The 71,901-nt window shown below is 41.2% G+C and overlaps 3 protein-coding genes across 5 annotated transcripts; all 3 read right to left on the bottom strand.

Annotated features, from left to right (window-relative positions):
- Positions 1 to 26,879: 26,879 nt before the first annotated feature.
- smek1 (SMEK homolog 1, suppressor of mek1 (Dictyostelium)) lies at positions 26,880 to 40,272 on the bottom strand. Of its 2 annotated transcripts, none has more exons than XM_020641497.3 (15): positions 39,207 to 40,272; positions 38,475 to 38,530; positions 38,288 to 38,386; positions 37,533 to 38,150; positions 36,561 to 36,638; positions 36,351 to 36,467; positions 33,302 to 33,418; positions 33,071 to 33,202; positions 32,566 to 32,668; positions 31,843 to 32,001; positions 31,518 to 31,687; positions 30,782 to 30,921; positions 30,050 to 30,240; positions 28,334 to 28,545; positions 26,880 to 28,059 (listed from the first exon to the last, which is right to left on the bottom strand). In XM_020641497.3, the coding sequence occupies exons 1-15, from the start codon at positions 39,346 to 39,348 to the stop codon at positions 27,934 to 27,936; spliced, it is 2,460 nt and encodes an 819-aa protein (XP_020497153.2). In that variant the 5' UTR covers positions 39,349 to 40,272; the 3' UTR covers positions 26,880 to 27,933. The 2 variants fall into 2 exon arrangements, with proteins under 2 accessions (XP_020497153.2, XP_020497152.2); XM_020641496.3 differs by having other exon boundaries at positions 30,782 to 30,924.
- A 221-nt stretch (positions 40,273 to 40,493) lies between these two features.
- erh (ERH mRNA splicing and mitosis factor) lies at positions 40,494 to 43,442 on the bottom strand. The gene is made up of 4 exons (XM_020641522.3): positions 43,285 to 43,442; positions 42,804 to 42,891; positions 41,350 to 41,470; positions 40,494 to 41,259 (listed from the first exon to the last, which is right to left on the bottom strand). The coding sequence occupies exons 1-4, from the start codon at positions 43,285 to 43,287 to the stop codon at positions 41,157 to 41,159; spliced, it is 315 nt and encodes a 104-aa protein (XP_020497178.1). The 5' UTR covers positions 43,288 to 43,442; the 3' UTR covers positions 40,494 to 41,156.
- Positions 43,443 to 43,752: 310 nt separating this feature from the next.
- On the bottom strand, positions 43,753 to 49,170 carry paplnb (papilin b, proteoglycan-like sulfated glycoprotein). Of its 2 annotated transcripts, none has more exons than XM_065963444.1 (13): positions 49,032 to 49,170; positions 48,777 to 48,848; positions 48,295 to 48,404; positions 47,930 to 47,990; positions 47,717 to 47,819; positions 47,419 to 47,549; positions 46,904 to 47,221; positions 46,349 to 46,525; positions 46,110 to 46,260; positions 45,944 to 46,024; positions 45,411 to 45,567; positions 45,235 to 45,313; positions 43,753 to 44,424 (listed from the first exon to the last, which is right to left on the bottom strand). In XM_065963444.1, exons 2-13 carry the CDS (start codon positions 48,831 to 48,833, stop codon positions 44,143 to 44,145), a joined length of 1,707 nt encoding a protein of 568 aa, XP_065819516.1. In that variant the 5' UTR covers positions 48,834 to 48,848; positions 49,032 to 49,170; the 3' UTR covers positions 43,753 to 44,142. The 2 variants fall into 2 exon arrangements, with proteins under 2 accessions (XP_065819516.1, XP_020497195.2); XM_020641539.3 differs by having other exon boundaries at positions 43,753 to 44,427; positions 49,032 to 49,168.
- Positions 49,171 to 71,901: the final 22,731 nt, after the last annotated feature.

The raw sequence follows: 71,901 nt of genomic DNA on the forward strand, positions 1-71,901 counted from the left end.
TTCAGTTTCACTTCTTAGAAGCCATAACTTAGTCCATCAGTTGAAACGGTCAGGTAATTGGTGACCAGCTGCAAATCCAGGAACAAAAAACAGCAACTCAATAAGGGAAGTTTCTTTAGTCCACAAATGGAAGTTTCTTATCAGATAAATGTTTTTATAACTTTAAGACCAGTTGAAGGAACTCGTCTAATTTTTTTTGCTGCACTGGAAGACACGGGCCTGATTGTTGTCCCTGGGATACAGATTAGAGGAACATTTTTCACTCCTACTTCAGAGTAGTCGTTTTGAGTGGAATAATGTACAGCATGATAGACAGCCATTTTTAACCTATTAGTCAGCTTTTAATAGTAGTCTTCAAAAATGGACCTAAACAAATGCAAATGGACAGACAGTCCAGTTATTACCACAAAACCTAAGACAGAAAGCAAACAAAATGTTTCTATGGACTACTGCTGCTCCTGGGGGGTCTAATGATGATATGACAGCAGTGGTGTAGTGCAGGGTATACCCACTTCTAAATCTCCTCTGATTCACACTATTGATTGATTGACAATATTCAGTATGATGCTGCAATTCTTAGGATGGTGAAGGGATGACCCTCCCTACTCTGTTTCTAATTGGCTAGTACACACTAACTTAATATGCAAGAGGAGTCTTATGTCACTGTTGGTAACAGAGGTCGTTTATCCTCCGCTGGACGGGACACTTCTTCAGGCGCCACTACACCACTGTATGACAGTACAACATGTTCTTGGTTTCCTCTCCTCACATCAGAAGTCCTTTAAAAAAAAATGACATTCAAACATCCTAGCGATTTGTGTAGCACCATTCCAATTCAGAGCACTGCTGGTGTGTGCTGAAAGTTGAGCCTAACATGCATATCAGCGAGTACCATGCCAAGAACACCAGCTTACGGCTGACTGTAAAATGATTAGATGCACACAACTTAAGTCATCACCTGTGAGCACATATCTCCCATGCTCATAGGTAGGAGACAGTACCTCTGTGTGTGCTAGCGGGGCAGCTGTGGCTCAGTGGTAGAGTTGGTAGTCCCCGGCATGTGAATGGAATAGTAGTGATGGGCAGCCTCTTTCATCAGTGTGTGTGAATGGGTGAATGTGACATGTTTTGTAAAACGCCCTTTGAGTACTCAGAAGCCTAGAGATACACTGCCTAAATCCGTTTACCATTTAGTACAGGATGGAGAGGCAGATTGAGCATGCCTCTGATTTTACTTGTGTTTATTGATATCTTCTTCATGTCTTCATCATTTTCTATCCCTTTATTTTCCCCATTAAAAAAAAAACTAACCAGACTTCTCCACTCAGATCAGGTGACCAGGTCTCAGCATCTGCCCTGTTGGCACAAACCCTGTCTGTAGCAGCCAGCAAAGGCTCAACAGCACGCTGATACCCAAAGAACTTCTTTCATCTAAACCTGCTTCATTCAGCCAGCGGCTCCACTCTTTGGCCTGCACTTTTCTCTAAGCTCTCTTGACTCTGTGTGTGTGTGTGTGTGTGTGTGTGTGTGTGTCTTGTTTAAATATTTTCTACAAATGTGTTTTCCCCCATAGGGTGGTCCCTAGTCAAGACATACACCTGTTGTTAGCACTAAAGGACCACAGACACCCTGTCTGGGTCAAACAAGATGGGTTCAGAGAGAACAGCTGTAATCATGACCCAAACCAGCCTTTATAGCAGGATAGGAATAAGGATAAATGTAAAGATGCATCCGAAACTGCACATGGATCAGCATTCTGACAAAAAGCCATTATCTTTATTTGTCTGTCTGTCCTTAAGCTGGTATCTAAAAAACCGAGGAAACACTTTCATGACACAGGCCTTCTGCTAAAGAGGGCTTTTTCAAACGATTACAATTTGATGGAGCTCCAGATGTGGGATTACTGCCAATGCAGAAGTTAAGATGTTTAGCCATTACTGCAAGAAAGCAAAATAAATAAAAAGACTTAAATCCCCCCCACCCCCCCCCCCCTCCCCCAAAAAAAACTGAATTCTACATCCAAAAGAATGCTTGCAACCAATTCAGTTAAAGGAGTGATTTTTGAACACCATTCAAGCGCTTCACTGATTTATTTAAAACAAGTCAAAGCAAAGAGAGTGGAAGGATAAAAGACAAAACAAACGAGTTGTGTTATTACAATAGAGTAGTTCTTTGTTTGTCTGAGCCATCAGGTGAACCCAAGCGGGTCAAGATTTGCATCAATCAATAATAATCAGGATAAAAAATGACTCATTTCCATTATGCAGCTTAGTGGTGCTCAAGGACACATCCATTTTTTTAAGGTCAGGGGACTCAAGTTAAGATAGAGTTGACCCATGGGTGTGCCCCCACCCCACCATGCACCTAACAGCTGCTTCTATTCACACAGCTCCTCCCTGGTTTTGGAGTCACAAAAATCGCCATTTAAAACAAAGCCCCAGCGCACATTAAACACTCAACATGACACAAACAAAGACTAACCTCGGGAGCCGGATAACTAAATATCCAACCACCCAGAGACGTCCACCAAGGGGTCAGCAAGGCCAAGCCCGACACTGGCTCTATGTCTGGGGACATTTATGACGTCTGGGTCCCTGAGTAGGGGTGGTTGCCATGACTTACAGCACTAATCTGAGGGGTTATTCAACCCCTTGGAGCTTACAACCGTACTGGCTTTGATGCCGTATATTGTTATGGCATCTGACCGCATTCCATGGCCTGCAGACGTGATTGGATTGTGTTATTCGCTGCACATCTGTGTGTTTGCCAGGCAGGATTAATGGCTTGTTGACTGCAGTTTAGTCTGGGCGTTTTCTATTTTCAACCACCGTGGATTTTACATGATAAGAATCTCTGTCAATCAGACTGTCTGTAATCTATATTCTGTTAAATTTCATCCAGTCTTCTGTGCACATTCTATTCTCTTACTCTTGTGAAATCAAATACTACACAGGGCAGTTAGGAGTTAGGGGGGAAAAAAACCACACCATCACTATTTTTGGGCTGACAAACTGGAAGTGTGAGAGAACTTGTCTATGCTGTCACAGGTGACAAGGTGCTTTCATCACATGTTCAATGTCAACCCCTACGTGTAATGCCTCAGCTGTTGTGACAATGCAGGGTGTTTTCCAACAGCGTTCCCCCCCCCCTCGACTTCACTGCTGTGCTGTAGGGCTCTCCCCCTGGCAGCACAGAAACATGGGAACTCATTTCCATATTGCTCCCTGAGGATTTGTAATTAAATTTCATAATTACTTTTGGGATTTCGAAGCTGCCGCTTCAGCCAAAACAATAGGAAAGTAGGCTAGTGAGTGTATGTGTTTCAGGTTAGTGTGGGCGCAAGTGACTGATGGGATGTTTAAATGCCACTGAGTGAAACATTCTTTACAACACCTTTTTTTTCTTCCGCCAATCGTTTTTATCTTTCATCTTTTTCTGCCCACCTTCCCCGTTTTTCTTCTCCCCGGCCCACAAAGTCATTGACCTTGGGGAGTTCCCCTACTTTACCATATCCCTGGTGTTTCATTGCTTCCCATTGTGCGTACACTCTGCAGGTCAAGGGTCACGCCGGTAGGTCACGGCGCAGTGAAAGTGTCCAGACAGCTCAATTTAACGCTTTTTTTATTGGGGATCCTTGAGTCTTAACAGGGCTAACGTCTGAAAATGATACGTATCATTTTGGGATCAAATGGTTTTTATTGCCATTACAGCTCAGGGAAATTGCTGAGCACTTCCAGGACATAAACTTGATATATGGACATGGGAACTTAATGAGAGTTTAACTGCAGCAAGTTAAAACTCTAACAAAGAAGTGGAGGTGAATAAAATACCAGTGTCATCATTACTTTTAATGAAAGTAGTTCAACAGGGCACTTTAAAACTCAAAATGCCAGTGGGTGTGCTGTACAGTAACCCGCAGCTAAAACTCTGAGTCTGAGCACAGCTTGGATTTAAAACATGATGGTGATGAACAGGCAAATGTGCTCAGCATGACACTCTCTGGGACATAAATATTTCTATTACTAACCAGCCTGAATCCCTTGCTGATGTGCAGCTGGCGGCGCAGAGGTGCCAGTGAGAGGAAGGGGAAGCGCTGGCACAGTTGGGGCTCAACTAGATTTCCCTGTGTTGAAGTATAGAGCAACAGGGAAGTGATATAATCCTCCTCTGGACATCAGCCAACGTCTTCTATCCTGTGAACAATACCCTCCAAAACCTTTCCACAACATGCAGCATGCACGTGCATATTGTGTGTGTCTTCCTCTTGTGTCGGCCTTTGTGACAAGCGAAAAAAGGATCACAGAGTTATATAAGAAAGATGAGGTATCATTCAGGGGATGGTGCACGGCAATGATGAAGGGGGGGGGTTCACCCAAAAGGGATTGGGCTGCATTCCAGCACTTTTCCCTCCTACTTTTCTCTCTCTTCCCAAGTCGCCCCCCTCGCAACATACACAGACAAAAAAACTCCCCCGGGCCAGCACGCGACAGGTGCTGACAAGAGCCCCTCTCCTTCCTCCACACACATCCACTTATGCCCCCTTAATGCCAATTACAACACACACTGCCACCCTTCTACCTCAGCCTGGATCAGTCTTTGGCTCTTTTTCTTAAAAAAAAAAAAAAAAAAAAAAAAAAAAGGCCAGCTGTTGTCTGACTGATAGATTTATGTGCCTTGCATTACAGATTTACTTTGCCTTACTTATACAAGCAATCAATCAATCCACGCTCATTATCGTCTCCTCCTTTATTCCCTGAGTCTTTCCATTTTACCTTTCTATTGTTTTTTCTCACCACATATATCTTTATATCGGCCTCTAGTCTGGATTTTTTTTCTCTTTCTTTGTCTCTTTTCCCCGCTGTCCCTTTCCTTTTTTTCTTAAGTCTATTTCACAAATCCCTCAAGGTTCTAGAGCATCCTATTGTGTCTCCCTCCATCCTTTCCACTTCATCATTCTATACATTACTTCCTCCTCCTCCTCCTCCTCATCTCTGCATTAAACTTTCCCTCCCTCCTTTTTGTTTCAATTTTCCGCAGTCTCTCTCCCTCCCCTCCCATCTTCCTTCTCTCCTCTCTTTCTCTCATCTCTCCTTCCTCTGTGTCTATTGGTGTTAGCCGGAGCCAGACTGTTGTATGGAGCGCGAGAGAGCATTGCAGACTTCAGGCGGTTGGTGTTCCTGCCAGCCGTTACACACACACACACACACACACACACACACACACACACACACACACACACACACACACAGAGAGAGGAGTCAACGAGGACAATGTGTCTGGGCTGAGGAGAATAACAAACTGCATGGCTGCGCTGCCACCCTGAGGCGACAGGGGGTATAGCTCCAGTGGGGGGGTCACTGAGGGGAGACAGAGAGGATGATGAAATACTGGCAGCTTTTCAGTAACGACTGAACCAAGCTGGCGCTGGGTGGGCGGGGCTGAGCGGCTGTGAGCTCATTGCTGCCGCTAGTAGCTCACGGTCACAACAGCTATTATGCAAGAGAAAGATGGGACGGGAGGGAGAGAGAGGAGGAGAGGAGAGCGATGAGAACAACAGGAGGTTCAGTGAGGATAGTGCACTCGGTGAGATGATGTACAGAATGTCATCAGCGCCGGCGCCTTGAATCCCTTCAACACGTATACGCAGACTTGGTTTTTTTTTATAGCTCCTTTGTCTGCTGTGACTCCTTTCTTTAGACGGCATTCCAGCGAAGACTACTGAGCGTTCCCTTTCCGCGCTGAACACTAATCATCACAAAGACTGATGGTGATGTCCTGAGGCACAGCAAGGATTTAAAGCAGATAAATGGCTTTAATTCATCTTGTTGAATATAGCCTGAAGATATGTTAATCGATGAAATGTGATGAAAACATCCCCCGCTCAATGGATATGCAAATAGTCAACTGTAAGGCAAATCCAGTCAAATTGGTGTTTGTTGGGAGACAGAACATAGCATGCAAAGGCACTCTTAGGATAACACACAAGGTGACCCAGACAGGGAAGCTCACATTATTTAAAGGCTGCGCTGAAGTGGCAAGATCAACACAATTCATTGTCGCAGCTTCCCACTTAATATCCATTTTTTTAAGGAGTGATGGAGACGACGGGAGTGACAGTCAAGGGCGAGCCAACACTGTTGGGGTGTGTTACACAACCCCAATGAAGACACTGATGGAATCTGAACGTTGCTGCTGTGGAGTTGACAAGGGGGCGATGGCGCTTCGCTCCCACTCCGCTGTGACATTTTCGTTTCTTCTCAGACACGTAGATGAACATTCACGCTTCCTGCCCTAAGTCATCAATGTTATTCAAAATTCAAGAAGACATTCAAGCATGTTTTAAACTGTATAATGGGAATTAAAAGCAGTGGTTCCATAAGGTGATTGCAACTTACAATTCTGAATATCATTAATAGTAATTCTGACCGCCCTGACCTGGAGATCATTCACTGCTGTCTTGTTTTTCTTTCTTTGTGTTCTTCATTTCTATCCCGATCCACTTTGCTTTAACTTCCCCCCCTCCTCTGCACACAGCTGCTCTGATACCACACTGAGTGTTGAGGTGACCTTCAGGATACAGTAAGCAGCACACATGCATCTTTTTATTTCTATGTCCCTTTCTTGCTATTGGTATAGTAAGAAATTAGATCTTTACATAAAGCCATACTTTTCTAACACCAAACACAAATGTTACTCCTATTTTGGATCATCTTATACTCTTGGTTTGACCGATGAAAATGTTGCCTATTTCAGCTTTCGTCACCTCGAACCAAGTGTCAAGTCGGTTTTGTATTTGTTTGTGTCAGCACCCTCCCAGAGCCTTGTCGGTCCGATCTCCACACAGCCCATCAGGAGCATGGGAAAATCAGTGATGAATATGAACCTCAAAGCACCATCAATTAGAAGACAATCAAGGGCTGAGAGGACAAAAGAGTGGAGACAAAAAAAAGAGAAACATTTTTCTTTTCACGGTCATCTAAGAAGACGGTTTAGATGTGTAAAGTTTCGTGGAATTGAGGCTGACAGGCTTCTCCGTGCCCAGTGGGGTACTTATAATTTGTTGGGGGAGTAAGGGAGGGAAGGAGTTGGAGAACAATGGCATTGTCCGGGTTGTACTACAAGCCTGGGCTGCAGCCGCCGCCTCAAGATTGTTAGTAGTAATTTGCTTTATGTTGAGTGGAAGCAGGATCAGGGTTGAAGTGAGGCGTGTGTTAATTCCTCTGCAGGGATCACATGCCCTTATCAGTCTACAATCACAACTCCATCAGCGGGGGTTACGTAACCCTTGGTACATTGTCACGGTGGCCACCCAGGGCTGGTGTGCACCTCTGCCAAGTTTGTGAGATTAAGAGCAACTGTCTTCAAATACCGTAATCTGCCTGTTGCGGCATTCAGTTGCGGCTTGGTTGGTACACATGATCAATATGTTTTGCACGAGCAGATGGGATCACGCTACTTCTTGGCAAATTCTCCAGCCATGCTCAAATTACGTATTTGTCTTTACTGCAGTAGCTGCGACTGCAAAGATCGATTAGAACTGGTTGTGATCAATATCAGACAAACAATTGTGTCGGCGTGGCGGGGGCAAAGCAGAACCTTAATCCAACATTCAGTTAGAAGAGAGCTCACACGGAATACTAAATTAATTCAAAGATGGGATCAATAATTGACAGTTTGTCCACATGTGTCCAGTTAAATGACATCCTCCAGCCTTATTCAGCACGACAGCAGCAATGACAGCGGCAAGAGATGGAGAAAAGCAAGCAAAATAACAATTAGACGCAGCTAATGCAAAAGGACAGTAGCTTTGTACTAGTCATTGTGAGATCCACTATGTGATAGCTTGCCTCAAGCCTCTGTGCCCTTGGTCGGCTGTAATTTGCTGTTGTCACATTTGGTTTATATCAAGATGGTTGTACAGTCCACATCATACGAAAAGACTTCTTGAGTTCCCGAATGCTTTCCCGTGGCTCCTGGTCAGAGGCCCCAGCAGAGGAGCTCAATGGCTGAGGCAACCTTGGGTGACAGCTCTTCATTCGGGGAGGGCAGCATGGCGGGGTCCTGGAGTCTCCGAGAGTTCTCAAGGCAGGGTCCTGTGTACAGACAGCTGTGAGGGGGCCTGAGGAGAAGAGGTGAAGGGCCAGTCGAGAGGAAGCGCATTTTTCGTTGAAGGGTGTATTGTCACCACCCATCATCTCTCATTGCCCCGTTGAGAGTTGAGGGGCTCGACGCACATTTTTCTTTTCAATTGCTTTCCTCCCGTCTCCTATATCACAGGAGAACTTCGCAGATACATGAGAATCTGTAGTGTGCTGACCCGAACGCACCATAAGCGCATGGCCACTCACACACACACACACAGCAGCCACACAAATGCTCTCATCAACGGCGTCTGTTAGCTTCAAATTTGTGGAATGAGGGCCTCCCAGGATTTTCTTCCATCTCTGACCACTTTCCACTCATTGATATTGCAGGCGAGACACATTAAGACGCAGAGGTCCACCCTCCAGTATCCCCTCCGCTTTGATCTTCCATTTTCTCCTTTGCGGCGATTGATATTTACATTACATTATCAGGGATGACACACGAAGAGGGACCATATGTGCATAGACACCCAGCCCATCACAGAGTGGTACTGACACTTCCCAGAGGGGTGCTAGCGGTGGAAGACATCCTGCACATTAGACCACAGGGTCATCATTATTAGTGCACTATATGGGGAAGAGCAGGCTCCATATCACTCAGGTTGCTGCCTTGAGAGACAGGAAGAGGTGAAAAGTGTGTGTGGCATGGCATAGAGGGATTATGAGACCAAGGTTGTGGTGTGTGCGCGTGTGTGCGTGTGTGTGTGTGTGTGTGTGTGTGTGTGTGTGCGTGTGTGTGTGTGTGTGTGTGTGTGAATTGTGGTGGGGGGTGGAAAAAGGGGGAGAAATTATGGAGGAATAGCATGAGTCTAACAGTCAAGCAACAAAAACAAAACAGACAAAGGCAAAAAAAAAAAGGGAAACAAAGAAAGGTAGGTTGTAAGACAAAGACATAAAGAGAGTGGGGGGTGAGACCAACAGAGAGACAAAGAGAGATGATCCACTACCTATGCAGACTACAGCAAGAAAATCTGTCTGGCCTCCCCTCCCCAAGCAGAGCGTGGCTATTACAGTAATGAACACGACTGCCAGAGTGACGTCATGTATCTATAGCATTACTGCATGCACTGATATATAGGACAAAGAGGTTGAGGGACAAAGGCAAGGGGAGAAAGACATGAGGGGGAAACGTACAGAATAGGACGCTAAAGGGGGGGGGGGGGGGGGTTTGGAGGGTAAGAGGAAGAACACTACATTTTAATAAAGAAGAAACAGAAAACCTATGAGACAAAGAAAACAGCAATGAGAAATTAATTTGCTGAAGCCCCTCCTTCTTTTGACTGGCCTGGCTTTGTTACATCTGCAGGTGGAAAAATCAGCTTGAAAACATATTAGATAACAGCATCCCCGCCCCCCCACCCTCCGCCTCCCCTCTCCCCTTCTTCCCTATCAAACACCCACATTCAATACCCGCCTACAGCCCAGTTAACAAAAACAATACAACACTTATTGCACACATATGCATGTTGGTGGCTCCTACAGCCGACATGATTTGGATAATGAACGCAGTGACAAAAGGGGGGCCGCCAATTATCTGGTTCTTTAATCCTAATTGGCTGGAGATCACTATCCCGCTCTAATCTGATGCACAATGCTTCCAAACCGGAGCACACGGCGAGAATGAACGTCTTGTACTTGTGGAGCATTGCCGCTGAAATTATCTGACAATCAAGCTTATCCTGTATTCACATATAGAAAGTAATTGAGGCACTCTTGTGCAGATTCCCACAGTTCCATGCATTGACAACTGGGAGCTGGCCCGTACAAGCAGTCCTCATTTATTGGCCACTGTGCAATGCTGAGCAGCTGGTGGTTAAGTGCCTTGTTCAAGGGCACCTTGATGGCACACTGCAAAAAAAAAGTCTCCCTTTTAAAGCAAGTCAAATATTGAGCAATGTAAAAGAAAATGCACTACAAAAAAACAGATACAGTGAAACAAGCTCAATTAAGAAAGTTGAGTTTGACAATTATTTCTATCTTGTATAAGTAAAAGTACGATTGAATAGATTGAATTACCCTAAATGAGACACTTGAGTGCCTCTTGAATTGTTCCTTTTTGGAGTTCATGTGAAATCTCAGAGCACCATAATAGGATGCCTACTGTAGAATTACGGCAATCATTTTTACTCTTCTTTTTAGATTTGCAGACAAACTCTACATAGATGTCTCCACCTTTAAGAGTTATGATCAATGCCTTCATTGGCATGAAACACAAGATACTTGGCTGAAGTACATCACTGGTGTTTCCAGAGCACAAAGACAGAGAGGCTCTTTATTTTAGGCGGGCATGACAGGGGGTGACCTGAGGAGCTATGAAACATGTGGCCTCTTGAGCGCGACCACCCCAAAGACAGCCTGCTGCCGGGCTGACACTGCGAGAGCTGCACAGGAATTTACCGTGACAGCGGAAACAGCCTCTCCTCAGGTGGACGTTCATAAAGATAGAGCAAGGGCGCGCACACATACACACACATGGCCAGACCTTGGCAGTGAACCCTGCCAAAGTTCACCTCCCTGTTACCTTGGCGGTAGGATTCTAGGAAAATGTAAGCCTTTCCTCACCTTTTGATCCTCAAAATGTTCACAGACTTCCCCGTACAAGGCAGCCCTGTCAACAAAGTGTCAGATTAACACTCCTATTATCATATTCCTCAAAGTGCTAACATGTACACTACTGATTAAATCTCAAGTCTGCCTTTCTACAACTTTCAGTGTCTCAACAAAGCATTTTTAGTTGAGCTGAATGTTTATGTATGACTGGGACTCGTTGGTTCCGAGAAGCCTTGTTTCCCGGGGGCATAATTAGAGGGGGAACAACACTTCCTGTTACAAGTGGTAAAAATAGTGGTACTGGGGCCTTGGTATGGACCCAGACAGGGATATTTACATCATGGTACTGCTGCTTTGTTGAGTCCAAAACAGTCACATGGCAAAAACTTAGTCAAGGGAGCCCTTATAACATCCAGTGGCTGTTTAACCAAAGATTGGGGTAGAAGTCAGGGCAGGCCTGTGCTTGAATAGCAGAGTTCCTTCAACGAGCGTCCAACCAAAGCCAACCTGGTCGCGCATTCTAGCCAACTTGATCTACTGTACCTAAGGGCAGAGCCGTTCCTTGGTTCTGATCCAGATCAATCAGAGAGGTATGCCTGTGAAGAAAGCCTGATCTCTAGTGACCTGGCAGCCCAGGATGAAACAACATGCATCCTGGCTTCACTTCCAGGTATTTCCGGAGTGCACCTTGGGCCTATTTTACAGTCAATCCACATATCGGCTTTCAAACTTAAGTAAGTGAATTTGTGTGCAGAAGCACACATTTATGTTTTGGTGCATGCACAAGCCGATGTATGTACAAGCCGCACAAATGCACGTGTGTCACTAACATGTGTTTTTGATGAGTCAATATAGATCTGCATTTCAAATAAAGATAATGGGAAGCAGAGTTGTATGAAAAGGAGAGGGGAAGAGGGGGTGGAGTATGGTATCTATAGGTTGGGAGGGGGAAATTCCTGAGGCCTGATGTCGGAGGTAAATTAAAAATATCCCCGGCTGCTTGGAGGGGGTCCAGGGCGGCTGACACACACTGCTCAGTCGGGGAGCTCGCTGCTGATCCAGTAAGCGCTCACTCACGGCCAATTATGCTTCCTGTGATGTGTGCTCAACCCCCCTACACGCCCCCACCTCCATGCCTTTACCCCTCTAGCAACAACAGCCAGAGAGAGAAGGCTGTCAAAGAGCTGGGATCAAACCTCCAATCAAACGCTGGCTGTCACACACTCAGGTGATGATTAATGGCTTATATTCTCTGACCCAGAGAAGAAAGGAGAACAGTCAGCTACAGATGGGAGTTTTCAACTCATTACAAAGCACAGTAACATGTGTGGAGAAGAGTAGGCATCCCCCATGTGTTCGTGCAGACCAACGACTGGCACTGTAAGGCAATTACGTTGTTAAGAGAGGAAAGCTTCACTCTTTTAAAAAAAAAAAAAAAAGCAGTTGTTGAGGTTTTCTTCACTTCTTGGAAAATTTAAAAAAAAAAATGATGTACATGGGCTTTGCTTTTCACCTGTGTCTAACCCTCTTGTACTAAAGACCAGAGGTTCGCCTTCCCTTTTCACACACACTCACAGTTAAGGTCTTGCCACTGGAGTCCAACCGTGTTCTGCGGTAGAAACCAAACACTGGCCTGTTTTGACTGGATGTGATCCTTGTTTCCGGGCGGAACGCTGCCAGAGGCGGATTGATGGCTCTTACCCAGAGGAGGACATTTACAGGAAAATTCTCCTGGCTGGAATTCTCCTTCTTATATTGGACCCGAAACACAGGGTCACAGTCATAGCTGCGCCAGGGCAAAGTGTTCCCCAAGTGATAATGAAAGCAATGCTGCTGTACACACACGCACACATTTTTACTTCAGTACTTCTGGGTTTATCATCAAACCAATACAATCTTTAGGCCCTAGCCCCCAACTTTATGTCTGAACCTTACACTCAAACAAGCCTGGCATCAAACTTTATCTTAAAGGTAAATTCTGCAATTGGTTTGAAAGCCTGAGAGGTCACAATACATGAGTCAACAATCCAAAAGTCTATCCATCCATGCAGTCTTTACCATTTTACGTGTAGGTACACACAAGTGACCACAAGTTTCTTTGAAAACTGGATGTGCTCATTGCAGAGAACAAACTGTTGGCATGAACAACTCTGGTAAGTATGGTATTTCAAATTGATTCAACAAAGTGTTTACAACAAGTTTCATCAATAATTCATCTTTGCTGGTTTTTGAAATGAGCCAGTCCTGGGCTGCTGAAAACTTCAGAACATTCATCATGTTATTACAGAAATTAAGCCCAATACTTCAACAGCAAACAAAGACATAATTATTTACCCTAAAGGGATAATTAAAAATGGATAAATCCATATACTTTTCAACAAACATCTCAGTCTTATGGTCTTAAAACTAAATCTAAAAATGCACTTAAGACAGACTGAAGTACACAAAACACACACAGTCCCATGCTAAATGTATACATGTGAGAGTTTGGTAGTTTCCTCTTGTGTTTTAAAAGTTAGGATGTTTTGTATCTTAGTACGACTGAAGTGATACTAAAGAGTACCTCAAACATGTGTACCCTATACTTAGATGTTTTGACCTGGAGAGGGAACCTAAAGAGAAAACACATTTCCCCTTTATTTGAATGATAACTAAAAAAATCGAATCCAAACTTACATTACACCGTTTGACAATCCTTCAGGTTACATATGTTTCATCCCACATGTACGCTCACAAACATGCATTGACCATAACACAATGACTTACAGTATGTTTCTCAGTGAAATTCTTGTGCAGCAGATAGCATGTACTCAGACAGACACGTACCTCACACACACACACACACACAAACACACACACACTTTCAAAAAAGGCTCCTCTGCCACATTCTTCCTCAGCGATGGGGAGACAGACCAGTTGCTTCCGCAGCGGATCGATGAAGCGAAAGACGAACGCTAAGAATAAATCTAGCAGCGGGGGAAAAGATGGAGGAGATGGGGAAAGACAAGACGCTGAGAGGAGGAACAGAGGAGGTGGTGCAGTATGCAGAGAGGAGAAAATATCAACTTTAGACTGATTATGAATACAGGCACAGAGTTACTACAAAATGTCTCTAGATCTGACACATCAGGGACCTTATACTTTGTTGTATTGTGTGTGTTCTACTTGTGAGAGTGTTGTGTTGACCCTGGAAGTCTTAGTGTTTTTGAGGAGTAGGGCATTTACATTTATCTAAATACTTAAGTACTCGCTAATTATATATTGTTTTATTATAGCCTATTCAAAAAAAGTCAGACCCAGACCCCCCTGTGGTTCCTTAAGTTTTCTGCAGTGTGTGGCTCATCAGTACTGTATGTCTATAGGACAGGGGTCTTCAAATCCCAGTTTTGAATGAAATGACAAGTGATGGTAACGTGTGCTAACAGGGTTAGTAAATGATGTGAAGTGAGAGATGGAACTAGTGTTTTTATGATATGCAAGTTATATTGCATTGTACTTCGTCTTTTGTTTTGTATTGGTAATGTGCTCTTCCCTATTAGCGTAATGTGTCCCTAGAGAGTTACCGTAGCTGCTGTACAGCAGTTGTTGTTGCTGTAATTATTGGCTCATGTTGGCTCACGTGCATTTTGAATAAAGCTGAAGCCATGGCTTTAGAAGTTTCACATCTGTGTATCATTCATCATTCTCTTACAAAGTATATTGAGTTAGGCAAACCCAGGAACCTCGGTTACACATGTAATGCTAACTAAGCTGAACTATTGTAGCCTATAACAACGTGTGTGTGTACGAGTGTGAGAGCACTGAAACGTTACTGGAATAATAACAATGTCAACAACGACCCGTCCCTACAGAGGACAAGCTCTGCACATCACAGACAGCGAAGGGAAGAAGAAGAATAGGGCGAGATAGAAAGAGAGAACAGGAAGGGAGGAAGAGACAGAGACAGGGAGTGGTGACAGTGATAGAGAGCGAGCAGACTCCTGGGACAGCAGTAGAGGCGAGTCCATCGATCCAGGGCAGTGAGCTGGATCACATTTCACCTCCTCAGCACTAACGCCGGCGCTTCGCCATGGAACTGAGCCCTATATCCCGTCTGGACAGGGTCACCTCCACTCTATATGTGTCTGTGTGAGACAGAGACAGGTCTGAAACTAAGAAGTGTGACATTTATTCTTGTAGTTCTTGAAATTGTGAAAAATTGAGTAGAAATAACCGTATTCCCTTCACTTGTTCATAAATTGTTTCTATTTCTTGAATGGTTTTGACAGAAATAATTAAAAAAAGAGCACAGAAATAATGAAAATGGTACATTTTCGCGCCCCCTTTGGACAAAAGTGATACATCATATCTCTCCGGTCAATAGTGCCAGTGTGATCAATCAAACAGGTCACTGACAGCAAATCTCTGCGGTAGAAAATGTAAGAAATAATGTTTTTGGCAGCAGTCTGACAATCACCCACCTGGAAAAAAAAATGGTTTTGTTTGCTTTTGCTGGTCATGGAGGCATCAGTATTTATCATAATCTGTGAAATGATCAACTTAAAACTCCTCACAGCGGCTTTAAGTGGTCATAACATAGCTATTTTACAATGAAGGGTACCCCCCACAAAGAAACATCGCAAGAGCTGTTTTATTCATGCACTGCTGTAGAAACACATGGCACTCAAACTCTGTCCAATTTGGATCGACCCCAAAGTCACATGCCATCCTCATCAGGAGGAACTGATAGCCTGAATGAACCGCATCCATCCGTGTGTGCTGGACCGACTTGAGGACTGGGCTCAGCTCTCAAACCATCCACTGTCATCCGAGATGTCCGAGCCATACGACAGATGACTGAGCATGTGGCATCTTGCTGACCCCCTGACCCGGAAACCTTTCCCCTATCTGCCCCTGCTGTGGCTAACGGACGGCCCAGAACATGGGTGACCACTGGCCACTGGGGCTCCTTTGTGCAAGTGGTCAATCAGATCAGAAAAGGTCACAGAGGGGGCAGATCAGACACAGGCGAACTTTGACCTTCTGCTGCAGGCCGTTGATCGTGGTATTCGGGTAGAGTGTGTAGGGGCAATGACTGAAAGTCATAGACAGACGACAAATTAGATTGATAAAGCAGTCAGTAAGGAGAGGTATGTTTGAAAACAGAACACACAGATATGGTAAAGACTGCTATCTCTCAAACAGATCACGTTCACTGAACCAGTGTGAGGTAACAATGGAGCATCTATGGGCCAGCTATAAGGATACCTATAAGATTGCCCAGATACCTTTTTTAAGAGGCGTTTAATGAATGACTCACATTAACGTTCCATATCTATGTAATATTCAGAAAAATATGTGATTTAACAGCAATTATATCAGTACTTTTAATGCACCTAGGTTAGCCTGTAGATAGAGGCCGACTTTCAGCCTGTTGGGCTTTGATTGGTGACCGGCCAGTCCTCTCAAATATATCAGATTCTGAACCAATCTCAGATTAACACACCCAAACCGCACATTTCCTCCCATGCCCACAATCACGGCAGCAACACACACAGAAACAGATGCAAATATGCATCCACATACTGGAGTATAATGAAAGACTGTTTCCATGGCATTTTCTCCTCTTTACGGAAAAGTACCTCTACTAGTTTTTGTTTGCATCTGCGCTGTCCATATGTGAGCTTCCCCTGTCTCTTTCTCTTTATGTTCAATTCGGTTTTTCAGGTGGAGTAGCAGATAGAACTCCCATGATTCCCCGCCAGCCTCAACGTCATCTTTTATTATTGCGTTGATTGAGAGCCCCCTGGCGGGCAGAATTTAGACACTGTGCCTTTAAAATAAATGTCCAGTCTTATAGCTCATGGTCTCATTGGCTAATGAAGATCATACATCAGTACTAAATTGCATGGCGAATTAGAAAGTCCTTGTTAAGTCCAAACTGAATTACAAATTGTTGTACCTTAAAAGAAAGATATTAAACTATAAAAGAAACGTTTAATACAGGCCATCCCACTGACTGTCGTTTGTCTTGTTAAATGATTCAGTGAAGTCAAGATTCAGTAACATTTAAGCCCCAGTTTGGTTCTGTAACTCCCAGGTTTTCCTTCCATGCTAGATGTAGGATTATTCATCTAGCTCCTGTTTGTTTATTTGGGCTCTTTGCCATTTCAAACTGAACTGCAAGTGTCCAATGTTTTCAGCATGCTGTTAAGAGTCAGCTTTTTGCTTCTCAGTGTGATCTACTTCAAACTATTACATTTCTGAATTCCCTAAGCCTAACTCAAGACTTTTAGAAGTAGAAGAATTGTTTTGATATTCTTTCACATTGTAAAATGTTTGGAAGCTATCAGGGACAATTGGTGGAGATGATGAATTATAATGCATGACTATGACATACTGAAGTTCCTAATGATATCAATTTATTATCAAACAGGACCCGGACATGGACAAGAAGGATACAAATAGATGGATTAACCATTTAAAAAATAAGTAGTTCATGGTCTATGAATTTCACAAAAGATCAGGTACACATTGGACCATGGTAAAATGTTTTAAAACCAACATTACTGCTGCAGTTGGCTAGAAGAAGTATTGACTCTTTTCTACCTTTGAGGCTTTTTAAGAAGAAACTGAAATCAGCTTCAAGGGAGGTTCACACTTTACTGATTGAATGAAAAGTTAAACTAACTGTACTGCAACAAGAAAGGACTGACAAAAAGGGAAAGCCTCTTTTTTGCTTCAAAAAAGTTAAAGGCAAAGTCTTTTTTTTTTTAAAAGCCAATTATTGAGATTAGCTCCACACAAGAGATTGTAAGAAAGTTATTGTAAAATTCTCTTAGCAGATTAAAGAAAATCTTACATTCCCCTGGCCGTGCTGTTCATATCTCTCCAGAAAAAGCCTGATGGCTGACTAAAGACCTTTTTCTGGACCAGGTCCAAAACCTTTTCAGCACCAGTTGGGTTTATACCCCACCTGACAAACATGACCACCCAGCAGGCCAGTGACATTTACAGTGAGCCGTTTCAGCCCATTAGCCTGAATCAGATCCTCACGCTGCGGCACCTCGTGAGCGACATGACCAGCGGGTCCTGGATTTAACTGAACCCAAACACCACCAACCATCAGCACCTCCTCTGCGTCTGTTGGAACAATAAAAGCTTGGTACTGTAATAGGAAAAGGAAACACGGTTCCCCATGGATTCTTTGCTGCTACCATTCCTCATAAATTCACACTAAGAATCGAGGCTGATGAAATGATGCAGCGTGTCTAACGGCTCACATCCTCTCAATGAAAGCGTGTTTGTGTGTGTGTGAGAGTCTGTGTGTGTGTGTGTGTGTGTGTGCGTGCGTGCGTGCCTGAAGGAAGAGACAAATTAAGAGTTTGACCCAAACACAATATTTTAGGTCAAGATTCATTGATGATTTAAATTATGTGTGAATAGACAAATGATCGTTGAAAAACTTCAAAAGCAGATCATAACAAAAATACAAAACCGCACAAATTTACTGCGTCTCGGGCAGAACCGTAGACAGTTTCGGAGGAGTTAACTTCCTACACTCCCCGAGCCTGAACTCCTGAACTTTACCGATCCAAGGTCAGTGCAAAATACCACAAAGGAGCCGTCACACGGAATCCCTAAAGCTCAAAGTCCTCTTGTCCCAGGCCGGCCTCAGAGACCTCGGGGGACACATCCACAACATGGCAAAACAAACATCTCCCTGGTCTCAGGTCAGAAATTAAACACAAGGGGAAAGGAGGGCTTGCAGTTTGATTTCAGCCTGTGGCGTGCGCTTTTTTCATTTTTTCTTTTTTCAGTGGAAGTTTATTTTAGTTCATAGCTATACAACTCACATGCAATCATAACATCCCTGTACATAACTGCACATGCACACTCTCAAACATAAACACACACATTAGTGATTGACAAGGCAGTTCCTCTGACCCTCATTGACTAACGTGTTCAACAATCTTTCAAATGATGCTTATATGTACTTAGTTTCCATTCAGAGGCAGACAAAAGCCCTTTCTCTGGGCTGATCCCCTCACAGTAAGTCTACTATGATTTAAAGAAAATGTCTTTGCTCACTTTTAATGCCAATAAAAGTCAACTCTTTCTCTCTCTCTCTCTCTATGACCATCTGGCTGGTCAAATAGATCATAGCCTCAAAGGTCAAGGCAGTGACGGTCCATCTTGACCCTGTCAATATCACTGCTGCACTTATCTGTAATGGAAGACACTTTGTGAGGCTGATAATCAGCTGGGAAAGGGGGGGCGGGGGGTCGTGGACTGGGTGTGTGTACATGTTTGTCCTGCTGGAGGAGCTGCGGCTGTGTTATAATGTGCGATATGTGAGGATTGCAGCTCGCAACTGTGCCCTTGAAATATTCAGTGGTCACGGGTGCTGCTGCCAACCGTGCACTGGCGCGAGGGTTTGAACGAGGGCCTCGGTAAGTGTGTCGCTAGCCTCTGGGAACTATTGCATCCCAAAGTCCTTGACACACTGACGGGAGTTAACAAAAATGTATGCAGGAGTAGCGGAGCCTATAAAAAGCCTTGTTGGATTGAGAGCGGGGCAGTCCTCCCTGTAGCTCCCTGTGATAGCTGGAGCCAGATAATAATGAAACGCTGTTGTCAGACAGGAGACAGGGGGAAAGAATCGGGCAGCCTGTGGAAAAGCAAGCTAATAATAGCAGCTGAAACTGTGTTATTCCCACCTCTGGCTGAGGAACCATCATCACACTTGTGCACACAAAAGCTTGGACACAGACACACACACACACACACACACACTGGCTTGGCATGTAGCTTGAACAGTAACCTGATCGAGCCACCGCAGAAACCAAAAGCAATCAGGAATCAAAGCAAATCCAGCATGTGTACAGTATGTGGATGAGCGTGCATGTGCTGCACAAATGTAAGCGCTTGCAGACTTGTGAGTGTGTACAGTATGTGTGTGTATATGTGTGTGTGTGTGTGTGTGTGTACAAAGAGTAGGGTGAGCAAGCCAAAGTTAAATGGAAGCAGAGTTCGGTGGAAACCACTTTTCCCTCCATAAAAAGTGAGGAGCGCGTGCCTCTGATGTGCCCTTACCAGAGAGGAAAGGGAGGAAAGAGGGTCTTTCATTCAGCATAAGGAGATCTGTCTCTTCTCCTTTAGCCCCTCATTCCACCACCGCCTCTCCCCCCCCTCCGCCCACCTCCTTCGTCTTTGCTCCTGGAGAGCATCTGAAGCCCATTCTCTCCTTCTCCTCCCCTCTGCATCAGCCGCAAATATATCGCAACTCTCGGTTGGGCGAAAGGCATTTTGCCCTTAATTGCACCCAGCCGTTAGAAAGACAAAAGAGGTGAGTAGATTGGGAAAGGAGAGGAGGGAAGAGTGAGGAGAGGAGAGGAGAGGAGAGGAGAGGAGAGAGGGGGAAGATGAGTCAAAGGAGGGAAGAAAGAGAAAATGAAAGATGTGTTTGTTCAGTACCACAGGCTGACACGTCTCTCTTATCTCTTGCCCAGCCAAACCATATGCCCTGAGGCCACAAGAGGGGAGGGAGGGGAGAAAGATGAGGTGTAAGAGCGTGGGGGGGGGGGGGCGGAGGGGGGAGGAAAAGGTCGATTAAAATGTGACTGAAGAAGTTAATAAAAGAGGCACATGCCATACGTACGGTAGGCAAAAGCTATCTGAGGTCAGCCAGACATGGAGACAAAATAACAATAAAAGAAAAGGGCGGTCACTGACTTGAAACAAGAAGGGGAGCTTCTGCCTGTCGCCTGTTGACCACACACGCCGCCTGGCACAGTGCAGACGCCAACGCCACACGACACAGAGCCGCCGTCAAAAGCCTCAGACACTCCAGCAGCAGGATCCATCATGCACGGCTGTAAGAAAGAAGAAGAAGAAGAAGAAAGGGAAAATTAAACTGATTTGATTACACACAAGCGTTCAAAAAAACCCAAAAAAAAACACAAATCGTGGAAGTCAAACGCCCTTTTGACTGCTACTGTATTTGGAAAAAGTCGTGTTTGGGTAGTTTTGTGTTACCAGAAAGCCTGCCAAGACATTTACATACAGCTAGAGGTTGGATTTGTGAGTTGAAAGTACACAGTAGTGTTCTGACTGTGTGACCGGGGCATTGTGTGTATGTTCGTGTGTGTGTGTGTCTGAGACTGATCCCACATGTTCAACTCCCGCTGAACCATTCGTCCGATTCCCCTGTTTATTGACTGGAAACTGATACCTTTAAGGGTTTCATTCATGCTATATTACGTGAGGCAAATTCAATAGCCCAGGCATCATGTTCTTTTTCAGTCTTTTACGTCGTTGCCCTGGGTGGTTTTTAAATGTTGGAAGTCTGTCTCTCTCTCCTTTTTTTTTTTTTTTTTTTCCTTCACAGACGCTCCTTCTGTTTTCCCAGCGCTCTGCTGCACAGAATCATTTCTCAATAACACCTCAAGCTCGGGCCGATATACTCGCCCAGAGGGGCTCCTGAAGTTGGTTTTATTTTATTCAGTGTGAGTTTAACACGCTTTTAATAGGCCCAGAAATTGAAACGGACGGGGGGATTTTTGTCAATATGCGAGTGCACATTACAGGGGATCCATTAAATGTGAGCTCCTAGAAAGTGCGCTGCTTCTAGGAATAGACCCAAGCATGTGTTTGTGTGTTTATGTGTGTGTGTGTGTTTTTTAGTCAGCGAGTGAGCAGCTATCTGCAGCTCATGGTGCGGATTTACGGCATGCCTCCAAAGTATACTTTCGACCCATCTCACGCATACTCACACACACAGTCCTGGATGTGGAAGGTGCACTCTTTATCACTGTGACATTTTCATTTAACACGCAGCCCAAGAGCTCTTATATTCACATCCATGTTTCCTGTGCCCCTGCTGAGGCACAATACAAACCACTTAACATTTAGCAATGGCAGATCAGTCACAAATACCCCAGCTTCCCAACGCTTCCATGGGAAAGCTCGTTACTTAGACAGACAAGAGTTATGAAGGGACTGCGGCCTGAAACCAGGACACAAAGGAAGCATGGACTTACTGCTGGTTTATGGTGCACGTTTAGGAACAGTTAAGTCTGCTCTGAACTTCAGTGTTGAGCTTCAGTGAACGCTTGTTATGAGTCGAGCCAATATGTGCAGAGTTGGTCCTCAACATGGGGGAGGGAGGAGGTAGCAGGGTCAATCTAAGGGCTCACTAGATGATTAAAGGGATAATAAAGAATCAGACTCATTTATAGTACATACAATTACACTTTTTGTTTCTGGCTTCTGTCTTATTTACTAAAATAGCAGATACTAAGGCTTGACTAGGCCGCTATACATCAATTAGGTACAGTCATTCTTCTTAATTTGAAACAAGCTTCAGCAGGAAATGTTTACATTTGAAGGACTTGTACAAAATACATTTTTGGCATTTCATGAACAAACTTTACAAAGTTGGCAGATACATTTTCTCCTGGCAAAAAGTTTGGAATTGCTGCATGTTGCTTTGCAGAAAGGATGCAGTGAAAGGAAAGTAGGCCTACTTATATCCCAGTTAATATTTTAAAAAAGGTTGTTTTTTTTTCATTTGGCAGGCAAGCTTACTATATTCCCTTGGGAAAAAAAACAAGAATAGAGCCTACTTGTTGCAGTTGGTTCCACCTCTCTGGAGACTTTTATATTTATTTTATGGAGGACTGTGAATCACGGGCATCTAGTTTAAAGGGATATTTCATTTAACTGACTGTATTTAATCAAATATGAAGCTACAAGTAGATAAGCCAACCCTGCTGTAACTTCATGTATCAGTCAGACAGCAGGTCAGTCACCCACCTAAAAAAAAAAAAAAAAAGGGGGGAGCTCATGAGAAGTAGGATGGAGTCATGTTCTTCACTGTATCTCACCTCCGCCTTAATGTAAACCACATGTGACGGATGATGACTTTTCTCCTCTCTTTCATTTGCTACCGACGGATGCTGCTTCTGCTGCTGACCCGGGGCGTCATGTCGGTCAGGGGTCCCTGTCGGCCTGCCGCCGGCTCCCCACCTCAGGGACGGCCTGCTTTTTTTTTTTTTTACACGGTGATTAATCACTCAGAGCGGCGGACGTGCTGTGCTGAACACGGTCATTCACCTCCATTAAAAGCCGGGGAGTCTCGGACGGACACAGAGAGTACTTTGTGTCCGGGAAACACGGCTCATTGTCCGCCATGACGCCCGGCTCTGCGGGGAGACATGAGGGGTGGACTTACTGCCCGATGTTTAGACAACCTCGGCTAGGTTTCTGAGAACCGCATGTGTGCCTCATTTCCTAGTTCATATCCTGGTTTGGTTAACAGGTTTACATTGGATTAATATACTAGTTCACTGTTTTGTCATGCCATATCTACTTTGATCCATTAAAGTCACTTCCCAGAAAGTATGTAGGCTAGTAAGACTTGGAGGGCCTTTAACTCGCGTCATTTATATACTCGCTATCGCCCCCTATCGGCTTCCTCGTAAATACAAATCCACTCTTGCTAAAATGAGTGCAATAATTATTTTAAACAAAGATACGTGAAGTGGTGATATCTATAGTCAAAAATCCCAAACAAATTATAAACTTAACACAAACTCATAATAAAGCCACTGAGGCACCTAGAGGGCGAATCTTACGCAGGATATATTGATAAGCCCATTGTCCAGGTGATGATTGAAGGTTTTAGGGTGGTTTATTTTATCCAGAGACATCAAGCAGGCAACAAACAACAAAAAAACGCTGCTGTCTGCTGGTTAAAAAAAAAAAAAAACATTAACCCATTAGGTGCCTACCTGAGTCTCACCTGGCTACCTGGCTATATAGACACACCCATGTACAGACTCCACCCTTAGGCCCCAAGTAGCAAAATAAACGAATGGAAATAACTCATATGAATGTAAACAATAATAATCAAAATACCCCGAACATAATCTAATATTCAAATGTATCCCCAAAATATCCCAAAAAATAAGAATATAGACTTTCACTTAATTTAGGAACAGTGAATAGCTGTAATAATACGCATGAAGACACAACTAACTTACAGTTTACTGCATTAAAGGCTCTGAAATTTAGAGGCCTGGTTCATTTTGATGCAACAAAAAGTAGGTCTTAAATGAAATAGCTAGAAATAATGTACTTTAATTTATCATAGATTTAGTCATAAACAAATTTAAAATGTGCAGAACATTATGTGCTTAGTTCCATTTCAATACAATAGCAGAACTAGGAGTAATGTAAAATGTCACTATTGATGATTTATTAAAGATGATGAAAACTGAAAACATGCAGCGTACTATATTAGATGTGAAAGTTAAACAGGAATGAATCTCTGCTATTTTCTCAGTGACATCTCAGTAGTCATGTGAAGTATCACTGTTGATCACATCAATGTTTCATTCGCAAATTTATCTTTGAACCACAATCATACAAAAACATGCTTGATCTTAGCTGATGTTTCTTCACTTTGGTTAGACGTGTTTTATTCAATCAGCAAAAGTAGCTCTAATGTTTGGCTGTCATTCAAATCTGCAATCTTGGTCAACAGAGTGGTTGCATTTATCTGAATTGGCGAAAGCCTCGTTTGGAAAACCATCTTTCCCTGATGAAGAAAAAGGGTTGAATAATGAAGGATTGTATCTGTTATGTCAAGCTATGTCACATGCTGTTTACTGTATAGACTTTTCTTTACTTTTCCTTTAACCATCAGACAAGCTCTTGTTCAAATGAACACAAGCTAAAAGTGTATACTTACATGATGCAGAGCAGGGAGTGGGATTGTTTGGGTGAAAAGAAACTGTACCCTAAAACTGTAAATCTTTTTTTGGGATACAATCAAGTGTTATTGAATCATTGATTTTGGAACTAAATGTAGCCTTCTATTTCTTATGTCCCCCTAAAAGACTCATTCTTAAATAAAATGTAAACAAGTGACTTCTGCCTTAAGCCACTGGTTGTAAACAGAAGACTATGAAACATCTGGAGATCTGACTCAGAGTTGGACAATCCCTATTATCACCTGAAATTAAAAAAAAAGTCATAATGCTTGTCCCATTAAAATATGTTTACAATGTTGGCCAAACAGTACAATATAAAAGACAGGTCATTATCAGTTCCTATACTTTAAGAGAGGATCTTCTGATGTGATCAATCCAGTGAAAGGTGATAACTGGCAGCCTGGATACCAAGGAAGAGGAGCCAATCAAGAGAGCTGTCAAAGAGGCTTTTCATTGGCCCGGCAGGAAGCTGGACAGCAGTGTCTCCGACGAGGACACTACAGTCTGGCAGACACACAGGCGGGCAGAGCCGGGTGAGCGCCTTGGCACTGGAAGTGCAGCCAACATTCTGGTGGAGCGGTGGCTGGCACCGGGAGCAGGCTGGGCCTCTCCAGTGGCAAAGAGGGAGATCACACACTCACACTCTGCCACACTCCTGCTGAGGAGCAAACGGAGGCTGGCAGGGAGGAGCGCTCCTTAAAAGCTGCCGTTGTCTTGAAGATGGCTTTCATGTCAATGAGAGCTATAATAGGCGTTGTGTGACGGCTCTCGCTGCACGCTGAGCACCGAGTGATCCTGTTTTGTCAGGTTTTAATTAATAAGCAATGTTTGACGGCCACAATGCACTTGAAAGGACTAAACAGTGACTCCTTGGTGGCCTTAATGCTGTTTGTTTTGGAGTCAGGCTCAAACTCCCACTGGGGTAACAACATACACTGGGAGGTGCTGACAGTTTAACTAAACTCTTTTCACTCATTGTGAAAAAAACAACAACAAAGAAATAACACCTGAACGTCCTGATGAGAGATACAGATAGAAGTTTTGATGCTAAAATATCAAAGCCACCCATTTTATGACTGAATCACAGTGATGATACGCAACATAATGATGGTCAGTTAAATATGTGGTTGAAATGAAGCATACATGTATGTTGAAGCAAAAAAATTAATCAGCAGATTTATTCATCTCTCATTCTCAACATAATCTTGCTTTTTTTTCCCCCCAGGTTTTAAAGTATGTCAACTTCATTCATTCTTTTGTTGGAATCAAAATTGTGGAATTCTTTAAATAATGAAGAGCTGTGTTCAGATATTTCACAAGAAAATATATAAGGAGAGAATTATTAGACTGTATGAAATTGGCAGTGTGTTTTGTGTGTTTTCCGCCTTATTTAAGAGGAAGTGAAGTCAAAGATTCTAAATTATTCAGATTTTTTTTATATTGCTGTGGTTTTAGTTGCCAAGTCATTGTATTTGGACAGACCATCTAGATATTTCTTGTTTTCCTTTTGCGTAAGGGGCAGGCAAAATAAGGTTTATTCTTTTCCCTGCTCCTTTCCGAACATGGACTGGGTTAAAATAGTGAAAAATGTCATTCACAGAAAACGTTGTGTTTTGACATGAGCAGAACAAATACAAATGGAATTAAATACAACTTTAAAGGTGTTTTAGTTATGGTTAAATGAAAAAGTGATCATGAGTGTAAAATGAAGCTGCTTTTTTTTTTGAGTGCGAGTCTGCCCACTGATCAAAAACTCCCCCTTTGTATTTGCGTGAGCAGCACTGAAAGTATTCACCAGCTGTAACCGAAGCATCTAAATCATCAACGGGGCAAATACTCACAGGGTAAAGAATGACAACATTATTATATACCGTACACAGTAAGTATTTCACAGTACAGATGACATGACCCACTGAGTCATGCACTGCATCTTTTTTAAACAAAGGGTGCCACCTGGTGGATGATAAAGGCATCAGCTGCTGACTTCCACCACTTAATTTAAGGAAACATGTTTTTTTCACTTTTTCAATATAGTTGCATTTCTTTGATTCTTGGTCAAACTTGTTGGTAGCAGTGAAATAAACACTTGTTCATGTTAGTCCAAGCACAAACTAATTCACCATTTACTTTGGATTGGTCTACCCGGTTTTGCAAAATTAATTTGTTTGAGGGATTTGCTGGTATTTAAAAAGAAATATAAATCAAAATAAATGTCTCGGTTTAAGAGTTTAGCTTTACAGCTTCACAGGAATACTCGAGGAGTAAAGGCGCCCGATGAGAGATGGCTGAGTCACGTTTAATCCAGCTGCTCTGTCTTTGTTTGAAATATAGAAGGACATTCTTGTTGTAAAAAACAAAACCCAGACAGATAAATAACAGCATGATGCAGCAAAGACACACTTATTATGAAAAAGGGTAGTAGGACATCTTACAGCAAAGATCATTTTAATGGTCCCAAATATTCTGAACAACTAAGTGTACACTCATGTAAAAGGAAAAAAATGAGAAGATATGACAAAATTCATCACATCTAGAATTCCACTCAATCTTTAATCAAGACGGGATTACAAATTCTCCAAAAAATCTGCAGTTTCAAAGGGCAAAGGGTAAAACTAGCTCACCTACTGAGGTCGTTAAAAACCTGTTCAAGTGTGACTGAAAACGTCCTGAACATTTAAAGGCAGGTCTCTTTTGTTGTCATTTACAAAAAACAGGAGAAAGATTGAGAGACAAATAGAGAACAAAAAGAAAGTAATGAAGAAACTGCTGGCTTTTTTTTTTCTCTTCAGAGAAAGAACCTCCGCTGAGGAAACGACGACACTGATGACATCATCAAACGACAACAAGGACAGCTCTTTGCCACATGCTGCCTCCCGTCTGGTCCTATATACTAAATAAAAAAAATCGAGGGACGAAAAACAATCGACAAAGAGAGGGAGGAAGAGCAGAGGAGTAAAGAAGGAGAAAGAAACAAGGAGGAAGGTGAACTCCGAGGAGGGGGTGCGAGTGGTGGTTCTGGGTCTGAATTGGCCGACCCGCTTGGGCCGCTGTGATGTCCTTCCCTGAGTGGGGGGCAAGGGGCAATGGGTTATGGTCCGAGCCCGCAAGCTCTCTTGGAATTCAGTCTGCGTTGTGTTTATGTTTGTGGTGTTTTTCTCCAGTTGCTAAGTTACCATCCTGTCTCATACTGAGTCTGCTGACGATGTTTCAAGTGTGATCTTTTCTCCCCCGACTTTCACACGTCCTGTGTCGCCCTTCAGACGATTTGTCGTTCCTGGTTTCCTGATTGGCACTTGTATAAAGTGGGCTAGTCCGAGGAGGCTTCGTATCCGTTCAGTCTGCTCCTCTTTTGGCCACCAGCTGAGGATGAGCGGTGGCTTTCATTCATTCATTCAATTTGTTTACAAGTTTGATCATTCCTGTGCTGAGTCTATGAGCTGAAACTGTCTGAACAAAGCACAAGCTGAGACAGTGAAGCTTCTTTAGGAGCTCAGTTTGGACTTCTTGGAAGGTGGCAGAGGGTCCTCTTTAGTCTCTCCATCCTCGTCATCTTCGTCCTCCTCGTCATCATCATCATCGGGGTAGTCCACAAGTCCCACTAAACCTCCCTGAAAAAGACAAGAGACCCCACATCAAAAATCTTGTCCTCATGAGCAAATTCATTTGGATGGGATTAGACTACAAACTTGTCATACTCAGAGGTCGCTTGTTACAAACTTAAGACGTTTATACAACTTTTTGCCTTTAGAGAAAGTATCATGTTACTTCTAGGATATAGGTCAATGTTTTTATTAACACACTAGAACGCAGAGAGGACAGAACTCACATGAAACACCTTTAGTTTAAGACCAACACTTTGGACATTAACATGCTGACAGGTACCTTTGTGGTTACAGTTGCAGTGGAGGGGGAGCTCCTCGCCCCTGAGCCTGGAGAACCTGGTGATCCTGGCGAACCTGGGTTCAATGAGGCAGACGACGGGGGGCTGGACAGGCTGGTTTTAGTGGAGCCGGAGAAGGCGAGCTTGAAGCTGGGGTTCTGTCTGCCTGATAAGCTCGACTTCCCGAGTACCTCTTTGTCGTCCGGGTCTTTCACTGGGGGAAGAGAGAGAGGTGGTCAAAATTTAAAGCCCCTTTTTTTAAAATCTAAATCTAAATGCAACCACAGCATTCTTTTACAAGAAACATTTCAACCTTATCAACTCATCCAATGAAAGTATTTCTTGAAAGTACCCTGCTCTACAAACAAATCTTTTGAGCAGTTGTTTGTGGAACATGGCATACAGTAAGATAAACTGTGCCTTACTGTAATCATTGTAAACATTGTTACTGAGACACTCAGTAAGGGCTGCAAGTAAAAAATAATTTTGAATAATCTGCCCACTACTTTTATGTTGAATTAATTAATTCTCTATTAATTGGGAAGTAAATGAAACAACAAACTAATCTGGAATACTTTTCTTGCACATCAAGGGTAAGGAAACGCTTCCACACCAGAGCCATCACTAAACTGAACCTGACAGGAACACTGCCTCCAACACAAGCCCCCTCAGCTTCAGCACAACACAGCACAACAGGACAAACAAGCAGGGTTAAGATATGAAATGTAAAATATACTTTAGCGGTAATAATAACGTTACATGTGCAATGCTACTCCTGGTGAAATAAAGCCCCATGTTCAATATTGTTATGACGCAATAACATGTCATGTGCTTGAATAATCACGATGCAAAGACATTTCATGTGCAATCGTATTCTTTTAAAGGTGCAATATCCAAAGTTCCTCCAACACTGAAGACTGTGCTCAATGCACTCGCTTTTTGTTTTAAGTGATGCACAGCAAATGTCATTGTGCATTGACAATGAAGGCATTCTATTCTATGAATATAAAAGTTGGACATTTTATTTTGTCTTATTGTTAAGGCGACTCATTGAAGCTTATGTACAGCCATGTGAAATCGAGCCAATGCATACGACATCAGGTTCTTGAACGAGATGCTATAAAAACACAGACGAATACTTTTTAAGTGCCTGTTTCTTTCAGGATAACAAGAGGTAGCTCTACTGCTCAGAAACATGCTGACCTAATGTTATTGACGCGTTTTGTGATGGCAAAAAAAAAAAAAAGGAAATTTGCCTGACTTAAGATCACACTTTAGGGCTGTTAGATAAAGCTAAGAGGATGTCAAAGCAGTCTGACACCAATCCTGTACATTATGATCTCATTGTTTTTTGGCCTATGAAATTTCCCAAATTGGGTTTTATAGACGCTTTTGCTTTAATCACTTCCTGTCTACCTTTGGCAAATAAAACAGAAAACAAGTCTTTTTACATCAGTTTCCTTAATCTAAGGCTTTGACTCTACACTGGTATTTCTCACTGATATGATCAATATAAATGAGAAGTCAGTGATTTGTTAATCCTATTATAAATTATCAATCCAACATACCAGAAACATGATTCTAAATCCTCAATCACAAAAGCCCTTAACCTCCAGTACAATCAAATACATCCTGTCCTTCAATATCATCCTCTCACATCGCTGTTTTATTTCAATGTTCTCTACTAAGTGGGGAAAGCACTGCGTTTCCATACATACATTTCTTTCTTTCCATGAACTTGCTTATAGGTTCCATGAGGTCTTCCTCTGTTTTCATCTTGTCAGAAGGTGGAACCACTGCTTCACCGTCCTCCATGTCATCCTCATCTGTGTTGAACCACATCTCCTCCTCGTCCTCCAGTGTCCGTGCATCACGACGGAAGCGGTGATTCCTCAGAATGGAGCGCATGCTGGGAGGAGATAATGCGCCACTTTTAGTGATCCAAAAACAGAATACATATATTGCTGTGTACAACTTATTCAATTTGTCAACCAGCTTCACCCCCAGGCAGTTTGCACTTTATGTGCAAATTCAGACTGACACAATCTGCTACACAATATATAATGAAAACAGTGTGATCTCAGTTGATGTGAAACAGAAGCACAACAACATTTGTATAAAAAGGTGCTATATGAAGAAAATAAACTACTAAAGTACACATGAACAAATCATGAGGAAAGCAGAAAATAAAAAGAACACAATCCAAGATGCCAAGTTAATTTGTCAACCCCACATAAATGTGTTTTAGACTCTAGACTCATACTGAACAAGACACGATATCTGGATAACTTCAACCGCTTACTGATGCAAGTTCTACAACTGGGTGGATGCTATATTGACTTTTTTTTCCATTACTTTAAGAAAAACATGCCAACAAGGATTGTGTAGCTGAAGAAGTCCTCACTGGCAGCTTTAGAGTTGCAGTAGTAGTGCAGTATTGGTTTTCTTACCTATCCAGTTTGGGGTTGTCTTGCCTCTCTCGCTGTTGCTCATACCGCAGCTTGAGGCCCTTGAATGTTTGGACGTAGTCCACATCCTCCAGGGCCTTCCAGTAATTCTCTACTATATGAGCTGTGAGAGACTTCACATCCTCCTGGGAGCAATGGGAGGGGGAGAGAGAGGAGGGTAGAGCCCCAGTAAGGAGGAAAATGATGGGAAAGTATGAAAAAGAAGTGTAGTGTGCAGTTAAGAGTTTGGAAAAGAGGCAGAGAAGGAATAAAGTGTGGAGGAAAGGAGAGCAAAGGAGAAAAAGAGAGGGAAAACGAACCAAAACAGTTAGAATGAATCCGAAGAGCCTTTCATGTACTAAAGGTTTAAACATTTGGTATTTTATTCTACAATCTAAGGGTACTGGAATGACTGGCTAGATGGTAATCAATTTGTCTAATTAACTTGCTCAAAAAGTAGAAAAACAACATTCAACATCTCAGCTTGACAAACAAGTACTCTTTCAACTGAGCTGAACAGTTAATCAATGCATGTACTGCATTAAGCCATGCATCTTATACAACAGAAAGACAGAAGTGGTTTTAAAAGGTTCTATATTGTACAGGTTTGACAAGCTGCTCCACTCTGGGGAGACAAACAACAAATCAAGAAAGAAAATGAAACAGAGCGATATCTTAACGATTTATCTCTCTAATTCCTAACCAACGGAGGGGAAAGGCAAAATGAAGCAACACTCACCACACGGACATACTCAAACATCTCAATGATGGCTGAATTCATGAGATTGTAGCGTGAGCCGTTATTGAGGAAGGCCTTGATTACAGGCTCAAAGAGGAAATTTCTCATGATGTAACGATTGTAGAACTCATCCTTCAGACCAATGATCCTCCGCATGAAGCGCAGGGCACCTGAGGACAGACGGATGACGAACAAATCAAAACTACTGAAGTATATCCAAATAATCTTTAAAGAAAGGCTCAAAGGTCCAATACTTTGGATAAACTAGAAGGATTAAATCCCAATTACAGGGATTAAAGAATCGTGTTGTGGTTGTATGACTCACATAGTGCCAGGAAGGCGTGCTGAGAGGCCGTGAGCACCAGTACCCTCCTGAGGATGTCCTTGTTGATGATGTAGTTCTTGATGTGATAGGTGTGATGCTCAACACAGAATGTCAGCAGCTCCAAAATCAAGGCCAGCAACTGGGATGTTTGAAAATCATCTAACAGAAGACAGAAAAAAAGACTTGCTTTAGCACCTTTCACCTATTCTCAAGTTAAATCTAGCATAAAGAGGGTCTGAGATTGAAGGAGAAGCAATCTGATCTGTTGACTTGCAGAGGTGGTTAGAGACACATCAGAAAGCATATCTTTTGTAGCTGCATATGGAAAAGGATATTAAAAAGAGACAGCCCTAATATTTTAAGGATCCCAGGTAGGTGATGTAGGCAGCAAAAAAAATAAAGAAAAAGCAGAAACTGTTCAGCTGGACACAAGTTTGAACAGCAAAATGTCTCAGATTTCCAACTGGGTAAATGGTGATAAGGTTTTTTTTATTCACTCAACTCGCAGGTATTCAATAAGAGATTAGATGAACTTTATTGTTCCAGTTGGAAATTTCACAGTGCTCTGACCCAGTAACAAATATCAAAGATCATTAATCAGTCAAATACTTCAGGTAAATTATCATCAATTCCATACATAAATTACTAAAACCATAAATATGTAATAATTAAGAACAGTGATGGACAACTGCAGGCACAGCTACACATCTACACACACAATACCTTTGCTGGGCTTCTCCTCCGTGGTGTTGGCCAGCAGAGGAGCAGACAGGACGTGCATACAGTGCTTGTAGAAAAAGCTCAGGAACTCTGTCTTTTCTGTTTTCTAGGAAGGAAAAAATGAACAAAAAATTACAATATAAGTTTCATGAATTTGACTTTCCTGAACCTCACACTACAAAACCATAATGGGAGGTGAAGACACTTGTTAAACTGATGAAGCAGGAAAATCCAGCTTTTATTTCTTTTTCTGATTTGACTTGCATCTGAACTCTATTGTGTCAGCCACTGGCATATTTCGATCACATTTTCTCGCAAATTTGCACTTGTATGACAATTCATAACATCCCTTTTCTACTATCCTACAAATGCTGCCAAATGCTACAGAACAGTTAGATCAGTATCAAAGCGCTTTTGAAAAGGCTGGTTCTGACTAACAAGTACTCAGGTGTAGTGTACGGTCGTTCCTGTATAATCTGAGGTTTTATAGAGCAACTCACAAACATACATTTGCAGTAGCCAGCATGTTCTCAGGGTCCACCAGAGTCCGTAGCAGACCCATCAGCTGCACCGCTCCACCTAGCTCTGGGTCTGTATCACAGATCATGTGTTCTATGATCAGGTTGATCAGGAGGATGTCCTGAAAGGCCAACAAATAGTCATTAACAATAGAACACATGTTAATATAATATATGAAAATACTTCTGACATATTTGGCTTATTATGTTTATTTACTTACATCATCATTCTGCTGAGACTCTTGCATGACAAACTCTCGTACCATGGAGGGGTTGTACTCCACCAGATAAGAGAAAATATCTGTGGCTGCCCCACGCACCTGAACGTCATCCATTCCCTGTTTCATAAAAAGAAAAATATTTTTGTCAGTGGACCGTGAATTTACCTTTAGGGATCAAGAAAGTGTAATCCTTATTAAAAAAAGGACCAGAACAGTTCTACAGATATAAATGTATATATTTGTTTTACTCTAGTGTTTTTGTGTGTGTGTAAAAATACAAGGGAGGATGTCAATATTACTTTGCAAATGGATAGTAAAACCGTAACGCATACATTTTACACACAACATGAACAAATACCTAATGACTCAAAAAGAAGAGTGAATTGTGCTGTTGGGGTTGTTAAGAGGCATAGAGGCTGGTAAGATGCAGGAAACTCGCTATTTTCTTTGAATGAAATGTATTGTTCTGTTTTGTCTGTCCTCTTGTATCAGATCAGTTTGTCTGCAGTCACTGGTGTGCAGGTAAAAGCAAAGTAACCACTCAACAAACACAGGACACTAGTGTTCAAATAAAAACTGTTTACAGTGGTGTTATGTTTAGAGAAAGATGATAATGATTCCAGCTGGGGCAAACCTACAGTGCTTAGATGTTAAAGTATATTGTTGTATCAACAATCTTTTTATTTTTAACCTGATTGCGACACAAGGTGCACACAGGGCACTTAAGTTTGATTTCTGTTAATCAGTGATCAGCTCGTCTCACCAATAAGAAAAACTAATCCTCTAAAGAGAAGTGGCTTAAGAAGAGCCCCACATTCTGGATGAGTTCCACACAAACACAAAGCCAGGACGAACACTGCAGTCAACCTATTCTAATTTTGTGTGAGTGTTGGGGTTGTTAACATGATCAAAATCAGTATTACTTTTACACCTAACAGTCAGCAACTGTTAAAAAATGTGGCATCGCAACCTCTCAATACAGATCTAAAAATCACAGCGTGTTGATAAGCCCAATTAAAAACTAACTCTACATATATAGTACAACCAAGTAAGATGTGATGGGTCTGCTAAAACCAGAAGATTCTCCTTGCAGCTGTGACACATCCAAAGCAAGCCAAAAGACAATTTACAAATGTTAGTTTTGTTGAATTAAGATTTAATTTGCCTTTTCAAGAAAAAAAAAAACACCTGCAATTTGTGCACTGGATTGTGGGAATCACGCACAAAATATTAAATTCACTAAATTGCAGTGGCACTCACTATGCGGGAGAATTCCATATAAATTCACAATGATATTAACAATGCCCCGAAATGTCACACAGCCAACGTTTGCACTGTTGAGTACAGAGTACACTGTTGAGTACACCTGTAATCCAACTCTCTCTCTCTCTCTTTCACTCTCTCCCTCAAAACACACATAAATACAAATGTGCATTTTGCCAAATGTGAAGGAAACTCACTGATAATGCAGTGTTTCTCACACACATAGTGCTGAACATTTCACACTTGCAGAAAACTCCTGAAAAACTCTGATATTTGCTGGAGGGGCTGTATGTGTGAATGCAAACAGATTTTTTCGCTTCGAGTTCACCCGGAGCTTCTCCTGCCAGACTTCCTAGTATTTAGAGCTGATGTGAGAATGCATGCCTCAAGCAATCTTATCCTTTACATGCAAAACTGGTGTTTTTTAACTGCAAGTTTATAAAGTTTAGTTTATTGTTTAGTCTTTCAGGGACCATGTACAAAATATACATTCATCTCAATTAATGAGAAGAGATGCATTGCACAGGAAACAATACAAAACACACAATAGGAAAAACATCCTTCTGTCTTTTAAATATCAACTACATCACTCACTCTGAATCTTTACGGTGGGAAATCATTATTTAACACACTTCTGGTCTGCGTGTCGTAAAATCCTTTGTCTAGCAGTGATCCAGTGGCAGTCATTACAACAATTACCTTTAAATCCGGAATAAAAGTTGCACCGTTATAAAACGCACCCTGTTTGTGAAGGTCTCAGTTTAGCTGTCTTCCTGCATGATGATTTCTATTGTGTTCAGCCAAGTCTACAACGTGCAGTTTCTGTACAGCTGTGTCACTCTTTTAGTTCAGTCTGTTTTCACTTTGTGTGAGTTTGCACGCCGACTAGCTAGTTGAGCTCTCAGCCTGCAGTGAAAGTTGTGAAGCACAGACCCCTAGCTTGCAAGCTTTCTGCCAGACTCCGCTGGCCACTCTTAAGGACTCTTTCAATCAAAAGAGCACTTGACAATGTTTATTTATTGAACAATATACCACCGTTTTCTGTAAATGCATGATTATGACCTTGTGAGGAAGAAGAGATGTGAAAAAAGTTGCACAGCCAGACTGGTCTGTGTTGCTGTCTTTCCCAGCACAGAGTGCAATCAGCTTTCAATACACAATAATTGGGGATGTATTTTTATTTGCGCCAGGTGGCTGCTGCACCCACGGTCATGACTGCGTGTGTCAGCTGGTATATTGGTCGCCTGGGGTATAAGAAGCAGCTCAATTCTAAGATGTAAAAAATTGCATTAAACGTGTGTCTTATAGACACCAGATTTTACGGTAATATAAAAGGACAAAAACAACCTATATTTTCTTCTGATGGCCTTTTTGGTCACATAGAGTAATCAGAATTAATTTCAGTCCAGCTCATAAACACATAAAATTTCTTAACAGTAAGTTTAAAGATCAGTAAATATATCCCGCTGGGAGGTGCGTGTGTGACCAACTAACTCTGGGAGTTTTCAGGGGCAGTCTTTCTGAGATATCTAGACATTTTCCGGAGTGCATATTAGAAACTGGATTATGTCATGTCTTTAAGTTAGCTAGCAAGCTTTTATCCTGCCGATTTCAACATTGGATTACTATTTTTAACTAAGGGGATTTGCAATCAAGCTTGGATTCACTTCGAGTGGAGGAGGAGGCAGCAGCTGTAGGTGATGGGGTTGTTTCAACCCACAAAATCCTGAGCAAAATCCCCCAATTGCCATTCCTTCATGCTTATTGCTTGGATTAATCCACTCACCAGTATGACCTCTAGTGCCGGTAGAATGCCCATGTTCGACAACGTCTTGAAGAAGGCGTCTCTGTTTTGAGGTTGTAACGTTTGGGAGAATGCACAGAATTCTTTTAGGAAGTTCACCTGCAAGAAAAAAGAACCACACTCTCAGAAATGATACAAGGAGAAAATGAATCAATGAATCGATTAAAGATCTAGGCTGAAAGTCTGGCATACCAGTTCGTGTCTTTTATCGTCGTCTGTGGCCTCATCTGTGAGCTGTGCAAAGAGGTCTGTCAGGAACTTCTCATCATCCTGACATCACAAGGGAAGTGCAAAATATGAGTGAATGAGTTTCACATAAAAGGGTTAACAGATCAGGATACAGAAACAAGAAACCTTTACCTGTACACTTAACCTGGGGTAAGATACAAAAAGTAAACTAAGATACAAATAACTACCAATCCAAAAAGTGACTGATTTAGTTTCAGTTCAAAACCATTGATACATAATACATGTTTTGTTCAGTCCTTTAAATGTATTGCAGTTAATTTGAAAGAAATCTGTCTAAGTCATAAAACTCACAAAATGTGGGTGATTATTCTGACTGGTTATGCACTGTTCACATACTCTTTAAATCGACAAACCAGTACTATTTAGTAAATTTGCCATCTGATAAAGCAGATGATGGTTTCACTGATCAAAACATTTGCTCTCTTTACTTCAACTTCAAAAGACAGCCGCGTGGGAAATAAGGAGGACAAGTCTCATATCAGGGTTGGACTTCAGAATTTCACATGGCACAGTTATCCATAGAGTCAACAGCGTCCTAGTTTCAGTTTATCTCTAGCCCAGCGTAACTGATTTACACAACACTTCTCTATCTCTATGGAGACAGCCATACATAAACACTGCTGAGTTGACACAATACAAAAACACAAAGATCACACTAGCAGACAAACTCAGACTGGGAAGAGCACAATCAGCCAAAACTGAAACCTTTGTACACTCCTACAATTACTGTAATTTCAAGTGATTACTGCTTTGACACTATTTTAGGATTACTCACATCTGTTTTTATTTTGAAAATGTTCTTGGTATCAGCCTAAAATCCTTTTTTTTTTTTTTTGCTTGAGCAAAAAGCCTAATTTTAAAGAGAAATGTGGTGTAAAAATAGTGCAAAAACAAACAACCTTTGTTTTGTCTCACCTGTAGCATGCCCACAATCTCCACCTTGTTAAAGAAGATGAAGGAGTGCAGGGTGGACAGCATGTTTTCCTCAAAAACTGAGGGCGTGGGCAGCACCATATCCTGAATGTACTGCACACGATACGTCTGGTGTATTTTTTGACGCAGTTCAGGATCAGAGATGGGGATCACCTCTTTGAAGCGGGCGGTCTTAGTTAGAAACTCCCGGTGCCGCCTTGGCTGTGGGAGTGCTGGGTCAAACTCCAGACAACCAATGACGTCCATAATGCACTCTTCAGAGAACATAACCTCAAAGAGTGCCGTGCGATTGAGCAGGAAGATGCCTTTAATTATTTCGTACAGGTGGTGCAGTCCCTCACTGTTCTCCAAATCCTCACACACATGAAACAGTTCCAGGAGCTTGCGAATGTAGCCCTCATTCTCCACGGCAAGAGCCAGCTTCTCGCGCCGCAGTGGTGATGGGAGTGATGAGGCCACCAGTTCAGCCAGATCGTCCAAGCGGTTCAGTTCACATGGCGGTAATTCCAGACCAGGGGATGACATGTCCTCAAAGCGCTCATCCTCAGACTCATCGACCACATCCTGGGTGATATCCACTGACGGGTCCTTACCCTGCACCTTACATTCAGACACACATACAGTATAATGTGAATACTTAAATAAGCTATCACAAGTAACACCCAAACAACAGTGTAAAACGCATACACAGATGGAGCAGACAAACACACACCCACACAAAGATATGTGCAGTTTACCTGGCATATTTTCTCCCAGATTTCATCACAGCCAGCCTTCTCCTGGAAGCTGAGTGCCAGGTCATAATTCTCCGCCTCGGACCACACTATCAATGTATCCTGTATAAAAGAAAAACAAAGCCAATTTAATCATCACACAGAAAAAGTAAAAACGTAACAAGTGCACTGCGAAATGATATAAACTGACCTGTTGTTTCTGGTAGGCTGTGGTTGGATTGATTTTGGACTCCAGCAGTAGGGAACCTGTAATTAATAAAAAACAAGAGTGGCTCATTAAGTTTTGAAAACTGACTTTCAACAGGAGGATAGGTTAGGCCAGGGGTCTCCAACAGGTAACTCGGGAGCTACAGGGGTAGCTCGTGGGCAGGTCTCCAGTAGCTCACCTGTAGGTTGACTGACTATGTTAAAAATAAAAAATAAATCTGACAACAGTAAACACACCTCTTCCCACTATTCATGTATTTGGCCCATAAAAAACAAGTGTAAAGTGGTCATGTTTTCTTGGACATTGATGTGAATTTTCAGCAACATAGCTTACTATGTGGCACAAAAAGAAGTGTAAAATATTCACATTTTGTTTTTCTTGGACCTTGATGTGAATTTAAGATTATTGACAAGCATTGGCTTAGTAGCTTAATCCAGCTGATGTGTGTGTGTGTGTGTGTGTGTGTATGTGTGTGTGTGTGTGTGTGCTGTGTAAAATAAATGCAAGTAGCTCTTGGCCACTTTCATTTTTTTTTCTCCAAAGTAGCTCTCAGATGAAGAAAAGGTTGGAGACCCCTGGGTTAGACTATTCTCCACACACATGTAACATGCCTGGTCCCAATGCTTGTCTTGAGCAGCTAATACAATGATCATCATAACAACACCCCCCCCCACCCCCCCAAAAAGAAAAGTTACCATCCCATCGTCTACTCACCATCACTCTCTGCTCGCACCAGGAGGGACGTGCCTTTCAAACGCTCCACGTAGCCCGAGGAGACGTGTCCGGTCCCACGGTCGTCCCACTGTCTGTCCTCATTGAGGGTATAGACTTTGACTCGTCGGCGAGTGTCCGTCATCCTGGCAGGTAGTTCCCCCACCACCACCACCCCACCTCCTGACAGTGTGCTGGGTGACGCCGACACTTAAATCCACTTTTTGTTGTATGTGTGTACACCTGTTCACTTTACTACAATGAAGTAACTAGAAGCAGGAGGTCAAACAGGGTTGGCGGCACACCTGGACTATAACCCAGAAAGTACGATACCTGTTAAATGTGACCCGAATGCCTCAAAACTTAGTCCGGGCAGTGTGACACAACAAACCCTGGGTAGCAAAAGCCTTATTTAAAAGCAAACTACTGGTTGTTTATCCACTAATCAAATGGGAGACCGACATTGCAAAGTCCCAACACAATGTTCAAAAGACGTGTATTCGTAGCAAACCTTAGCAAAGATGCGTCCTGTGGGTTCACAGCAACACTCTGCTTCTCCAGTACAGTGTGTACGCTTGTGCTAGCAAAAAAAAAAAAAAAAAAAAACCCGAGTTCACTAACTAGCTGCTACGCTAACTGCCTACGCTCCACATTCTCAATTTTAAATAACCTCTCAAAGCGAACCGAGCCGATCTGTACAGCGGTGACATAGTTTAATATTTGCGGGAACGCACACGCCCGTGTTTACTCTCGAACCGATTCGTCTAATTGTGTCTGTATAATACGCCAGCTAGCCAGCTAGCTAGCGTTAGCTGCTATTTCTTCCCCCAAGTGTTCCGCCATGTTCTGGCTCGGGGCCGCGGAGAGACCTCTCTCTCCTCACTGGTATTCGTGCATCTCTTTAAAAAAATAATATATGCAAAGCAACAAACTGTACTCGGATAATTTCTTTAAAGGTAACGCTTTACATTATACTGTTATTCGCCATTCATTCCCGACGTCTCTGCTCAGATAATTGCTAACTCCCCCCCCTCCGTGAGTATTCAGCCATCTTGGGTCCCTTCTGAGTCAGGACGGGGTTTCCAGCACAGCAACAACAGGGCAGCGCGCCACATTTAAAGAGACAGTAACCCGTTTTCTAATACGCAAAAGCAGAAGGGAGTCCCAATCATTTGAGAAGCAAATCCCGATAAAACAGTAGTTTCTCTCGGTTGAAAGAAAATGTTACCCTCTTTTTTTTTTCTTTTTTTTTTTTAAACAAATGGTTATGAAAGTAAAAGTGGAGACCAATCAGAAAGCAATAGTTTATTTTGCTTTAGACAAAGAAAACTGTAACTGAAGATACTGGTTGAAATCAGATGCAATGCATAATTTAAAGTTTACCACCACAACAACAAAACAAAAAAAACCTCATTATGGTAGGCTTTAGTAACAATGTTTAATAACACTTCAAATATTGGAAATAGTGTTCTGGGTTCAGTGACATGAATGGGTGGGTATGTCAGGCTGCAGCATTATCTCTTTTTAAAAATAAATCTGCATTCGCATTCCACAGCATGTACAAATTCAACTTCCACGAAAAGCTTTATCAAAACAAAGAAAGTCACATAGAAAAAAAAAACAAATCCCAGAATTGAAAAAATTGTAAAAACAAAAACTGTTTAGTTCCTGGTGAGCTTTTCTCGAAGCAGTGATCCCTCTCAATCAATAAGTTAGTCCTTGTTGCCATTATCCTTATTCTAAACCGATTGTAACACATTTTTCTATATAAAAAGGCAGAAACTTCTGATGTTAACCCAATTTTCAACCCCTTCCACTTCCAGAGTACAATATATCGTGAACCCTTTCCTTGTCAAACTGACATGTCCTTTTACACAGATCTTCAAGATGCTGTGGAAATGTTATGCACCTTGAATTCCTTCCAAGTGTGTGGCAAGACAACTCCTGACGCCTTTACTTTGACGCCTGCTGAGCCTGACGCCGCAGCAGGACATATATCTTCTCCTTGATCCAGTCTTTGTTGTATGGTTGGTATGTTTGTGTGTCAGTTCTGTAGCTGTAGGGGGGGGGGGGAGAGATAATTATATTATGTAATATTTGTTTTAAATTAAATTCCACATGCATTTACAAGGGATATTTTACTTACACAAGACAGCTTAGATCTGCCAAGTCATCGATAAAGTCAAACAACTGACTAATGTCATAAGTGATGGAGGGACTGTTTGGATTCATCCTCTTAAGATGCTCTTCATACATTTTGCAAACGCCTGAAAGAGAGATGACAAAATGTTAAATAAAAGCAAAACCAGTTCCAAAACTGTGCATCTGAAATTAAGTACTAAAACTGTTAAATATCATTTTTCGATAATCAACTTGTTGTTTTAAGACCTAAGGGTATAGAGGATAAAATCATAGTTTTTTTGTTGTTACAGTGGATGACTGATGTGGTCCCTTACTCCTGTTTTTTGTGCATGAGGTGTCTCCTAACATGTAGCTAGACATTATACTTAACTTTCAAGAACAAAGAAAGAACAATTTAATCATTACATATTTATGTTAGTATGTAATACACAGAAAGAGAAGAGAGAACTTTATTCAAAATGACAGTGCCAGAAGCTCCATAACTACAGGACAAAAATAGGAGAAACACCAAAGAGCATCAGCAATAACAGTATGGCATGGCAGTTGCAGAGCTGCCCCAGGTGGGTGGGCACAGGTGATACTGTGTGTGCTGTCACAAAGACGCTTTAAGCTTACTATGGGGATCATGCTACATGTAAGCTTGCTGCTTGGCATTGTGGTGTTGTGCTTTGTTTTTGTTTAACATGAACTCCTACTCCTCCTCCTCCTCCTCCTCCACCTTCTGGACTGTATTTGTCTCTTTTTCTCATGTCTGTGCTTTCTTTTGGGTTTGTCTTATATTTCTTTTTTGCTGTTGCCATTTTGGCCAGGCCTTACTCGAAAAAGAGGTCATTTGATCTCAAGCAATTCTGCCGGGTAAAATAAAATATTAAATAAATTAAAAAATTGTGAGTAACAATTGCATGCCAAATTGATGCTAAATGAAGAAGTAACTCTGTACTGTGGGCTGCTATGGATGTACGGTGTAAAAGCTGTACAGTCTGTAGGCTGCACTGGTGTACGGTAAGTATTGGGGAAAAATGTCTCTGAATTGCAGCCAAAATGTTTATTGTTGTGATTTGGAAAAGATGAAGTTGTCACAATGATTACTGAATGTTGGTTTAGTCTGCATTGTGGATTTTAAAGGCTGTGTGTGTGTGTGTGTGTGTGTGTGTGTTTGTGAACAGATTTGCCATTAAATAGAGTGATTTAATGAATTATAGACTAAGTTGTTTACTGAGAAATGTATCTTGGTCGTGTGTTGCGAGGTTGAGTGCATGCCGATATAACATCACTGCAATGTAAAATGTATAAAAAGGTTAAATGCCTTAAAGAAAAACAATTGAATAACAATAATATAAGAGATTTCAAAAGGTTGGTTATGGCGGGTATAACCTGCTACAGTTAAAAGATAAACTAATTACACTTATACCATGACAAAAGAGTTTTGTGATATAGTGAAATCAGATGAAGACTTACCCTCCATACATTCATTCACTGACTCATAGTCAGCATATGTGCGGCCCTCAGGTCTCTTGGTTGGTTGAACCAGCAAAATTGTGTGCGACTGTAAAAAAAAAATGATTAAACACATTTTACTTCAAATATTACAGTCTTCATCACAACACCTACAGTTTTGTGTTTCTACCTCACATTTAGTATAAGCCCCGTGTTGTCTTAACCCTCTCAGTGGTTTCATCACAAATCAGGATGCTAAGATGATATCTACGTCTGAAATAAATACAAAGGCTATTCCATCACTCATAGTTAGGTTGACAGGCGGTGATTACCTGTTAAAATGTAACTAGGTTTTCATCACAAAGAAGAAAAAGGACCTTTAGAGTAACGTAAGTAAACGTAGCCTCGTAGCTTGGTAGCTTCGTTACGGGTTTTCACGGGAGCTAATATAGACAGACCTGCAAGCATTTACCTCTAAAAACATAAAACAAATTCATCTTACCATGTTTCTGTGCTTCAAGCAGACCGTGTCTACTTATTAGGGATGGGGAAAAAAAGCAACAACTTGATGAATTTTAGCACAAAATGCCCCGTGTGAATTCTGCTAGCTGTAAGATCAAAGCGTCACAGAGGAACTGAAATGAAGTTTTTTTTTCCGGTGTTAAATGATTCGCCTTCAAAATAAAGGTTTTGTTTCAAAATAATAGTCTTGCATTTATTCCATAGACTTGTAAGTGATTTATTCACGTTGTCAATTTTTTATCTCTATCTACGTTATAATATTCTGCCACAAAAATGCATGTCCTTTGTTTAAATCACTTTCTATAATGTAATGTTTTATATAATAAGTTGGCTACATGATACGTTCCACAATTTAGTAGAAAAGACCAATATGAGAAAAAGAAGTAAGCCTATGTGTCAGGTAAACTTGGTGCAATTGGTGCAAAAACAGATGGAGACGAAATAAAAATAACAGTTACCATTAAAAATGGAAATTTATTGATTGACAATAACATTGAAACTGTTTTTATTTTAGTCCTGATCAATAAGCCAAAGCATCCATGAATAAACAGAGAAATAAAACACCAAAAGGGGTTAAACAGATAACAAAATGAGGACCTAAGAACCAGAATGGAGAGCTGGGATCCTTTCAGCATAAATCTGAGGGGGTCTACATCATCTTTAATGTAAATTCCTGTTTAAAAGACAGGTAGGCCTATGTGGTGAGTTTTTCATAACATGTTAGTGCATGATCTCAGGTATGTACATATTATGTGTGTAAAAAAAAATCACATGATTAACTTCATAGAGATGACACTGTATTATTTTCAAGATTTGTAGGCAATAAGGGAACATATGGTTATGCCCTTGCCCTCAGGGCACCCCTGGGTGGCCCTCTCCTGGGGGTCTCTCTGCGAGGTGGAGGTGGGGGCTCCCTCATCATGCTCCCACACTGTCTCTGGCATGCTTCCAGGGACATAAAGTTATTGCCATTGCCCTGGCAGCTTCCAAACCAGAACTCGGTACATTTGCCAGCAACTGAGTCATAGTAGTAGCGGACCTTCCAAGTGTCACAAGGGCCCTCGTCACGGGGAAAGCGACACACATCACCAGTGGATGGAGGGACAGGAGCCGGTGTGTCCTGCTAAGAGAGAAAATCAAGAAGCGAAAGATTGTAACTCTACTTACAGATTTGACTGATATACAATATGGAGCAGAAAGAATTCAGAGGCTGAGTTCTATTTTTAAAATGGGGTATTCCAGTGCTTTAGGATTATGAGTTCTTGAAGTAAGTCGACCTGTGACAGACACATTTAAAAAGGTGATTCAAACTTATCCTATGAAAGAGGTATTCTAAATCACTCACTAGTTTAAAATCATGCCCCATGCAACATACACCCAAAAACTCTGGATAATCTTTTTCCCATAATGCAGTTAAGGTGAACATTTTTAAATAACTTTTATTTTCATCTGTTGTCCTGTTCATAATGAGTGTTGCACTTATGTGTTTCAGGTTCTTAGCCATTCAGTTGTTATCATTGGACCTTTTCCCTATCGATCAGCAATGGTAAGGACAATTGGCAGTAACAACCAAGAGCGACATCAGGCCATATGTGGATCACATTTGATAACCTATAGCTACCATCAGTTAACCTCTGACTTTAGAATTCAAATACCTCATCGCTACCATTACTATACGCGACGGTAGCTAATAGGTCATCCTGTTTTTAAACTTCAAATCTGGCCAGATTTTAATAAAGTATCGGCAAATTCTCCATGTTTTCACAACTTAAATCCTGAAACAAAGTATTATTACTTAATAGGAAATTTGAGCTTATACCCTGAGCATTACATCAGAAGAGAATGGCTTTCAGGTGAATATGGTATATATTTCCTTGTCAGGTGGAACTCTTCATTATTCAAATTATATTTGAATAATTATATTTCGTACCACAGTTGGCCGGTACTCAGGACATCCAACTCTTCCAAATCCTTGAGCTTGGGTCACCCCATCCAAACAACAGCCGTATCTAAAAAAAAATATATATATATATATGTACACTGAATGTTGGAAACACTTTATGAGACATATTGATAACAAGAACTGAATCCATAAGCAGTAGTTACCTGGAGCGGACACAGTCATCTTGGGAGCAGCCCTCGCCATGGGGCCCTCTAGCAGAGGTTTGACCGTCTGGACAGCAGCCATAGAATGACTGAGCACAGTAAGGAGTAATCACAGAAGGGTATGGATCGTACACAATGTTTGTATGTGGCCTGGACGCTAAAGAAAGCAAACACAGACAGAGACATGGTCAAACATGCGTATTGCAACTGTACATTCCATAGCCCCGAGAAAATATGTGCTTATCCTTTTTAGAAGGTTCAAGATTAAATCTGGATCGAGCTAAATTTGGCTGGTTAATTTTTCAGACCGTAAACATTGCTTTCAGTGGTACGGTATTCAAATAAACTCCTCATACTGCTGTGCAATCATGGTCTAGGCAGCAGTAATTATAACATTAAGGCACACTATCTTTACTGTTTTTGGAGTAATATTTGAGCTCAAATAACTGGTTCTGCACTTATTTAAAAAAAAGTTGTACATTTTGTTCACTTCTCAGGGGAATCGTTTCAACAAGGTATCCCAGATGACGTACCATAGGGTTCTCCTGGAACGTGGGGCACAAATCCTCTCACAGTGCTTTCGTGTGCCCTTGGATCCTGCACACTTGGGACCACTAAAAAAAACAAAAAACAAAGGTTGATTAAAATAAAAGCACAAACAATTTAATCAGCGTGTGAACGTGGTCAGATTTGGCTCACATTGTGCTCCGGGGCAGGCCTGTGAGTTGCATGATTCCACAGAGACTGGTCTGCTAGCTGCTCCACAGCGGGCCTCTGGGTAGGGGTTCAGATCTGTATCAAAACAGCCCACTCTCCTCTCCCTCACACCACCACCACAGCTTCTGGTGCACTACAGAGACAAGCCAGGAAAGTGTGAAAAAACGCAGAGATAAAATAGTGACAAAAGTTGTAGTTGTGAGATGAGAAATTACAAATACCAGTCCATAGTCGGTCACGTGCCAGGTGATGTGCGTATGGCAGGCAGGTCTGCGGCAAGTCTGGACAGAAGCAGGTCTGGCCAATCCACTGCAGGTGCTTTCAGGAAGGCGTTCACCTCTTGACCCCACACAGAACACCTCCCTTGTCTGCTGCCCTTCTCCACAAGTCACAGAGCACTGACCAACAAGATATAAAAAAAAATCAGTCCAGCAGCAAACAGTAACTGTTTTAGATATTAATATATTACATCCCAATCACTTTAATAGGTCAGTACAGGCTTCTATGTCACAAGAGTTTTTTTTTTTCTTCATCAAAAGTTTGAAAACTTGATAAGATTGAACATAATCTTCAAAGTATCCACAACTATGGGACAGTTAAAAAAAAATACAGAAAAGTGGACATTTATTGGTGTGTATGTTGTACTTTTGACTGTGTTGTAAGGCATACTTTACGTTTATTCTCTTAGATCTACTCCAGAAACAATAAGCCATTGCTTGTTTGTATGAGAGTAAAAACAGAAATATAAGGTTGAGTTCTTTTTATAGGGTACAAACCGCACTGAAGCTGGACACGCTGTACTCAGCAGCACAGGCGTGCATGTTGCAGGCCTGCTGGCTCTGTGGTCTCTGCAGGCGCTGGGTAATGCAGTAAGACTCTTCCACCACACGGGGGTTGGCAGAGTCCTGAACCCAGCACTCAATGCTGCGATACTGCATGCCTCCACCGCAGGCAGCAGAGCACTCTCCATACACACCAGTTTTGTAGTAGTATGAGAGTGTTTCTCTTGGGTGAGGAGCAACTACAACAGGAGCAGCCGAGTGTACAGAATTAGTGTCTTCATCCAAGCCCAAAAACTCTCCATGGGACAGTATCTAGAGGAGGACAAATTATTTCAAATGTCATATAAAGATGAGGAGAGTTGGCATTTGGGCTTGTGAATTTGGATTACTGATCTTATTTTCCTTTAACTGGGAATAACAAGTCCAGAAAAGATATGCTATAGATATACAGTTCAATTCAAAGCGCAGAGACTCTGTGATTTTATTATAGATTATAGTTTTGTTCCTACCCTGCAGGCACCATCCACACAGATATCGGTGCGGCCTACGTAGCACTGTGTCCCATCCACGACTGCAGGTCTGTGTCTGTAGAAAAAGTTTGCCCCCCTTGGGACACAATGCAACTCACAGGGATTGGATGCTAAAGAACAAAAAAGATCCAGAAAAGTTATGTCATAAACAATTCATAAATCTATTAAAAAAAAAGTTAAATATAGACTGCCTTGAAGATCCAAGGGTGTTAAATTCCATCACGACAAAGGTATTATGCCATCTAGAATCATGTGGCATATATAATTGACCAGTTACCTCCATAATAAGGCACCCATGTGTGTTGTTTGCTCTGAAAGTCCGTTCTGTCCAACTGGGAGCACTGCTCCTCCCTGAAGTCCCTGGATCCAACAGGACAAGCCTGTAATTATGCAAAGTTTGGGATTATGGGTGTGATTTATTTGTGTAGGTTGTGGATAGGTTGTTTTTTTTATATAAAAAGGCATAATAAAAGTATTTAAGGATAATTACATGCGTATTACAGGTGCGATAGGCTTTGGAGGATCCTAAGCAGTTGTGTCCTCCATCAGTCCTGCAAGAGAAAGAAAAGTTTACTATTTGACACAATCTCTTTAAAATAGTCTTTTGAAGGAATTCATTGGGCTTAACTGGTCATGTCAATAAAAAAAACATGCCATGGGCATAACTTTACATAAATTATGTTTTGTAATAGAATAAAGTAAGACTAGATTAGGGACATAAAATATGTTGTTAATGATTAAAAGCAGAAACATAATACAAACTATTGTACAACTTTTAAATCATGTGTAAAAAAACTAAGTATCTCACTACAAATTTGTATCTATACCCTAGCATGTAATGTCTTAATGTCCTACCTTGAAGTGATACATTTCCTGGTCCTCATTGCCACTCCTGTGCCGCAGGTACGACTGCAGGGCCCGTAGGCTCCAAACTCTCCCCAGTAGTCATGGGTTGGTTGTGTAAACTAAAAAACAACAAAAAAACAAACACACAAGAAAAATATAAAGCCTCTAGAACACACAATGCTCCCTCTCACACACCATATCATAACCCACCACCAACCACCACCACACACTAAGAGCATGCTACAGACTCCGAAATAGATGCTGGAACATTTAGCCACAAACCGTCTTTCCTCCTTGACAAAAAAACAGCATCACATGAGGGCACATGTGTCAGAGAGGTAACATTTTTTTGTTGTTGAGATTTTGGACATACTGTTCTTTCTTGTACTTTGCAATTTCTACGCATGGAAAAGAAAATATGAGTGCCATCGTATGCCAACCAACGTATTTGAAAATGATAAGATCTTGTGAATACTAAAAGTAAGACTCACAGTGAAAGCCGGTACAGCAAGCAGCTGCAGGAGACCCAGGATTTGTAGGATGTTCATTCTGCAACTGCAGAACTGCCAACAGAAGAGAATAGCAACTAAATAATGACACTTTCAATGTAATTACTGATTTACTTTATACATAATGAGTTCCTAAATTCCTGGAATTACCTGATATTTTTTTACACATGCAAATTGCTTCAGCAGGATTTATCAAATAGCTTTAAAAATAAGTCCTCAGAGTGTATTTTGTCCTACCTCTCAAAGTTAAATTTCCCAGCTGGTCGAGCAACAGTCCAGAGGGACGTGCAACGCAGTCTTGAAGGTGGGCACTGACACCCAGCTTTCTAGCTCCTCACCCTTTGAGCTCACACACACCCCAGCCCAGAAAGTGTCAGGTTTCAACCACACAGAGGAACCATTTTTCCACCGAATATATACTTCTATTTTGAACATGTCTGCCGTTAAGACCCTCAGGCTATGATACTTTATGTGCTGGAATTTTTCCAAATGTTCTAATAGGTACCTGTGTTTAACTTAAAGAAATGATCAATACTGAAAAAGTGCATTTGTGAAACTATTTAGTGAAATCAACGTGTTTTCAGAAACAGATATTAAAGAGGAGGATAACATTTTGTTCACATGTATGAATGGTCACCCCACCAAAATGAGTTTGAAAGCTAAAAAGTTAAAGTTTCCCGTTGATTGATTTTTTTCACGTTGTACGCCACTGAATGTGCTTTTCACACATCCCATAACCACTAAATACAGACCAATAAGTCACAGCAGAGAAGCTGGCGGGAGAAAAACATGGCTTGAAGATCTATTTATGTATTTTAGTGCGTAACCACAAAGGAGTGTGGCCTGGATGGGAAGAGAATATGGAAGAGTCATCAAATTCAGTTAAAAAAGAAGCTCGAGGAGCCATCCAGGCTGACAAGAGTAACAAATACTGAATACTGGTAGTTTAAGCTGTCAACACAGAATACCTTAGTGATGGAAATAAAGGATGAGTGTACGTTAGTGGGTGGGCTGAAAAAATATATAATGACAGCAGACATAAAAGTAAATCATTCGTTGACACGCAGCTAGTTTGGATTTGTGTATGGTCTTGTCATCATATCAAACACAGCGGCAGTAGCACCTGGCAATCTAGCAAAAAGCATCCTACAAATTGCTGTCGAGCTCATAAAGTTCAAATTTGGCTATAACAATGTTATTCTTGCTTTGATAGCATAAAAGCAAATACAACAAACTGTAGGCTACCCCTGTTAATCATATAACGTTCACTTTTTACTGAAACAATTACTTCGTTGCATCGCTATAGCGGGAAAGGAATACAACAAATAGTCACACTCATAAAGTTTACTTTTTACTTAAACAATCACTGTCTCTGACATTACACTCAGTGTGGGAAGCTCCAATGACCATATACTTTGTACAGCTGAATTCCAGTTTTTTAGTCAGTTATTTGCCTGAAATCCCGAATCCTAAATAAGTCCTAAATTAATCCTGAATCCTAAATTAGTAGATCGAAGAGAAAACAAAAAGGACAATACATTTTGAACAATCCAGAGGGACATATAACGTATAAGTTAAAACTACATATTAGCTAAAATAACAATATATAAGCTACTATAACAACAGCTTACATTAGCAACCAGCCATCTAACTAACATAGCTAAAGTTAGAATATTAATGTTCACATGTGTTGGGCCTATTCATGATATGACTTAATGATGATAAGAAAGACATTAACAGACTAACTAGATAACATTATTGTTTGCTATAAGATTATGGCTAACATTACCTTTCCAGCTTGATGATAATAGAAAATGTGTTAATAGATTTAAGTTAGCAAAAAAATAAGTTATAATGTAGCCTACTAAATCCATTAGCTTCCAACAACAGCTAATGTTAGCAATAATGTACCTTGTTGCAAGATAGCGTCAAAAATAGCTAAGAATTTACAACTACTGTATCGTAGATAAATAGCAAAGGTAATGTTAGCATTTAATCATGACTGAGCCAACAGAACTGCAAGGTCGCTGTTGTCTGATGGTAGCTATTGGTTAACATGATATGTTTTAGAGGAAAATGGCTGCTGCCTGAATATTATTATAATATAATTGCTAGAGGCCTATAACAGCAATGCACAAATGTGACCCATATTCAGCTCAGAAAGTTAACTTTTTGCAAAAACTAATGTGACATTGTTGCGAGCTAACATCAAAGCAACACAAGTTGTCCCCCTTTTAAAGTCATAAAGTTCAGATTTTTCTAAATATTCTACATAGCCTACTGTGTTGTCGTAAGTCTTGTTTAAACTTTATGGCTATTTTTGAGGCTGTATTGTAATATACTTACAGGAAAAAGTGTAGGGTTACAGATTCGTACATTTCAAAAAGTATTCTAACTGAAATATGTCAGATAACACACAAAAAATGTAATTTCCACAGCTAAATGTTTGTTTATAGCCAAACAAGAATCTTATCAAAGCATTGTTTCGAAGTCACAAAAACCTCAACATCACATCCCACCTCCATACCCATCCATCAAGTCCAATTTTTGTCTCACACATCCAATTCCAAAACCACACCCCCAGCTGTTTTTGTTTTCTCCTAAATGAGAAACTGAGTCTATTTGGCACTTCTCTCCCCCTTAAAGTTGCCGATTCAGTTTTTGTGCTTGCTTCTCTTTGGCTTCAAAGGCGCTCTTGGTGCTAAACAGGTCCTCCACATTATCCATGACCTCCTGCATTTCTCTTGACAGCTCTGAGTAGCTCTCCTTTAGGTCCTCTTGCTGCTGTTTCAGTTCCACCGCTGCCTGCATCAGCTCGGTGGCCTGGTGGCTGCAGTGGCCTCTCAGCTCTTCCACGTCAGACAGAAGCACCTCCATGCTCTTAATCAGCTGCTCCAGCCGGTCTGAGGTCACCTCGAACTCTGATGTGTCCAGAGCGGCTGCCTGGTTGTCTGGAACCTGGGCCTGGGCTTCCTGATCTTCCTTTGAGTTTGACTGCATCCTCTTTCTGTAGCAGCTCTCAGGCACCTGATACAGTGGTCAACTTCAACAAAACAGGTATCTGGAAGAAAGGGTAATCATTTATCTGGTAGCCAATGTCTTTAAAAGGACAAAGGTTATAGAAAAAAAGGCAAATATTGAGAGAAAAAGCCAAGAAAGATGCAGAGCCACCAACACCATTTGTCTCCCTCAGGTGATAAAGAGTCTAAGCTCCTTGCAGGGGGGGAAAAATTCACTTCTGACTAATCTCCTCTGCTTGTGCACCTGCGTACTGTGTCTGTGTATGTAGGTTCATGTGTGTGTTTGTGTGTGTGCTCAGGTGCCCTTTCACTGACATGTGCAGCCCTGTAATCCATTTAGGGCAGCTATCCTGAGCAGCACCCTTCCCGGTGCAGACCACAGCCGCCTTCGGTGAGCGGCAGGCGGGACATCAGATTACGTGGTTTCTTTTCTCCTCCTCCCAGCCTTCTCACTGCCGCTGACGTCTGAGCAGACAGCTTAACCCCATCCTGGTGAACTCATCTGTGGGTGGCCTCGACGCTCAATATATAATGTTTTTTTTCTATCCCCTCTGACCCCTCTAGTTCTTTGTGTCTCTTTCCCACAGGTATTGATCTGACGATGCTCCTTTCACAGTGTGTTTAGGTCGGACTCTTGTGAATGTGTTCAGTAATTAAGGTAACACCAGACAGTTTAAGACACGGTTATTTTGAGGGCAAAGATTTAGGACACTGATCTATCTTTATACACTGTATAATGCACCTATACAGGAGAATCAACTAAATCAGTCTTGTAGCTATAAGCAGGCCTATCCACAGTGCTACTCTTTATGCATGTTTTAAACTCCTTTATTTCTGATATCTTCTATTAATAGTGCACTTGTGTAGTTTGAATTTTAAGTTATTCAAATGTGTTTTGCCCGCCATAGTCCAAGCAAATACTTGCCTTTGATTCTCAAAGTAGACTGAATTATAACGAAGGTTTTGAGATGATGCCCTCTGGTTCATCAAGGAGGCTCCAGCTAGAAAGAAAATACCATAAAAAGCTGCATATGATTGTGTTCAATCACATAAAAGTGTTGCTGTATTTCAAGACAGAAATGTGTTCGTCTGTTTATTTACTCCAAATCAAACCCTTTTAAGTGCACAATTGTGTATAAATCTAATTCCCAAAACTGGAAATGATCGATTTAGCCTAACAATCAATCAATAAATCTTCATTTTGAAAACACATTTGGGAAGATACCTCATTTACTGTATTGCAGAGTAAAAAGATACCAGACATCTACACACATAAATGAGACTTATTAAAATAATTTAACTTTTATTTTACATTAAAAAGTGGAACCTCAATGATGTTTAAATACTGTCCTGCTTACTGTATATTTGAATTTGAGAAAATATTCAACAAATCAACCTGAAAAAACTCACATACATGTATATCTGATAACATTTTGGAAGAAAAAACATACATATTTATCAGAATAAGACAGTATTATTATTATTATGTATATTAGCATGTTTAATAGCAGAGGTGTAAATTCCAACAGTCTTACCTTCATGAAGAAGAGCCATGTGTTTAAAAATATTTTAAAGGGAACCTTCCCTTTAAATGGCTGTGATGATAAGGAGTGACATGGTGACCTCACCACCCTCAGTCTCTTATCAAGTCAAACCCACTTGCTGTTGGGAGACCACTGTTAGTGAAAGATTACTGCTTCCCAGTAGTAGTGTAAGCATTAGCTGTAACAGAAGAGCAGCAGGGAGTTATTTATTTTGGATTTAGGACTGTAAACCTCCAAGAAAATGGATTGATGTATTATTTCTGACACATAGGAAGGAAAATATGGGGGTGCCGGAAAGGCTATAGTGGATATGACGCGTGCCCCGTGTACAAAGGGTGAGGTCCTTGTCGCAGAGACCATGGGTTCAAATCCAGCCTCGACACTTTACTACAAAAAATGAAACTTAAAATAAGGAAAGAATTAATCAAAGGGTTAAGAAAACACAATAGGAAAAGGGTTTTTCTGTTGCATGTTAGCTCATGCAAAGGCATCATAGAAAGCCGAAGAGCTGCTGTTTTATATGAGTGGCATGGGACAACAACATCCTGAATGAAAATGAATGAGATTTTATGAAGGAAGAAAAAAGGAAACATCATTATGACGCATTAGCACACAAAATGCAACCCAACAAAGAAAGTAAGAGACAAACAGGAAACATGTATATTTCTAAAGAAGTATGTGCACTTACTTGGAGGAGCTTTATTATTGCATAAACACTGATATGAGATATAAATACTCATAAATACAATAACGATTTGAATACTTGTCTGTTGTTATTCATAGTGAGCATGCAGGATGTTTTTACATGCAGACTGAAGATAAGATAGATTATGTGTAAGGCATGGAGCCTGTCCAAAAGGTGACTTGTTTGCAAACCCCACAGTGACCACACTCACTGAGTAATGCTGTTGCTATTTTGGACAGATCACTAAATGTTGCTTATCAGTTATTCACATAGAAACATGAGTTGCGTAAGTTGTGGCATCTGTGTATTTCCTCCATCCCAAAGCCTACTGTGGCTTTCTTTGATTACCGTACTCCAAAGAACGATGCTACTTTTTGGTTTTGAAGGAGTTTGCAAATCTATTTTTAAAGTAGAGGTTGCTGTACATTCTTATGCAAAGTACTCATCAGACATGAAAACAGATTATCCAACATTATGCAAAAGGCTTCAAATCAACATGAGGGTGACAATTCTTTTTTACATTAAAATTGTTTTGATGTGATTTACAGATCTCAAACTATCTCCCTTTTAGTTGTAATTAAAGGGAGTTGAACACTATATTTCAACCTTTTTAAAATATTCTTAAACTGTATTTCTGCTCTTGATTTTTTGTCCATCATGTTATTTTAATCAATGGAGGTTTGCTTTTGCTTTGCTTTTCATGTGTCCACAGGCCACTAAATAATATTTAATATTGAAAACGAATACGACAAAAAAAAAAAAAAAAAACCTTGCTTGAATCTGTTTCCTTTTGGACTTTTTATAAATAAATTATATTTGAAATTGTAGCAATATTAAATGAATTCCCTATACGCTTTAATACTATCGTGTAACAAAAACATAGACTTTTCTTTTCTATCGTTTACAAGAAATGTTCAGTTTTCAACTTTAGCTTGAGTAAAGCTTAAATAAGAAAACATACACAATAACAAATGTAGATAGCATACAGTGCAGGAAGAGGCACAAGACTCAAACAGCTTATATGACGTCATAATTATGTTCAAATGTGGATGGTAGTATGTTAAACTTATATTTAGGAACATACAGTAACAATAGCAATCAAACCAAAAGCAGAAAATCTGAATACCCGTATGCGAGTATGTTGTCCATATTACTGTGACAAACAGACATTTTATTGGCTAATTCCTGTTGAAATTAACAAAAAATATCATACACATTTTGAACTATGTCATAAGAATTATTGAAAACATTTTCACCATCACAAAAGGCTGAAGGTATTTTCTCTTTTTAAAATGTTGTTAATAATTTTCAATGTGTTTTGAATAACTTTACAATACCTCCTTATTTGTCACCAAAATATTATTTTCAAAAAGTTCTACTTATATAGTCTACTTAGTATATATTTGTTTCTGTAAGATTTATAGGCACTATGGGTAAGGGGTGTAAGAATATACATATTTTCTGTATAGTTTGCTCTCTTGCTGGAGAGTCAGGTGGGTGATAAATAACTCCTACAATAATATTCTTCCCACTAGAGAGCTCTATAAAAACTGATTCCTCCACTGCCCTCTGAAACATCAGGGAAGGTCATCCCAAATTTTGAATTCATACAGTCCCAATGAACAAACAGAGATTTTCCACCTCAAGATCGACTCTCACACAGTAAACTTAATTGTATTTATGTCATTAAAAAAACATTTGGAGTCCTCTATAAGCCATGTTTCTGATAAAGCACGTTTTCAAGCAAAGTTCTGTATGAATAACAATAAAAAAAGATATAAAGTCCACAATTTTATTGAAGTGAGTAAAGTTAATTCAAATCTTCCTCATCCAACCAAAGACTGGACGTTTGAGTTCTAGACAGGAGTGAAATCTCGCCACATGTTCAGAGAAAAACAGCAGATGTCACTGTCATTCCAACTTTGGTCAAAACGACATTGTTTCACCACTGTTAAGCTTCAGAGTTTCAGTGTGACGTTATTGTTATGCTTCAATATCTCCACATGAGGGCAGTGTTGTAATGTTTTAATTCTGATTTGAGCCCTTGAGAAATGTGTTGACCATACATGCATTCTTTGTATTGTCTGGTTTCACTCTTGCATTTGTTTTTTAGTTTCCTTTCTTTGTGAATGTACGTACATCTTGAGTTGGTATTAACTTAAGATAAGACTCACGTGTGTGTGCTCGTAAAATACAAGGAGTGAGACTTATATGTTTCAGTGAACCTTTAACATGTGTGACCATTTAAGTGCTGACATGTGTATTCATGTGTGTGTTTCTGTGTGAGTGGGTGCTGTGTCAGGGGTGCAGGGGTATGGATTATTTGGCCCTGGATCGTATTCAGAGAAGCCAGCCAAGCATTGAGCGGAGAGGAGAAAGGGGGCATTGTTGTGGTCCAGATAAGTGTCATAGGTGCCTCAGAAAATAGAATTCACTCAAGGAGGTTTAACAAAAACACACTTGCAACAAGCGCCTGACCCCTTTGGACTATGCCTGAACCCCTTTTTGCAATAATGAAGGGATTAAATGTATCAATTCTCATGGTCTGGCATCTGTAAGTGGGTTATGTTGACTGTAACTAATTGGTACAACAATGCATGGACAAGAAAATGTACGAAAAGGGAATTAAGTCAGGTCTGAAATTAAACTAATTGACTAAATTTATGTTTCTTTGATAAATTGGAGCGTTCAAATGTAGGGTTTTTCAACAGAATGTAGCACAGCTCGTATCAGGTCAGTCATCAATTATTTCTGGTACTTATTACTTCCTACTTTACTGGCAACATCGTCTGGTATCTGTAAAAAACATTCCTGTGAATTACTTGGAAACAGCTTTTGTCCCATCCTCCCTCTCCCTGTCTTTCTTTGTCTCGTATCTCCTCCCAGACATCTGTTTTTTCTCGACGTAACGCTTTCAGGCAACCCTCCATCATGGCTAAAACAAAAAAAAGTGCATGGCAGCGTTTCCCGTCTATGATTTACTCACAAGTAAATGAGACCATAAAAAGTTCTCCGTGTCACTGAAAGAATGGGAGAGTTATGGGCCAGTGGCTCACATGCAGCCTGAGCCTTCTAGACCCTTTGGGGAGGGGGGACCGGGGGCTTGCCACGATGTCCCTACATGCAGGACTGTTACCCTATTTATGGACTCTCCTGGGTGTGCATGGGCCTGTGATTTATAGCTCTCCATCTGGTTCTTTGGGGGCATTGTTGTTGTTGCCGAGGCCAGGGAGTAAGAGATGGAGACGCCGCTAGGATGGTCATGGATGGAATAAGGTGTACTTCTGTGTGGTTATTCATACCCGCCATGATGTCACCCATTGGTTCAGAAGTTCAGCATTTGGCTACAGTCATGATGGTTTTCTTGAGACAGAGGTTAACATATTAGGGAGAAGGAGTGCTTGGGAAGAGCCAGCCATTGTCAAACACTATGTTTTCAAAACTTTCAAAGCCAAAGCCATACACATTTCAATTCTATTACTTGAATTTTACTAACCCAAAAACACTTGAGGTGGCTCACTGGTAGGGTCGGTCATCGCTCAACTGGAAGGTTTGGGTTCCAATCCCCAGCTCCTGCAGTCACATGTCAAAGTGTTCCTGGGCAAGACTCAGAACGCCAAATTGCTCCTGTTGTATAACCAATGGCATGTGAATGGGTGTGAATGGAATAGTTCTGATGGGCAGTTGCACACTTTACATAGCAACCTCTGCCATAATCGAGTGAATTCAATGTGTTGTGAATGGGTGAACAACATGGCGATCATTTTAACGTTGAAGATTTGAGCGGTATTTCTTTTTTTTACCGTCATTTACAGTTTCTTTCAAACATCATTCCAGAGTGACATTTAAATCTCTGAAAAGAAAATGATTATTCCTTTGAGAACATTTTGAAAAGATTTAGTAAAAAAAAGCAGCTAATCTGCACTCCACCCAGAGCTCTCAGATGTGGATCAGTTTCCTTGAGAAGTTGCCTCTTTCTGGTAAACGGGTGGGATTCCTGATCCTGTTCCTCCAGGGGAGTACAAGTGCATGAATAGCTAATGATCCAATGAGACCTCCCCTGCTTTTATTTCATGCCAGAAAATTTCTCCTCCACTGTCAGAGAAACAAAAAGGAAAAGTCGACACTGTGTTTTTGACTGTAACCCAATTCTTATGAAACTGTAGTTGTCTGACTCAGTCAGACGGGAAGTTTAAATATTTCCCTTCAGATTCTTCTGGAAGAACAAGAACAGATTTTGGAAAAATGGTTGATTTATGTTCCTATTGGCACCTGTTCAAAGTAACTAAAAATGACTCATCTTACGGGAATGCAATTGTAGAATTGGATGGACGCTTTTGCATAGCTCAAGCCTATTAAACTGTGTCAGATCAGTGGTTGAGGCCAGAGAAAAAGAGTGCAAACAGTTGTGATCCTGGTAGAAGGCCTTAAAATATAAGCCGGTTTGGATCAGTCGGTCGAGCAGGCACCCCTTGTACAGAGAATCCTCATTGCACACAAGTTTAGTGCATGTCCATCACTCTCGCTCCCCACATTTCCCTCCAAAGCTGTCCAATTCCATGAAGGCTAAAAATATCTATGAAATAATCTTTAAAATAAACAGATAAACAGGACTATCTTTTCCAAATAACAGAGATGTAATTCAAGGTGGAATGCATCAGACTGACCATCTTATGACTCATGTCCATTGTGAATGTGAATGTGTGCCCACAGTGTTAGTGATGTGGAGCATTTTGCCCAGTTCATGATACATATAACATTGATCTTCCCACCAGCCCAGAAAGCTCCATTGTTAGGTCAATGTTCTGTTGCACCTGATGTAAGATAGCTCCCAGCACTGTACTCCCTTAACAGTGCTTTAATTGTTTTGTTTCCCCTCCACATTCTTGGGTTCTCAGTCTCACCCCTGTACACGCTCACACACATGTGTTACACACAAACCCGAACAGATTGAAGCAGTGCTCCTCAAACATTATTTGTTCTTTCAAATGGAGTGCAATGCTTGGCTAGCAGTACTAACAAATACAAGCATATGAATGTTGATCTCCACGGCCCTAAAGTGAAACCACATTTTTTCCAAGGAAGGTGGAGTAAAGAGAGACGTATGAGAACCACTCACTGTAGGTAGAAATAACACTCAGCTCAATAAGACTTCTACAATCCTACTTCACGTTTTTGTGTTTGATTATGCAACTTGAGAACCTTGAATCATCTTCTATGAAAACTGTTTACTCTTAATCATAACAGTCCTCTATATCAGTGGTTCTCAACTGGTGGGTCAGGACCCAAAAGTGGGTCCCAGAGCCGTATTCAGTGGGTCGTGAATGTGTGCCTGGGGGGGGAGTTTGTTTTGCTCTGTTTCTTTCTTCTGTAACATGTTGTCTAAAGGCTGACGTCCAAACTGCATTGGTTGAAAGATATCAGAAATTTGGGATTTGATTTTTCATGAAGGAGTTGGTGGTGGCTCCTCTCAATATGTTTGGATGTGATCAGCTATAATATTTTTTTAAAGGTCTTCTGTAGTAGGCCTACTTCTCCATATCTTAGAAAATGTTTAGATGCCTCAAGTGATGTCACCTAAGTCAGTATCAACTGAAGCTGCAGAGCGCCAGTTAAACAATGACAAAATCCAGGAGGTGTAATGCTATTCAGAAGTACCTGACCTCTGACGTCGCTCCTAATCTGTGCTTCAGGATGTTAGCCTGAGGCTACATTAGCCATTGCTAATCTATCTGTTCTCGCTAACTTTAGCAAAGGGAGAGCCTAGTTCAGTCTCTCTGCTATAGTTAGGAGGGAGATAGAGTAGAGCCTTCTGGTGACCAAGCTCCTTTCAGAATATTATAGCAAGAACGTTAGCTTTACCTCATACCTGGGGAACCAGGTCCAGTCTGGTTTAAAAGCTATTTTGTCCAATATCCGTCAACTTTGTCATGGTTAGGGGCGCTGGTGGACTAGCAGTTAGTTCACGTCCCGTGTACAGCTGCTATAATCCTTCAAGTGGGTGGCCCAGGTTCAAGTCTGACCCCACAGTTCCTCTCCTGCATGTCATTAACCCCTCTCTCTCCCCTTACCACTGTCCTGTCAAATAAAGGCAAAAGAAGCCCAACAATAAATCTCTAAAAAAATATGGTTATGGACTAAACATGTAGCAATGAAAAGAATCAGGGGGTGTAAAGTTTTGAGGAAGACTCCTTCACTGCAGCTCCCATATCTGCTTGAGGAGGGTACATTAGCCGCTACTAGCATAACATACTCAAATCTCCAACTGAACTGTCTGCAGTTAAGTGGCATTATGGGCAATGTTAGCACAAGGTTTTGAGAAAAAAGAAGAACAAATTAGAGGAAAAAGCCAATATATCTTTTAACTGAATTAAATGTTAATGGTGACACTATAGAACCCTTAGAAACAAAGCATACATGCAACGGCCTGCTATCAGTTGAATATGAGAAGCACAAGTGAGCAAGCAGGTCAAATAATTCTGTAGCTCTTTTTTATTTGTTTTGTTTAAAATCTCTCAAAAACGATCATAAATCATATTCATCTTTCGACTTCCTGTGGTTGTCCACACTCCCAGGTTAAAATCATTGTTTTGCACAAGGGATAAAGTCGTTCTGGTTTCATGTATTATGCAACGAGAAATATTTGTCTTACTCACAACATAAAGAAGAAAATATGTTTCCATCCCTTTCGGACATAAACGTCTTAAATCAGCTGTTTGATAAACCTTTTAGAAAAGTCATGGATATTTTACACTGCTGCTGCCAGGACCTCATTTACTCTTATTTTGGGCCGGGAAGCGAGTTTTAGACTCTGGGGAAATCAAGTGTGCCTCTGGTCCTCTCACAGCTAATTAGTGTGTGAGCTAATTGCATAGCTAACTTTAGCAAAGCGACAGCCTAGTTCCATCTGCTTGCTTTCTATATAGAAGAGGGGAAGATGAAGTAGAGCCTTCTGGTTACTTCTAAGCTCCTTTTATAATATTCTAGCAAGAACTTTGACCTCTGGAGCCTGTAAGCCAGGATCCAGGATGCTCAAGTGATCTTTTGTCTGTTTGGCAATACACTTACAGAGACTAAGACCTTTTGCATTTGAACATAAAATTGCCTCTGGTTCAGAATCACAAGACATCAATTTACATAAATCCTATGTATGATATGGTGTCTTACAACATGACCAAAAAAACACTTCTGCCTCTCTGAGCAACCTCAGATTTAGGTAAATACTCAAATTTTATTTCTCACCAAAAGCTACATGGCAATTTTAATACGTGTGTAATGACTGGATACTAAATATAAAGCAGACAACCAGCCAATGATCTTAGCCTTGTATGAAGTTGAGAACAGGGAGGAGTAAATTGTTAATCTCACGTTCACAACAAGACCAAGGAAGTTATTCTCGTCGGCATTTTTTTACACAGGAAATGTATTTGATCGGAAACATCTTGAACATCTTGAACTCACAATATTTTAAATAAACTAATCACCTAGTTGCTCTAGCTTCAAATGACAAAAGAAGGGGTGCTGGTTCAGCTCAGTTGGTAGAGCAGGCGCCCCATGTGGCCACAGCCCTTGTTTAAGGTTGCAGGTTCAATTCCCCATCCTGGTGCTATTTGGTGCATGTTATTATTAAGACCTTTCACAACATTTCCTGTCTCACTGGATCTCCTAACCAAATGTAGGCAAAAGGCCCCAAAAATAATGAAACTACTACATAAATTGTGCCCATACAGATATTGACCCTTTTACAGTGTCTGATCACCCTCACTGATGTGGATTGAAGGTTGAAATTTCCAAACAGATATCTCAAAACCTTGTAAAACTTTACCTGTCAAGCTGCTATAGGTAGTAACTGAGGTTTGATGTAACTTCAGTGATTTTGTTCAACCCTTTCAGGTCTTCTCTATGCTAATGTGCTCTGCAGCTCAAAAATCAGTTTGGTAATCTTTCTGCAGAAACTCAATTATTCTGAGTCATAAGATTTTGTACTGTTTGCTCTGTTAGCAGATCTTCAGATTACAAGATTTCACACATGTTCTCACTCTCACATCTTAATAACAATGTCCCTTGTTTAGTGCTTCAAACATAGCTCCCTTTGTTGCATACGAAACCAGAGTTTGTCTGAGGTGAGCCAGAGGCCCTTGCGGTTTGATGACCTCAACTTGCCCTGATGGAGAAAACAGACACCCATTTCCATCAGATCCCCCACCTGCCACTCACCTAACTTCCTGCATTTGAGGTTGAGTTGGCGGAACGAGGTACGCCTCTTTAGACACAAATATGATATGTAATGCACCCAACATGCAACAGATGACAGGAGAGAAAGATGAAGCAGGGTTTATAAGGGATGGATTTAAAGACAGAAGATAGCAGTGTATCACGTTTCTGGGAAATAGAGCTGAGGATCGCACAGGGTTGACTCCAGAGGAGATGCAGCACTGTGAGAGCTGCTGCCTCACTTACTTGTTAAAGCAAACGCGTAAAAGACTCAGTCACAAGAGGCTGTGATTAAGCTGCACCTGGTTTAGAAATGTCCGGATCAGGTGCAAAGCGAACGGCTCGTGAGATCAGAGGTCAGGCTGTGGGCTGCTGCTGTAGAGAGAAACATTCACACTGATGTTGTTTGAAATATTTCTGTTTTTTTCTGTTGGACCTAAAGTAAAAAGCAAATTAAATCAACAAAATGGCAAGAAATGTAAAGAAATTGCTGTCTGTGTGTATGAGTGTATATGTGGAAGAAGGAGCACATTCTAAGCATAACAGTTCCTGGGCTCAACCTAATGAGGACAGCCAGTTACCTGGATGACATCATCGCCTCTGGACAACACCAGATAGTGATGTAACAAAAAAGGTGTCAAAAATAGAAAAAAAGAGACCCAGGACACCTGACTTGTTGCACAAGTGTTCTCATTGAAGGTCGAACACTAATGGATTTTGTGGCTCCATGTGGCTCTAGTCTCTTTTACGTAACAAAGTATTGCCTCACAGGAATCTTTACTTTCTTATTCAACCTGAGCTATTGTCAGCTCTGTGCTGTAATGACATGCTGGGAACATATTTCTAATTGATTTGTAAAGAATAGGTATTGCCTATAAGGAAGGACAAACTGTGCGTGATGGTTTGATAACACATGTTTCAATGTTATCTGATAACGCTCTTTTTACCGTGACACTCGCAGATACCAACAGGCTGCTCTATTATTTTTGTTCCTTTCAGAACAGCTGAGCCAAAAATAAAATAAAAGTTTTCATTGACAATCAGTGAACTCAGTGAAATAACAAAGTGCAAACTGCTTTTCCCAAGGATTTTAAATGAGCTCAATGAGAGCGATGACAGACACACTGTAGTTTCCTCCTGTGCTGACTAGATAACTTGCTGTCTCTCGGTTTCACTCAGAGTGATATACAGAGATAGGAGGCCACGTTTTGCAACTTGGATTGAATAATTCATAGATATATTAATAATGCCTCAAATAAACAAAGTGATACACAGAGTTTAAGTAATTGGCTTATGGGTGTCAGAATTGTATTTTTGCTCTCACAAATTATGTAGACCAACATGTAAAAATATACACATTATTGTATAATAGTACAAAATGCTTCCGCTTTAAATGTTATTCCCATTTTGCAAAAAGATCCATCTGTACTGAACAGCCATACTGTGAAGCGCTAATGAATTATTCAGGGTAGAAATAGAGACTCTCAAAATCTTATAACTGGTGAAAATATAATCCATTTATCTTTTTGACCCCTAAATGTGTGTTTTGTGACTGCTCTCTTGTGTCCTCAGGTCTTACAGCAAGAATACGAGCACCTTTTTTTCCAAAACTTTTTTCAGATTTAACTGTATATTCAGCATCTCACTTGTGTTGTGATTATACAAAAGGCGTCACTCTTTTCCCACCACATCAGCATACATTATGTGGGTGCCACATGGGGGCACTGATCAGAGATTGCATTACACACCCTCTTAGGCATTTCCTGTGGCCTTTCCTGCTTTTTTCATGACTTCATGTGCTAATGTGCATTAATCCTGTCAAAGTCTCGACAGCTCTTTTTCTGTCTCAGGCTCTGATATCACAAAGGCTCTCTCTCTCTCTCTTTCTCGCTCACACACACACACACACTCACACTCACACAGTTGTCGCTCTGAACTGAAAGCAGCAGACAGGGCTCTCTGTTTTTCACAGCCGATGGCAGAGATAAGCTTCCTAATGCTTGTAGGTGTAAATGCTCACATGCTTGTGCCCGCATGTTGGGAGGAACAAAACATAGATCCACGGTAGAGCTTAGCCTAAGGGAAAACTGTCTGGGAAATTGTTAAACTGATGCTGAGGTTTACAAAAAAACAATGTTAAAAAACCACTGTCTGTTAGATTCTAATCCAAATGGATAAACTGGTTCAAGACATGAGCCAGATTTTGACTCATTTTTTATTATGGCTGCCCTCATCTTTTTCTTTCAGATATACTGCTTTTGTTTGAAAGAGATGAACCTCTTGGTCTATTTTTGGCTTCTTATCTTACAGATTGACCTGTGACACCAAAAAACATTGTCTACAGTGGGACGCAGCTCAGCATAAGTACCGGTACCTTCTCTGCGTCTCAGTCTGCTACAGATAAGCTCGCCATTAACCAAGTCTTCATAAAGTTTTACACAAGTCAGTTAAGTCACACCCTTACATAGTGATCGAATCTGTAACCATGCTCTCACATCTCCCTTTTTCAACCAGCACTAGCAGAAATATATAAAGGGTATAAAAACATTAAATAACGTTAAAATATGTCTCCACCCTTTTCTTAATAATGCATACCTGATATAAAAAATATTGAACAAAACAGGATTATGGCTAATACAGTGACTACCCAAGGCCACAGGGCCCTATCGATTTTTTTTTTTTAGGTGACACTTGAAAACGTCTTTAACGTCAGGTGAAATGATCCACTATCCTTTTCCGTGTTAAACGAAGGAAAGTGAAAGTGGCTACTACTATGAACAGAATGTTCACCTTAAAGTGGCAGTAAAGCCCCCCGTAACCAGCAGAAATCTTCATAGACATTATTCTTCCGCAGAGGGTACGAGTGATGTCTTTGTGAGGAAATATGTTAAAGTAAAAAAACACAGAAGCTCATGTGCAAACATAATCTAATCACATGTACATAAACATCGTTAAACACAGGAAACTTTTTATCTTGAGGTCAGGAAGTCATTTTGTCTGTCCCATGGTCCAAGTCATCGGAGATAAATGCTTGTTTTTTTTACACCACAACACTTCATCAGAGTGAACAGGACACAACAGGGAATCTGAACCTCAAAAGCTTAGGTGACCAAAATATATATATTATCAGTTTTATTCAATGGTACACCGCTTAACTTTAGGGCTATACTTTTTAACTTGATGGTAGAGTTAAACACTTTAATCATATTTATTTACTAAACTGTTACAGGAAAGTCACCACAATATGGTGGAAATGGTTTTCAGGCTGCTTTGGGTTCGTGACTATAACCTTCTTCCTTGAACTTAAAACTATTCGGACTATGGGACTTCCTCCTAACTGAAAACAGCCAGGCATGGCTGTACATGCATGGGGAGAAAAAAAAAACAGTTATTAGCCAGCTATAATTTCTTTCTCTGCAGGACCAGACACTGACATGTTGAAAGGGCAGCAGCGTAATAAGACAGCTCTGGTATTGTTTGTCTGCTGGGCTGCTACCTGAGGGGAAATCCTTATCACTCTCAGGATTATGGCGGTTTCAGTTGACAATGAAGTCATCCTGCTGTGAGAAAGATGATATTGTATGAAATAGGCTCTGAGGCCAAACCCTAATCCCTGTGGGTTAATGATTTAGGCTGTGACCTCATCAGTGTCAAATGTATTACTCACAAGTTTACTGAAAAAAATTACTCCCTTAAATCACAATTTGCAAACACAAACTTTTTCATATGGCTTCCTTAGATAAAAACACAGCTTCACACTGTTTCTGACAAAACTTTATTTTCATAATTTGTCATGAAAATTACTAAAAAAAAATGTGGAGTCAAAGTTAGGAGGGGCAGCAATATGAACATTAAGTACAGGACTGTGCTGCTAATTCCCACTGGGTTCCTCACCATGACCCACTTTCCATTTAGTGATAACAGAGACGTCCTTCCTCTACTCCCTGTGTTTGCGCCCTAATGAAGGCTATTAATACAGAGGAGAGGACAGAATTTTGGTGTTGAGTTTCCTTGAGATTCTTTATGCAGATGTGGAGGTAACTGAAATCAGCGACTGGATCGGTAAATGGCAGTGTGGGCGTCACAAAAACAGATTTAGCAACATAATCTCAATAGCGTCATGTTTTGAAATATCTAAAACATGCTTAAAAGCCTTCTTACTGCATTTCCACGCCCAATAATTCCAAGTAATTTCACACATGTAGGCCTACAGTTGTTCCTTTCTGAAAGATTTGAAATATTTAAAGAAGTTGAGGGATTCATATGAGTGACATTTAGACCAGCTTCTCTACATTTTGTAGAGAAGCTGGTCATCATTAAATAGGATGATTATCAAGCCCTACCTATCAACAAAGTGAAATAGTAATATAAAACTAATACAACTATCCAGAAGGAAAGGGGAAATCATGATATGAGTCGAAAAACATCTTGCAAGTTCATTTATATTTCAATGATAACAATGCATCTCTGCATTATCCCTTCAGTTTATATACATATATCACATAAGCAGAAAAGAATTTCCCCCAAAAGGTCAAACCAAAAGCCTTACGAAGTGTATCTATGTGACCTCAGCTACCGTCTTTAAGTCCTACATTGACCTTCAGGACTTACTGAGACCACTTCAAGCACAGACAGAATAGTTAACCATGAAGTCGACCACATAAATCACGTTCAAAGCACACATGCGACTAACACGATGCAAAAAAATTCTTACATTTTGTCTAAATGCCCGATTCAGCTAAATTATTTAAGGTATCGGCTGGAAAAAATTTTATTTGACGGCTGCAGAAACGTTTGTGATGGAAATTTTAAAGAGGGGGAATTCCACTCATACCAGTAGGCCAGCTGTAAGGCTTTTCTTTGTCATCTTTGTGTTTGGACATGTCTTCAACAACAACAAAATTTCTGCAGTCTTGCAGAAAAAAAACACTTGTGCTTAAATCAGTCCGGTTTTTGTAAGAGATTACTCACTTAATTTCAGCTGGAGGAAATCTGAAGTTTATTTGTTTGTTTTACTTGATATAAAATAAGTATGATATAGCCTAAGTAAAAAAACAAAAACAAAACTCCCGGTCACTTATATTAAAAAACAAGTAGGCCTAAGTCTTGTTGTCTTGAAAAGAGCAGTTATTAAATTGGGTTTGTAAGGCCTAAACCCTCATGGCTTTTATTGTCAATATCAAGCTCTGTGTGTTATTTAGTCTTTGAATGCAACCACAGTGACATTGCAGAAACCTCCACTTCTTCGAACAGGTGAGACGTCCATCAGTGATGACGCAACGCGACACGGAGCAGCAGTGCATCAGTTTTGATTTGATGAGCGGACAGACGAGGACACATCAGCTCCGTAATTGAACTCTCCAACTTGCGAACCGGGTCACCGTGAACGCAGTTTATTGCAATGAAAGTGGAGCTTTTAGGCGCTTTAATGAAGAACGACTGGTCTCCAAGAGCGGCGGGGCGCCGAAGATTCACCCGGGTGCTCTCTGCAAAGACGTCTTCAAAGAAACACAGTGAGTGGAAAAAAAATGGTCTCATGTCGAGCATCCTTTCATTTGGCCCACAGGCTGGTTGAACCACTGCAGGCCAAAGTGAGAGATAAACGCTGACAGATGAGAAGATAATAGAGAGATCTGTGGTGGAACAGGTTGCCTAATGACGTGCATGGGGCAGTGAGACGCACAGTAGATTATGAGATGGCATGTGTGTGAAGTGTGTGATGGACAGAAAGAACATGAAGTCCTGCTTTCATTATGATGAACTCTGACCTTTCTAAGAAAAAAAAAAAAAAAGATCTTGCATAACTTGAGAAGAATTGTACAAAATAGAAAACGCAGCCAATGACTGACGTTGTCTCTGGACAGTCAAATCCACAGTTTCAAATCAACCTGGTCTTTTCTATGTTTTCTTTCCTGTTTTTTTTGCTTGGTCAGACTACAGGCTGTTATGCAAGAGCAACAGATGGGAGAAGGGGGTGGAACTGCTCAGCTTCTTTTTTTTATTTAATTTTCTTTTTTACATTCACAGGTGACTTTCACACTGAATCACCTCTGTCTCCTTCATGAGTGATGATAAATGCTCTACATGAAACCATAATAACATTTTGTGTCTGATTGACAAGGCCCATTTTCCACCTTTGCATTCCCTCCTGCTGTTGCAAACTGAATTTAACCAAATTTGACATTTTGTGAAATAATGCGTTTTACTTTTTTTTTGAGAGTTGAGTAATACCAGGTTGACACCACTCACATGTCAGTAGCTACTGCTGCTTTCTGGCTCTGTATCCCACCTAAAAGCACAATTTTAAGTTTTAACACTCTAGTTTTTGTATGGATATAACAAACATAATATTACAAGTGAACTTTAACAGAAATATAAGCATTAAGGAACTTTTTTATTATTAGAGAAAAGCCAAGCTAGTCATTTTAACCTACCCCCCACTGCCAGGGGGTAGGTGTCAGATGAAGTGATAAACAGCACAAATTGCATTTTTTCATAAATATTCTTGATTGGTGATGCATTTTTACTGTTAATAGAGAGCAGGCTGTGCTGTTTTGTTAAAACGTATAAAGCTCTGTAAGGTGTAGGTCATCTGGATGGCAAATCACTTGCATGCAGTTGAGAGCGGGATGGCAGGTGTTCTTCCCACTTCTAAATCTCGTGAGAATGTAATCTGAGATTGAACGACCTTCGCACCTTCACCTCCTGGTGTGCCAGCCTGTAACGTTAAACCCAGGACAGACCAGAATCTCCCTTCTCATGTCTCGTCGGCAGTTTGGTGATTTACTGTCTTCCGCTTGTCTTCTGATGACCTTGTGACCTCAGGTTTTTATAGCAAGGTGACTGTAGGGTCCACTTTTAGCAGCGTCGCTCTAGGGATGGTAATGTTGGTCCGTCTATTTGGGCCTCCACTTTGGTGCAGACTAAATACCTTCACATGCATCAGATAGTTTGGTGTTGGATTCTTGAACGGACATTCATGCTGACAGATTCTAATGACTCGGATGAAACACTGACTTTTACTTTAGCGCTGACGTGAGCTTTACTTAGTTTAACTTTTGGACGTGTTGGCATCAAAATTGTTATCTCTTCTCTTTTCCCCGTATTAGTGCTATATTCTGATTTGAAAGAAAAACAAAAAAGAATTAAACCAGCAAAACTGACTTCAGCTCTCAGGCTCAGTCTGTTGGGACTTAGGTTAAAAGCCGAAAGGGTCGTTGGTTCAAGTCCCAGTGTGACCTCAGAGAGTGGAGTACACACACACACACACACACACACACACACACACACACACACACACACACACACACACACACACACACACACACACACAGACACAGACACAAGCAGGATCCTATGGATATGCACTAATGAAGACATCACTCAGCGAGCATTTCTGAGCTGGTGGGGGTTTGGTGCCTTGCTCAAGGGTACCTTGGCAGATTCATCTTAAGTGTGTGTGTGTGTGTGTGTGTGTGTGTGTGTGTGTGTGTGTGTGTGTGTGTGTGTGTGTGTGTGTGTGTGTGTGTGTGTGTGTGTGTGTGTGTGTGTGTGTGTGTGTGTGTGTGTGTGTGTGTGTGTGTGTGTGTGTGTGTGTGTGTGTGTGTGTGTGTGTGTGTGTGTGTGTGTGTGTGTGTGAGAAATTGAATTTCCCTTCAAAATGAGCTGTACTCTGTGTTGAGGCCTTAATTAGCTAAATGTTTACATGCTTATACTGTTAGCTAAGAGGTTCAACATGGCTGGTATTATATCAGGTTTAAATCTTTATTCACTCTCTTTTAGCTTTGTTTCATTCTGTGTGCTCTTTTTCCAATCAAGTGGAAAATATTTGGCTCATCAGTGGCTAAATGCTGCATTTTGGACACCAGCTGATTGCTGTTTCTTTTCTTTTCTTTACTTTTTTACCTTTATTTAACCAGGCAGGTCATTTACAACGACGGCCTGGCAAATGACAGAAGCCTTTTGGGGGGGGGGGGGGGGGGGGGGCTGAAAAGAAAGGTCAATGTTAAAAGGACAAACAGCACAGTTAGAAGATAGCAGCGTACAACATTTCCAACAGCCAACTGCATTCCAAACAGGCACAGCACAATAAAAAGTTAAAAGAACATATCCAGACATACCAGCCATAAGGAAGGCAAGACACAGTCATCACATCAACGTGTCCTCCTTACATACACTCACAACAGCAGCACAGCACATAGAACAACCACATAGATGTGTGGCATACACATGCAATACACAGAGAGGTAAACATCTAAAAGACGACATGCATGGGAGAGACAGAAGATAGAGGTTTGAGAAAAGTTAGTGCACTGAGAAACAGTGAGAATGTCCATGATAGAGTCCTTGAAAGCTGATTTAGGGATGAGAGTGTCCAGTTTGAGAGTTTTGTTCCAGTCAGTGGCTGCAGCAGCCCTGAATGATGTTTGACCAATAACTGTGTTTGTTTTTGGAATTTTTAGGAGAATGTGTTGGGCAGAATGGGTGTTTTGTAGTTTGCACCAGGTGACACAGGTGGGGGGGGGGGGGGGGGACAGACCAAAGCCGTTTTCACATATGCACTCTGGATAATATCTAGATATTTACAGGAGGACTTCTCCGGAGATTCTCCCGAACTAGCCGTTCACATATGCTCCTCACAGCGGGGGACTTTCCCTGTCAGAGGGGAGGGGGGGGGGCGGGGGATGCGACGTAAAAAAAAAAACAACGCGGAAGTAGCAGCTGTAGCAACAGAGTCTGCTACACGACGCTATAATGAGAATATTTGCCTTTATATCAATGCTATGTGTAATCCAATGGAATGACAACATCCACAAAAGAGAGGAGAACAACATACTGACGAACAGAAAACATAATGCAGACGTTTAGTTACGTGCACGGAGATCGTAGTGGTCGCATCCAGACACTTTAGGCTGTCACTGTATATAAACGTCATTCTCTTTCCATTGGCTCGAATTGAAAATCTCCGGTGTATATGCTGCCGCATTCAGACATCAGCTCACTCGGATATTCTGTGGATAAAATACTAGGGGTCTGGCTGGAGAAACTCTGGGTAAAGTCTGCGCGAAAAATGCGGCTGTTTGCGTTCACACATAGCCTAAAGAACCTCAGGGTAGCCAAATCTACGGAGTTTTTCAGGAGATTTCTGTATGTGTGAAAAGGGTTCAAGAAGGGTTTTGTATATTAGAATTAACCAGTGCATTTTTTACGACGGGTGTGTAAGGATGGCCAGTTGACAGAGGAATATAGGGTGCAGTGGTGAGTGTTGAAAGAGGCATTGGTGATAAACCGGATGGCGGAGTGATAGAGAACGTCAAGTTTATGGAGTGAGGCTTTGCATGCTGATCTATATGTTACGTCACCGTCGTCTAACATTGGGAGTATTGTCATTTGGACCAGAGTTAGTTTGGCAGAGGGAGTGAGGGTGGAGCGCATTCTGTACAGGAAACCAAGTTTGGATTTGACCTTTGACTGTGACCTGTTGATATGGTGTGAGAAAGACAAGGTGCTGTCTAGCCAGATACCTAAGTATTTGTATTTTTCTGTTTCTGTCTCTTGTTTGATTTTAAGTCATGTACAGAGAGTTTTGAGGGGGAAAGTGTGAAGCTGATGCAAAACCATCTAAGTTGTTGTCAGGTAAAACT

Source organism: Labrus bergylta, chromosome 15, assembly GCF_963930695.1.
Source record: "Labrus bergylta chromosome 15, fLabBer1.1, whole genome shotgun sequence".
Taxonomy (NCBI): domain Eukaryota; kingdom Metazoa; phylum Chordata; class Actinopteri; order Labriformes; family Labridae; genus Labrus; species Labrus bergylta.

Bases quoted from the DNA above. Each gene is read 5' to 3' on its own strand.
- smek1 (XM_020641496.3), bottom strand. From the start codon at position 39,348: ATGACGGACACTCGCCGACGAGTCAAAGTCTATACCCTCAATGAGGAC. The intron at 38,531-39,206 runs GTGAGTAGACGA...TATTAATTACAG, and splicing joins GGTGCGAGCAGAGAGTGATG to GTTCCCTACTGCTGGAGTCC. The intron at 36,468-36,560 runs GTATGCCAGACT...TTTTTCTTGCAG, and splicing joins ACGATAAAAGACACGAACTG to GTGAACTTCCTAAAAGAATT.
- erh (XM_020641522.3), bottom strand. The intron at 41,471-42,803 runs GTAAGTCTTCAT...TCTCTCTTTCAG, and splicing joins AGTGAATGAATGTATGGAGG to GCGTTTGCAAAATGTATGAA. The intron at 41,260-41,349 runs GTAAGTAAAATA...CCCCCCCTACAG, and splicing joins GCAGATCTAAGCTGTCTTGT to CTACAGAACTGACACACAAA.
- paplnb (XM_020641539.3), bottom strand. From the start codon at position 48,833: ATGAACATCCTACAAATCCTGGGTCTCCTGCAGCTGCTTGCTGTACCG. The intron at 46,526-46,903 runs GTTTGTACCCTA...CTTGTTGGTCAG, and splicing joins GCGTGTCCAGCTTCAGTGCG to TGCTCTGTGACTTGTGGAGA. The intron at 45,568-45,943 runs GTACGTCATCTG...TGCTTTCTTTAG, and splicing joins CGTTCCAGGAGAACCCTATG to CGTCCAGGCCACATACAAAC.